General features: G+C 37.9%; 1 pseudogene; it reads left to right on the top strand.

Moving 5' to 3' along the window:
- Positions 1–21693: 21693 nt before the first annotated feature.
- On the top strand, positions 21694–52331 carry LOC122753361 (annotated as a pseudogene).
- The last annotated feature ends 19758 nt before the right edge of the window (positions 52332–72089 follow it).

Here is a 72089-nt window from a genome sequence, read left to right as displayed (position 1 = left end):
TATCCTCATGTACATAGTGCACTACATTTGCCATTAGCTTAATATAATACTTCAGGGACATGATGAGTTAAGTAGGATGTTGTAGGCTGGCCCATGAACCATATGGTCTCTGTGGATAAATGCAACTGACTTAGAAGTGAACCTTTGGAATAGAATCTATTGACAATCAGACATGGCTTGTACTCCTTCTCACTGGATATGTAGTAGTCCTATCCATTATGTACCAACTCTCACATACCATAATATTAGAGGCAGCTTGATATAATGTCAGGAGCATTGATGCCGGTAGCTGAGTCTTTGGTTCAAATTCTCTTTGGACACTTAACTGCCTGTGTGACCTTGGGCAAGTCACCTAAACTCTGGGTTTCCTTACATGTGAAATAAAGGGGTGCACTAAATGACCTCTGAGGACTTTTCCCACTCTAGATTTATAATCCTGAAATCTTCTAGACCACAGCCTACCTACCTGAATTCACTAGGTACTTACTTTTAGTGAGTTTTGAGCAAACTACTTACATATTTCACCTCTCTCAGTTCCTTAGCCTGTCTCAATTCAAAGCTATGCATATTTATAGGAGGCCTGCCATAAAGATGCCACTGTCTCATTGGAGTTATTCAGCTTGGATTTCTCTCTCTCTCTCTCTCTCTCTTTCTTTTTTATGAGGCAGTTGGGGTTAAGTGACTTGCCCAGCGTCACACAGATAGTAGGTGTCAAGTGTTTGAGGCCAGATTTGAACTCAGGTCCTCCTGAATCCAGGGTTGGTGCTCTATCCACTGCACCACCTAGCTGCCCCTTGGATTTCTAATAGTTTAAGGAAGTTTTTTTTGTGTGTGTGTCTTTAAAGGCAAATGAAGACTCTGCCATCCAAATGCCAAAAACCTAATTGGAAAATTCAATACTTTTTAGATCAGAGTTTGTAGCCTTTCTTTTTTCATCAGTTTTTCCTGCCTCTGACGGAACAGGCAATCCATGGGATTCACTGCTGCAATCCCTTTGAGTGTCCACAGATGAGAAGATGTTGGCTCCCTCCCCAAAGGAGGAAAAGCAGCACACCCTCACAGAGGTTTTCAGGACCAGCTGTCAAATCTGAGATGAAAGGCGTGATTTTTCAGGAGTTCACATACTAGAGGAGGAAACACTTTAACGAAGGCCTGTCAAGGTGCCGCTGTCCTTGAGGAGATGGTTCCCTGACAGCTGTGGGTGCCTGCCTGTGAATGCTTAATTTATCTCAAAAAGGCTAGGCTTTAATTAGGTTCCTGGGGGGCAGCGAGCAGTACATGTTTGACCTTATGGAGGGAGAATGAGGGATTTCAACAATCAGGCTTAGATGGTTCTACCTTTCTTGGTGATCAAAGTCATGTGCAATCACACTCTAGGCTGGCTGATGGATTTCATACCTTTCTTTAATGGACAGCCTCAGAGGGATCCCCACCACTGTCAGACATATATAGTTAAGGAGACATCAGGGCTCAGCAATGAGATATTTCTGATTGACAATCCTCTCAAAATATAAACAATCCATTTGTTCTCTCTTTGGAGACACTACTTAACCTTAGCTAGATTCTCCATCCACCTTCTTGGCTTAGTATTTATACATGTTAAACTCTGAATAAAAGGAATTATAGTATACTTTATCAACCTGGTTGAGAAAAGAAATTCCCCCTAAAAAGACAGATGCTATCTTTTAATAATAGATTTTTTTGTCATGTAAAATTAAGCATACAGCATCTGTTTTTTTACAAAGGCAACATCTGCTTCCTTGACATCTCTACCTTCCCTCCTGCTGAATCCAATAGCGGCTCTGAGCATCAAATTTGATATGAAAATTCAATGAAAGTACTTTTCAAAACATTCTCAGAGAGGCAGAATGCTTAGGTTTGAGCTGTTGTGTTCAGAAGACCAAATTTTCTTGGGTGCTCCAGTTTGGAGTACCTAGATTTAATGTAGAACCACCAAGTACAGAGCTTTTCAAGGAAAAGGCTGATATCTTTTCTTTAGAGCACCTCTTTTTCTGGCTTCCTTCTTTCCTTCTTTCCTCCTTCCTTCTTTCCTTTCCTTTCCTCTCCTTTCCTTTCTTCCTCCCTTCCTCCCTTCCTTCCTTCCTTCCTTCCTCCTTCCTTCTTTTTTTTTCAAAATTGTGACATTTATAAAACCTTTTAAAATTTGCAAAATTTTATCTGTATGATTAAACTTGAGCCTGAAAAATCAGTTCTCTGAGGTAAGCACTTTTTTTTAGGGGTGAGGATAATGATTTTATTTCATGTACTCATCTTCCTATTGATGCAGATCAGGAATGCCCTGTAACTATTTTAGTTAACTGGAACCAGATTTGCTCCCCTTGCCCACATAGCTGCTGTATGTTAGAGGCAGGACTTGAATCAAGATCTTCTGGTTTCAGGGCAGGCAATCTATTGACTGACTACACCGTGCTGCTTTTTAATATTTATGGGCAAGGCAAGGAACATTTATTAAGTGCTTACTATGTTCCAGGCTACAGACTAAGTGCTGGGGATAATACAAACAAAAAGAAAGACAGCATCTTCCCTAAAGGAACTTGAATTCTAATGGGGAAAGACAATATAAAAGGGAACCGTGGAAAAGCTGGGGTGAGGGAGGAGGGAATTCTCATTCAGGGGCCTGATGTTGAAGTCCAGACAGTCAGAAGCAGAGACAGGAGGAGAATTGAGGCTGGCTTAGCTGCAGCCCTCCATAAACAGGAGGCCCCAGGAGGAACTCACCAATGGGAGAAGGGGACCAGCATGGTAGATGGATATTTCTGGGTGACATGGTCACTGGAACAAGCCTATCTTCCAGGGTAGGGAGAAAGCACATGTAGAGGGAAGTTCTAGGGTGAGACTATAGCCCTTGAGCCATGGTAACAAAGTCCAGAAAGTCAGAAGCAGAGCCAGAAGGACAAGTGCTATTGTTATCTCTATTTTTATAAACAAAGGGATTGAGGTTAAGTGACTTGTGTAGGGTCACACAGATGATAAATATCAGGAACAGGATTATTTTTCTTAAAATATTTTTTTCAATTAGTAAGTATTGTTTGTCTCTTTCCTCCCCCATACTACTGAGAAAGAAAAGAGAGAGAAAAATGAAACTTTTGTAAAAATTATGTATAGTCAAGAAAAACAAAATCCCTAATTGTTTGTATCCAAAAACATATATGTCTTATTCTGAACCTTGAATCTATCACCTCTCTGTCAGAAAGTGGATGCCTTCTATGAACATTGGTTCTCCACAGCCATAGCTGGTCACCATATTGAACAGATTTCTTAAGTCTTTCAAAGTTATACATTTTGATAATGTTATTATTGTATAAATTGCTTTCCTGGTTCTGCTTGCTTCACTCTGAATCAGTTCCCAGGTTTCTCTGAAGTTGTCTCCTTCATTTCTTACAGCATTATAAGTTTCCATTATATTCATAATCATAGTTCATTCAGATATTCATCAATTGATGAAAAGCTCCTTAGTTTCTAATTCTTTGTCACTACACAAGGAGCTACTATAAGTGTTTTTTTTAAACACATGATTCCTTTTGATTTTCCTTTGAATCTTTTGGGGTCTAAGCCCAAGCATAGCATCATTTGGTCAAAGGGTATACACAGTTTAGTCACTTTTTGGATGCAGAGGCAGATTTTAAAACTAGCTCTTTTTGGCTCAGAGCTCAGTACTCTGTCCATTATGACATGCTACTTCTCAAAAAATTGTTACTTTGGAGCTAATGTAGATATTGTGTTTATGGTGTAACATGATGTCATTTACAGTCTGACTTTCATAACATGATGATCTATAGCTATTCACATAAAAAGAATTTCCTTTGTTATCAATGAGAATTTCATTTTATGAACAGTTTTTAAGCCTGCTTTGTATACAATATACTGAGCTAGACTTGGAGCAAATATGACATGATCCTTACACTACTAGTTTAGTGGGGAAAGAAAAAAAAAAGCAAAATTAAATATATTATATATTTCAGTCAATAGATAACAATTGGTAACACTTGAGAACTTTGAGGTTTGAAAACTGCTTCCTACTTATCTCATTTATCATTTATCTCACTTATTTTCATAAGAATCCTGAGAGTTAGGTGTGCTATTATCACCCCCATTTTACATATGGAAAAGCTGAGATAAACAGAGGTTAAGTGACTTCCTCAGAGTTACACAGCTAGTAAGTGTGTCTGAGTTCATATTTGAACTCCAGGTCCAGAGTTTTATACCACCTAGCTGCCTCCTATTAGGTCAGATGAGGGAGAAATCACTTTGCACTATGTAGTCAGAGAAGGCTTCATTGAAGAGGCAACATTTAATCTTGGCCTCAAAGGATTAACCAGAATGGAATTGGGGTGTGAGTAGTGTGTGTGTGTGTGTGTGTGTGTGTGTGTGTGTGTGTGTGTGTGTGTGTGTGAAACATCATGTCACAGTGGAAAGGGCACTGTACCTGGGGGTCAGAAGACCTCGAAATTCTTTCACTGCCACTTATTAACTTTTTGACCTCGGACAAATTACTTTCTAAGCCTCAATTTCCTCATCTATAAAGTGAAGGGAGTTTGAACTTGCATTTCATTATTCTGTGACTTGAGATTAATCTAAGAATGATATTGGCATTGGGAAAGGGAGGACAGTTATAGGAACTGGCAGCAAGTGGAAGAGGAGGGAGGGAAGAAAGCAGGGAGAAAACTTGTGTTAAATGGAGATGATAACAAATGACCTGTATTTGAAGTCCATGGTGTTGGTCAGAAATGAAGATAAAGGAAAGACCCAGGAACCATGTTGGACTTGGGAAGGGGCAAAGGTCAGAGCTATCTTGGTGTTCAGAAGTAATTCATGAAATTCACAAAGGTCTTGAATAGATAAAGGTAAATTTTTAGCATAAAATTAATGTATTTGCATTCATCACTATTTTGATGTTACCATGGATTTAATGATTAGGAAAACTTAAGCTGAGTAGACAATTGGCTTCTTCCTTTCTCTGTAGGAAACAACCAAGGATTTGGGTGATTGATTGCAGTGTGTCATTCTTTTCACCCAGCTACTGTGCCAAGTGAATTTCTGTGACTCATTTAACAGCAGGAGTCTCTTCTATTGACCAGAACAAAAATGAGAATTATCTTAACTCCTACTAGTAGCAGTATCTGGTGTGCTATACTGTGGTCCCACCATTTCCAACATCCAATAAGATAACTGGCACCTGAAAATGATTATTAAAAATTATACCCCTTGCCTCAACAAATTAACATCATACAATTAAGAGATAATCCACCTATAAATATATCCTGACTTCTTGTCGGCAACCTTCAATGGTTTTTTTCCTTGGTACCACATAGAAAAATGGCTAGTTCTTATAAAACAGAAAATGAGATTGTTTTGGAAGTTTTATCATGCATGCTTAATTATTACAGTCAGTCTGATTTGTCTCCAATACTCCAGGCTTTAATGCAGAAGTGTCAAATGTTGGCAGCAACACTTGACTGTAGCTTGAATGACATTAAAATGTAACTGAGAAATATTTCACAAAAGAAATAAAAATGCAATAGAACACAGATAATGTTAATATATGGTGTTTCTAAATATAACTTAATGGTTCATTTATCTCTGAGTTTTACACCACTGCTGGAATGAATCTGAAATCTCATGAATGTATTCTCTCCAACAATGCAGATCACAACCCATCCTTATTGTGCCACCCTATGAGACCCCTGTACATGATCTCTGATAAATCTACCCTAGAGGGTTCATCTCATTCTCTTGATATTGCATGGATACCAATAGAACTCATGGACTGGTCCCTCATTCTTGCTGTATGCTTAATCTATCTTTCTTCAACTTCACATATTTCTCTGATACTACTCTTATTTATTTATTTATTTATTTATTTATTTATTTATTTATTTATTTATTTATTTATTTTTGCAGGGCAATGAGGGTTAAGTGACTTGCCCAGGGTCAAACAACTAGTGTCAAGATTCTGAGGCTGGATTTGAACTCAGGTCCTCCTGAATCCAAGGCCAGTGCTTTATCCACTGCGCCACCTAGCTGCCCTGATACTACTCTTTATAACATGTCTCCCTTGTAATTCTCCATGTGTAATGTGCCTGCTCACACTCATCATATACCTTTCCACTTTGCTTTGTTGATCTTCAACTTCACAGCTTTAGAGATGATTTAAATTCAATGATTTAAAGCCATTTAGCATAATTAGAAGGATACTGGCATTAAAAAGATGGGCCTTTGACTGTTGGTATAAAATGGATAAAAGTTCCTATTATGGAGCAAAGTGATTTAAAATCTCATTTGATCCTTATAACAGGTAGGAAATCTCCACATTATAGTAGTTAAGAATGTCACATGTCACAGATTACATGACAACATATACTACTAACATAGGGGGTTAAGGAATGGACTGGATTTAGGATTTTCTTGTGTTAAGGGGTAAAATTCTAGCTAGTCTGTCTAAAATATCTAATGAGTGGTCGCCAATAAATTATAAGCTTTAGCAAGAGTTAGACCTTTAAGCGTTTATTAAGGAAAACAAGAATTTGATAAAGAGAGAGAGAAAGGCCTAGATTCCTATCTATTAAAGGGAGAGCACATTTCTAGCTCCGCTCTCCACCAGAGTCCAAAGGAAAGAGACCGAGACTGAGCACCAGTCTCTTCCTTCCTCCTCCCACTAGTCCGCGTCACTTCCTGACTCCTGGTCTTGCCCTCAAAGACCTTCCCTTCATGGGCAGAACTCTTCTACAGTAAGTATCCAGCAGGTGGCGTTATTCCAATCGTTACAGTCCCCCCTGTTGTTCCTCAAGAAACAAAATGTTTCCTTGATGGAACAGTAAAAAGAATATAATAACTATTGCTAACTAATAATATGTGAACAACAATATAGAAAAGGAAGAGAGGAAAGTTTTGTCCAGAGGGGTGATTTTTTGTCCTCATGAACCGACGCTTTGACATTGGTCTTGCAAAGGGAGGGCCTCTGCAGAGAATACATATTACAGATGGTGTATATTATAACAGAAAAAGAAAAGAGAAAAACCAAACCAAAACAAAACAAAACTGTTCATTTAAAGTCTCTGAAACTCTTTTCTCAGATGTCCTCTAGGTGTAGTCGTGGAATGGAAGTCTTTTCAGGGGTTGATGTGTGGATACTGGTAATCAGCCAGGAAATTTCCTACAAAATTGAGCTTAATACAACTTTAAAATAGCTTTGTCAATAATCAAATCCAACAATGAAAGTTCTCAAAAACATGTCTAAGGGAATTCAGAATCTTAGTTGTTACACATGAAACATATAATAAAACAAAAATTGAAACATTCTTTAAAATTATAATATTACTATAGTCCCCCCTTATGGAGGGTAATTGAGAAGACAATTGCTCTGATATTAATTTTTTAAAATAATTTTTTATCTTTGTTTCATCACTTTTTGCATCATCTGCCTAATTATCCTCATGCCATTATGAGAAATTAAAAAATCTAATATAATTGGTAACAGGTGTCAAGGCCAAATTCAACACTGTATTTATCATGACACCTGAGATAATTATGGGGGTTACCATAAAAGAACAGAGAAATGATGGGATATGAGCATTCCCACACTTGAGCAATATGTACTGCCCATACAGTATGCCAGGCTTAAAATAGGTGGATGGAATATATGTCCATGCCACCGAACATATTGGAAGAAACTGAGTCAGACTTAATCAGATGCATGGGACTGAGATGTCCATGGCATCAGGCATATAGGAGGGAGCATGGAAGCCAGGTGTAGAAGTGAGATGGGTGGGATGAATACTTCCAGCCATCTGTACAATATTGTGGGGAAAAATAAAATAAAATATTAAACCAAGAGAATCCAACCTCAACATTTGTCAAAAGCCGTTCCCTCGGCCATACCTTGACTTCATGCATGTCTCCCCTCATGTGACAGTTCAGTGTCTGCTCTTGCATGTATTCCTCTTGTGATTGGATGGCATCTTGGCCAACTGGCATCTGATAACTCAGAATAAAGGCAATTAATGTCTTAAATGATAAGTTCCCATAATCCAAGTCTCATATGGATTTAAAAATTGAGGATAATAAATGATTGCAAAAAATGTGAATACATCTTGACTCAGAACACAATATATAATTATGCAACAATTTCAAATAATACCCCTTTTTTTTTACTTAGTATACAATTACTTTTGTGAAAAATCAGAACATACTTAAATACAAGTTAAAGCACAACAGAATCTCAAAGAACTTTTTTTTTTTTGAAAAAAGAAAACTTTTACAAATGTTCCCCTCTTTTTTTTTTTGGAATATGCTTATTAAAAATAATACTTCTTTACACTTGCCATGGCAACCAATTTGCCAGGGAAATGCTTTAAAGAGTTTGATCAAATAATCAGTTGAGAAAAAATAACAAAAACAAACAACTCAGAACATGGGAGCACAATACTCCTAGAATTAACATTGTATTATGAAATCGAAACCATCTTGCAATGTTTCAAAATTAGATAGACAAATGAATAGAAGAAAATACACATGGAACAATAAAAGACAATGAAATTCAAACTAAGGAAATCTAAATGAATATGAACTTAATATTAACAAGAGTATTATAAAATATAAACCTGATCACATGACTATAAAAAGCTTTTACAAATATTCTCCTTGTTTTAAAAACTAAGTATAAAACACAATCTCAAAAGCAGGAAAATCTCTACGAAAATAAACCCATACCATTAATTTCAAAATGTATATGTAATAGCATAGAAATCCTATGTAACCTCTGAACTGACATTAATACTCTGAATGAATTCAGAACACTTTTGATTCCGGTATCTAAAATCCCCAATACTCATATCAATACCTTGCTGCTTACTTCTACATTTCTGTACAATATATACCCTTCCATGGCAAAAGAAGCGGAGTCTTGAACTATGGTGATGATTGTCATTCTTATTCAGCTTAAGTTTTTCTTCTTTAACCCCTCTATATTGTCTGTCAGTCTTTTCACCATACAAATGCTTTATAAGATTACTAATTAAAGACAAAAGCAGGTTAGCAAAATTATGAACAAAACGAGCATATCTGGAATTTAAAGGGCTTTCTAAGGTTGTCTCAGAAGCACAGCCAGGCTGGGAAAGGGCTGAGCCTGAAGCTGCAAATGTAGTTAGAGAAAGTTGAGCATGCGCATCAGTTCTCTGGACTTCCCAGGCCAGGGAAGCAATGGGCTTGGCCATGGGAGGAGTAGAGGGTGGGGTCTGGAGAGGAGGGGAGGGACCAGAGCAATTTGAATCAGACTTGATTTTGAACTCAGGCCTGGATTCCTCTTCCCCCACTTTGCCTCCAGGTGCTAGGGGATTAAAAGCTTCTAGAGGGTGGGTCATTGCCTCCAGGCATGCAAAATTAGAGCAACAATTAGTGTTAGAACTGGGAAAAGCTGCGGGAATCTCTTCAGGTTTCTCTGAAAAAGCATGGTTGGGAGAGGGAGAGATATTTCCTTGTGTGAGTAAGTTGCTGGCTCTTTTAACAAAAATAAAAAGAAAAATAGAAAATCCACAAAAACAAAGCATTAACATGATCTTATCTCCCATTTGTCTGGTTAAACAGACTAAAATCAAAAATAGGGTAATTAGGGAGTTTAAAAGGTCCATTCGAAAAAATTTAAAGGGAAAACACAGCCAGTGCGCCAGTACTTAGCAGTTTAAAGGGTAGGGGAAATTTCTTACCCAACCAGAAGATCAGAAGACAGGTTTAGCTTTCCTCTTCGTGGTCAGCCATCTGTTAAGGGGTAAAATTCTAGCTAGTCTGTCTAAAATATCTAATGAGTGGTCGCCAATAAATTATAAGCTTTAGCAAGAGTTAGACCTTTAAGCGTTTATTAAGGAAAACAAGAATTTGATAAAGAGAGAGAGAAAGGCCTAGATTCCTATCTATTAAAGGGAGAGCACATTTCTAGCTCCGCTCTCCACCAGAGTCCAAAGGAAAGAGACCGAGACTGAGCACCAGTCTCTTCCTTCCTCCTCCCACTAGTCCGCGTCACTTCCTGACTCCTGGTCTTGCCCTCAAAGACCTTCCCTTCATGGGCAGAACTCTTCTACAGTAAGTATCCAGCAGGTGGCGTTATTCCAATCGTTACACTTGGTACAGAGAATGCCAGATTAAGCAAACTCTCTCTACCAATGCAGATCAGCACCTTCTTTGTAATTTATAGTCTTAGAGGACTGAGTCTAGTATTGATATTTATTGTCTGGAGCAGGGCTTCTTAAACTTTTCCCACTCATGATCTCTTTTTGCTCGAGAAATTTTTACAGAACCCCGAGTATGTAGGTATATAAAATTGCTATATATAATCTTTTACTGTTGTCAATTTTTTTTGCAACCTCCCCATTCAGTTCCCACAATTTAAGAGGCTTTGGTCTAGAGCATGGAAGTATTAAAAGTGAATTTCCCAAATGTGGTAAAAACAAACAAACAAACAGATCAGTCTAATAGATATGAGAATAGAGTGAGGCTATTTTTCAGCAAAAGAGGGGAATTGCTATGATCTACTCATCAGGCTGAACAGCTCAGCATGCAGTCCCGACCCAGCCAGGAACAAACAGAGCTTCCAGTGCCTGTCAGAGTCTTCAGTGCCTGCAGCTTCTGAGGCTCCGATCACTGACTGGTGAGGGGGTTCGGCGATAGGCCGGGGTGAAGTGGAGGCAGTCTCTACTGGAGTTGGGGTGAAGTGCCCTGGTTCTGAACCAGTGGGCTGAATTGAGTGGAGGTGGCCCAGTGGGGGAAGAGCACAGGCACACCAAGCTTTGGACCATAGAGAATCAGAGTTCAATCAGACTTCTGTTTCTGGGTCAAAGAGAAAGTGGCTGTGGTTACTCACAGGCCAGGCAGGCTGAGAAGAAGCCCAATCACCCCCTGGGCCATGCTATAGCTCGAACAGTGTGTCATGGAAGCAGCACTAGACTTTAGGAAGGAGTTAAAAGCTAAGAAATAGCTGGCCAAGATGAGTAAGCAGAGAAAGCAGAAGACCATCAAAAACTTCTTTGGGGGAAAGGTAGACCACAGTACATTCTCAGAAGAAGGTAATAACAGGGTCAAAGCTCCAAAACATTCAAAACTTCCAAGAAAAATATGAATAGATCTGGAAATATGGAAGCTCTCAAAAGGGACTTTGAAGAGAAAGTAGGAGAGATAGAAGGAAGATTTAGAGAGATGGAGGAAAGGATGGAAAGAGAAATGAGAGCAATGAAGGAAAGTCATGAGAAAAAAGTCAACAGTTTGAAAAGCCAAATGGGAAAAGAAATAGAAAAGCTCTCTCAAGAAAATAATTGCCTAAGAATTAGGATTAAACAAATGGAAGCTAGTGAGTTTATGAGAAATCAAGACAGTAAAGCAAATCCAACTGAATAAAAAAAAATAGAGGGCAATATGAAATATCTCCTTGGAAAAGCAGCTGACCTGGAAAACAGATCCAGAAGAGATAATTTGAAAATCATTGGACTACCTGAAAACCATGACCAAAATAAGAGCTTAGACACCATCGTCCAAGAGATTGTTAGGTAAAATTGCCCTGATATTCTAGAAGCAGAAGCTAAAATAGAAATTGAAAGAATCCACTGATCACCTCCTGAAAGAGATCCCAAAAGGAAAACCTCCAGGAATATCATAGCCAAATTCCAGACCTCCCAGGTCAAGGAGAAAATACTGCAAGCAGCTAGAAAAAAGGAATTCAAATATTGTGGAGCTCCAACAAGGTTAAAACAGGATCAAGCAGTATCTACATTAAAGTACTGGAGGGCATGGAGTATGATATTCCAGAGGGCAAAGGAACTGGGACTGCAGCCAAGAATCATGTACCCAGCAAAAATGCGTATACTCTTTCAGAGGAAAAAGTGAGACTTCAATGAAAAAGAGGACTTTCAGGCATTTGTGATGAAAAGACTTGAACTGAATAGAAAATTTGACTTTCAAATACAAGACCCTGGAGAAGCATAAAAAGGTAAACAGGAAAAAGACTCCATGAAGGATATTAGAAGATCAAACTGTTTATATTCCTACATGGGAAGATAATACTTCGAACTCATAAGAACTTTCTCAATAAGGAATTCACAGAAGAGACAGGTCTGAACTGAATATGAAGGAATGATATCTGTAAAGCATTTATTTTTTGTTTTTAGTGAGGCAAACAGGATGGGGTGTCTTGTGTCTGGGACCAGATTTAGGCTTGGGGCCTCCTGGGTCCAGGGCTAGTGCGTTGTCCACTGTGCCACCTAGCTAATCCATGATGACATCTTTAAAATAGGGTTAAGGTGTAGGAGGAATAGACTTGGGGAAGAGGAAGGGGAGAGAGAGTCTGGGGAGAGGTAATTCACATGAAGGAAAGAAGAAAAAAGCTTATAGAGGAGAGGGGAAGAGGAGGAAGGAGAGAGGGTGTGAGTGAACCTTAATATCATCAGAATCGGCTCAAAGAAGGAATAACATACATACTCAAGTAGGTATAGTAATATATTTTTGCCCTGAGGGAAGAGAGGGAGATAGGGCAGGGGTGGGGAGAAGAAGAGGGGAAGGATTAAAGGGCAGATTGGGGGAGAGAGCAGTAAAAAGCAAAACACTTTTGAGTAAGGTGAAGATGGTCTGCATTACTGCATAAGTATGACATATTGAATTGCTTGATTTCATGGGGTGGGTTGAGGAGGGAGGGAGGAAGAAAAATTTAGAACACAGAATTAGCTCAAAGACCTCAATCTCATCAGAGTGGGCTCAAGGAGGGAATAACATTCACACCCAATTGGGAGAAGTAATCTATTTAACCCTACAGGAAAGTAGGAGGGGAAGAGGATAAGGAGGGAAGGGTGAAAAAAGGGAGTGTAGAGTGGGGGAGGGGACAGTCAGAAGTCAAACACTTTTGAGGAGTAATAGGTTAAAAGAAGATAGAAAACAGAGTAAATATCATTGGAAAGGAATAGAATGGAGGGAAATAGTTATGATGATTGATTATAATGGCAAAACATATGGTACCTACTTTGCTGGGCTAATATGAAGAAAATTCTTTGTCAAGTTTAAGGTACTATATACAGGTTATGATGGACAGGATACTATCAGAAAAACCTGAAAAGACTTACGTGAACTGAAGCAGAGTGAAATGTACTGTATACAAAACAACAGCAATAGTGTAAGATGATCTGCTGGGAAGCATGTGGTTATTTTCAGCAAGGCAATGGTCCAATATAACCCTGAAGGACTTATGAAAATTGCTATCCATATACAGAGAAAGAACTGATAGTATCTGAAAACAGATGGAAACAAATTAAAAAATTTTTTTTTTGTTTTTGACAATTCCTTAATCTGAAGTTTTGTTTTTTGACTGTTTTCTCTCACAACATAGCTGATGTGGGAATGTTTTCCATGGCTACTAATGTATAAATTATTTGGAATTGCTTGAGTTTTTGTGGGTGGAGGGTGGGAAGGGAGGGAGGAAGAGAAGTTGAAACACAAAGTTTTAAAAAATTGATGTCAAAATTTGTTTTTACATATATTTTGAAAAATAAAATTCTATTCAGAAGAAAAAAAAATAGAAAAAGTGAATTCCCCATGGTTGCATGGTTAGTATGTGTCAGAGTAGGGACTTAGGTCTTCCAGGTTCTGAGGCCAGCTCTGTATCTACTATATCACAGTAGTGGTAAAAAGCTGACTACCAGTCTTTTGACTTAGTGGCTATAAATAGTCTCAACCAACACCTTTAAAATGGACCAGTATACTATCAGACAGTAGACAAGAGGGACTATGTTCCAATAGAAAGAATTTTCAACCAATGTGGATTCTAGATCCCAGAGCTAAAATGTTATAATGGCTTTAAGGAATTTGTTAAATCACTTTGTCCTTTTATTTCCTCACTTGTGAAATAGATTAAGTTGATATCTACTCTATTTTCTTCCTCTAAAGGTATTTGTGAAGATCATAGATTAGATGATCACTAAGGTCCCTCCTGATCTGATGAGTCTAGGGAATGAGATAATCTATCTGAAAATATGTTATAACAAGGGGGCATATTAGAGTCTGCTTGCACTGGCTCCCCATTGTTAAAATTTCAGGGTGAGCACTTATACCTTCGAGGAAATTTGCAAGTGGTACAAAATTGTGAATTGATTTATGGTTTTGATGATTGTTCAGACTTAAGAAAGTGATGGAGAACATGTTAACAACATAGATCAAACTTAAAAATTTGTCAGGCTTGTTCAGAGAGCCAGTTGTTAAACATTTACGAGCACATTCACTCTTTATACCATTACAAGGGCAGCATATCTGTGAGATATTGTTTGCAACTGAAGGATAACACAGGAATCTTTCCTTATGAAGGGGCTACTAGTGGAGACAGATAACACCTATAATATAAACTTTCCATTCTGTAGTGAGAGAAAATCAGTACACGTGAATATTTAGAAAATGGAGCATGAGATTGGAACTACAGGTAAAATATTTAGTATAGGGAGAGTCTTTCTAATGGGGTTTTAGAGTTTTATACTGCTAGTTATTCTCTGTAATAACCAACATATCCATGATCTCATATCCTTTAAGTATCCAAAGTGAGGACCACTTTCCCCAGTCTATCCCTCCTACCCCATACTTACATAAAGAGCCCTGTGGAGAAGGTGAAAATGATACTTCCTTCAAGTTTAGGAGGGAGGTGGGGATTCCAAGAGGCAGAAATAGATGAAGAGGAAGAGCATTCCATATAATGTGCAAGTTAAGGAAGCTAGGGATGGAATGTTTTAGATAGGGAACTTCTGTGTACATGAGATATTGCAACAAGGTAGCACAAGCTCCTCGAGGTAAGTGATTTTTATCATCTTTTACTTTTGTCTCTTGTGCTGAACATAGTGCCTTGAACACAGTAAGCTCTTAAGTATTTGTTGGATTGAACTCACCTGTAAGACCTGCCAGATAGCAGCAGCTATTTCCACTTGGGCTCCTACCTGTTACCCATTGCTTGATTCCCCTACTTCTAGACCTCACCCCCCTGCCAGGACACTTAACTTTTATTTTGGTGGTCTCCCTTAGCACTGACCATTTATCTCTCATTGCCTGATGCCCCAAATCCCCACAGTCTGCCTCTTGTGGCCCAGTTCATTTCCCTGCTAGGTTCCACTTATCCCTAGTTTGGTCTGTCTTGGATTGCCATTGATCAAGTTCTGATTGGTTAAGAGAATGCCACCCTTACATTAGGAACCAGAAGTGGTTTTGTGAGAACAATGAACAGCTATGTTGTAAATTTCTGGAAAAGTGACAGTCATTCAGTCCTTATTCTCCACCCTAAGTTTTCTTTAAGTTCCTAAGAGTCTGAAATCTTTGATTGTGACAAACACTTCCTTGCTTTGGAAGCAGGGACTTTGGATCCTGATTTCTTTTTCTTTTTCTTCCTTTCTTTTTTTTTTTTTTTTTGCAGGGCAATGAGGGTTAAGTGACTTGCCCAGGGTCACACAGCTAGTAAGTGTCAAGTGTCTGGGGCTGGATTTGAACTCAGGTCCTCCTGAATACAGGGCCGGTGCTTTATCTACTGCACCGCCTAGCTGTGCCCCCTGCATACTGATTTCAATCTACTGATTCTAATTTCTTAATCAAGCTTTCCCCAGAATTTAGCTCCAGTGGGATCATTGTCATTCCTTTAAATATCTGTTTTTTTTTTGTTTTTAAACATCATGAGTCGCTTTGATTCCTGAGCACTTTGGTTTCTTCCAAATCTTATTATAAGTATACTCAGAGACCTAGATATTTAGATGAAACCTCATAAATCAAAATGAAAAAGAAAACAATTTTTCCTGACTGTCAGTAGTTCTGACAGGGAACAATGCACGTGAATGTTTGGGTTGGGGGTGGTGGTTTCAAAGCTAGTTAAAACAAACCAAGCAGAAAAAAAAAATCATGAACATCTGCATTGATCTCAAATTGCTTTTTTTTAGGAGTCTTAAAAAGAGTGGTCTTGATAGAGGACTACAAAATTATTTCACTTCACTCATTCGCAATAATTATGAAATTATTTTGCTTTTCCCAAATGGTGGACATAATAATGGTTCAGTAGTTGTCAAGTGAGAGCTGGGAGAAAAAGAGTGAGTGAGAGAGAGAGAGAGAGAGAGAGAGAGAGAGAGAGAGAGAGAGAGAAAAGAAGGGGAGGAAGGAAGGAAGAAAGAAAGAAAGAAACCATTGGGTATGGAGTTTGAAGACTTGGGTTTGAAATCTGGCTCTCTCACTAGGTTTCTGACCTTGTGACATATAAGGTACTATGGAAACTGTAAAGTCCTATAGGAATGTAATGTATTATTTATAATGTATTGCCTGTATTATAATAATAATAGTTTAAATTTATAGACCACTCTTACAGCTACAAATTACTTTGATGTCCTTTAGCAGTTCAGTGGGGTATTTCAAGGAATAGAGTTGTTCACACTCTCTTTGTTGAACCCTGGGATTCCTTGGTGGCATAACAAGGCTCTGTGGTAAATACACAAAAAGATAGAATATTCTGTTCAGCCCACCGTGTCACCACCTGGGTCTCAATGTGGGTTGTTTCTAAGAGAGGAACATGAGATAGGCCTTGGAAACCAGTCCTAGCTAGAACCGCAGGCTGATCTGAGGTACTCAGGAGGACAAAAGGAGCAAACTCTTTTATAAATGCACCAATCTTTGGGAAGCAGACTGTAACCTATGAATACACCAATTGTGAATAGTCTAGATAAGGAGGAAGACCAGGGCTGTTAAGATTCTTTTGGTGTTAAGGGCTGCTCCTTAAGGAACTTATCAGCCATCCCAGCTGTTTGTATCGGCATGTCACTCTCCTCCCTCTGGCCCATTTGAACCAGGCAACATTGCATACATTTTCTTATTTAATCATCTGAAACACCAGGTGAGGATTTTAAGTATTATCAACCCCATTTTAATGTGAAGTGGGGGAGGGTTATTGGTTGTTAATGCTGCCTTGCATGTGAGGCAATCATGGGTTCATCCCTGTGGGCTGAGAGGAAAGCTCCTGACTTTCTTTGGTTTTCTTTTTTTCCTACTTTATAAAGACATGTCAGAGAACAGAGACCTGTGATCAGACTCTCATGAACCAAGAGACAGCAGGCAAGGCAGTTGCATAGGATTGAGAATTTCTGCAGTGACATGTGGCTTCCTTGTGACAAAAGTAGATATCTGCTGGCCCATATACCCTGAACAATGTGATTTTTGAATATTAGTTTTCTGGGGTAGTTTCTAAGGGTTGCCCTTTGAGTAGCCCAATGATCGAGAGTTTTTGAATCTGTCCTTGTAGCCAAAGAAGGTAGATTTTTCTTGACAGAATGATACTAGCACCTCACTTTCTAGACAGATTGTTTTTGTTTGTTTTTTTTGATAGTATGGTGTAGTATAAGACTGGGAGTTAGAGAATCTGAATACCAACCTTGTGCTGAGACTTATTACTCTGATGACCTTGGGCATATAACTTCTTTGGCCTCAATTCTCTTTCTGTAAAATGGAGGGCTGGGTTATTGATAAATTGGAAACCACCTAGATTAGGGTAACCGTGATGGTGAAAGGGCCTTGAGTCCATGTCATAGGGGGAACAGTTGAATGAACCGGTTGTTTATCCTGAAGATGAGAAGGCTTAGAGGAAACATGAAAGCTGCTTTTAAGGTGGGGAGGGGCAGAAACTGGAATAGTAGATGAGTTACAAAGAGGAAATTTAGGTTTGATTTCAGGGAAAAAAAATCTTTCTAACAATTAGAACTGTACCAAAGTGGATTAGACTGCATCTAGTGGTAGTGAGTAGTGATAGGTTTTTTTGTTTTTTGTTTTTGTTTTTTTGGAGACTGGGTCTTCCTATCTCACCCAGGCTGGAGGTCCAATGGACCCAGTGCCACCAATGATAGGTGAAGGAACTTTAACCTGTTCTCTTTTTCTTATCAGGTCAATTCTGTCCTCCTCAGGCAGGCTGGTAGCCCCCTGTCCCTGGGATTTCATATAATGGTGCCAGACTAATGTGGACGCTCTATCTGCTTAGCCCACTGTTGCTTTGAACTCTTGAGCTCCAGTGATCCACCAGTTTCGGGGATTACAAGTGGGTGGTGCCATCACTGGAGGTAGTCAGAGGTAAGAAGATCATGTGCTGGATATGTTGTAGTGGGGATGCTTTTTCTTCTAACAGCTTAGTCTAGATCAGGGCTTCTTAAATTTTTTCCACTCAGTGACCCCTTTTGCCCAAGGAATTTCCATGCGATCCCAGACATATAGGTATATAAAATAGGTACACAGAACCTTTTACTGTTGCCAATCTTTTTGCAACCCCCACATTCAGTTACATCACCCCATGGGGTTGTGACCCACAGTTTAAGAAGCTTTGGTCCAGATAACCATCAAAGTCTCTTCCAGAATCTATGATTCTGTGATCTGATGACCTTTAAACTCCCTTGTATCTCTAAATCTATGTTTCTGTTATCCTTGGGGATGGCCTCACAATTAACTGGAGGTTTAAGAGTTTGGGAATCTGAATTTCTATCCAGAGAAAAGGAATGAGTATCAAAGTACTGAAGCAGTAACTGGAGGCAGCAGAAGACCTGTACTTCTCTATTGATGGGTTATTCAGGCAGTGTGGGTTCAAATGGAAAAAAGGGGATCACTTAGCCCCCCAAATATGCTTCCCTTTCTTCTAAGGAAGTTAAAGTGCCACAGGGTAGCACTTCAAGTTGGGGGTGGTGAGTGAACTATAAGGGGTATTGTGCAAAGGTAGAACCCTATTGAGAGAGAGAGAATTATGTTTATTGTTTTGTGGGCTTTTGTGAATCCCATTGTGTGTTTCTTTATTCATGAGTTCTTGGGAAGTCCTTTCCTCTCTTGGCTCTGCTTTTGACTCTCCAGACATTTTTGCTCTGCCTTAGTTGCCTTTTCACCCTGGATCTTTTCTTAGTACTCACAGTCTTCTGATCCTGGAAGTTCCCTCAGCACTTGCAGCCTTCTCACTCTTGAACATCTCCCTGACCCCCTGGTCCCCTTTGCTCATTGGAGAATTCTTTCCCGAATCTCCAATTTTGAGGAAGAACCTGAACCAGCCCTTCTACATTCCTCATCTGGCCCTGATTCTGATGCTCTGGACTTGGCCACTGTGTTATTTAAATTATTTGGGGACTAGGCTGGGTGTACTAAGATTATTGTTGCTGCTATATTAATGACTATTTAGATAATAATGGCTGTTGTACCAGTTTTGGCAGTAGGCATTTATTATTATTATTTTTAGTAAGCATTTGTTATTCATTAATATCACATATTATTAAAGTAATGACCAAGTGTCTCCCTGACTTCCCCACTAGCCAAAGGCTTACAGGCCTAAACAATTACATACCCAGCATATTGAGCCAAGAGGGCAAGGGAGGGGAGGGGAGGGGGCAGGCACCTGGAGAGTAAAAGAGAGCAAGCCTCTCATGGTCCAGTCTTTTTATCCTCTTTTGGTAGAGGCAGGTCACCATACATGGATCTAAGCTAATTGGTTAGCATCCTTCAGCTGCATTAATTGACATGAATTGAGGGGTGGTCTTGGAGAGGGTAAGTTCCTGCTCTAGGTGTGTCTTCTCTTAGCTAATCAAAAGAATCAATCTGCATTCCTTTTCTTAAGGTGCCCAGGCAGATTTTTGGCATGAGGGGAGAGAGCAGCAAAAACTAATGTCTAGGTTTCTCCTAGAAATCCATTATTAATAATGATTTTCTCACACCACCATGCTCTTACGTGGGTGTTTTCTCCCTACTCTTCCCACTTTTCAACTCTCTTTTATATAATATCTCCCCTCATTAGACTGTGAGCTCCTTGAGGGCAGGGACTAAGATTTTTTTTTTTGGGGGGGGGGCAGGGCAATGAGGGTTAAGTGACTTGCCCAGGGTCACAGAACTAGTAAGTGTCAAGTGTCTGAGTCTGGATTTGAACTCAGGTCCTCCTGAATTCAGGGCTGGTGCTTTATCCACTGTACCACCTACCTGTCCCCAGGGACTCTCTTTTTTAAAAAAATTATTTATAGTCCTACATCTTAGCACAATGCCTCGCACATAGTGAGTGCTTAATATATACTTGTTGACTTTGTCTCTTCTGTAGTTTCTGTTGGTAAAATAAGGGCTAGTTTGTATCCAATATTTGCAATTATGACATTGAATGCTTGCATGTGACTTGAAGACTCTTTTATCTCCATCTATGTAAACCTAGATGTGACTTGTCTTGGAATTTTCCCAGAATTAAGGTGGGGCATAAGGAACCAAAGGGAGAAAGAACTCTTGGGATGGTCCCCCAAACTGGACCTCATCTGCAATTGCAGAACTTTGGAGACCAGAGTCGCATGTTACATCTGAATTCAAATAATTATAAAAATAAATGGAAGCTAGAGTGGAGGGAATAATAATATCTAGAACTTATGCAGTGTTTTCAATGTGACAGGCACTGTACTTTACAATTATCTCATTTGATCCTCATAATAAGTGTATGAGGTAGGTTCTATTGTTATCCCTTATTTTACAGATGAGAAAACCCAGGCAAACGGAGACTTGGCTTGTGCAGGGTCCACAGGTAGTAAATGTTTGAATTTGAAGTCACATCTTCCTGACTCTAGGCCCAGGAAATGTTGACTTAGAATCAAAGGATGTGTCCCAAAGGGATTGATCAATCTTTCTCTCTCTCTCTCTCTCTCTCTCTCTCTCTCTCTCTCTCTCTCTCTCTCTCTCTCTCACACACACACACTCACACTACATATACAGTGGTACCCCGGTACCCATCTTTAGTTGGTTCCAGAAGGCATGGTGAGTGGCAAAAATGATGAGTACCAAATTTTTTCCATAAGCAGTAATGTAAATTGAAACAGTCTACTTCTGAACCTGAGAAATTTCACATTTTCCTTGGCAATTTATAAATTCATGCAATTGTTTTTTGATACAAAACCTTAAAACTAGAAAGACATAAAAAATAATTAGATAAAATAAAATAAAGTTTTACTTCACTTTGCTGGTCTCATCCCAGTTGAAGCTTCTATATAGTCCCTAAACTTACCGACAATGATTTCAGCAGCTTCTTTGTTGGCACAGGCTGCCTCTCCATGCCTCGCCACACTATGAATGCCAATTCTCTTTTTAAATTTATCAACCATCTATGACTGGCTTTAAACACTTCACTGCTCTCACCACTCATTCCAGGCTTGTCTTTTAAAGATCAGCACGCAATTGTCTTGCTTTCTTGCAAAGTATTGTCTCAGAGATACTAGTACCTGCTAACTATTTTTCATTAATCCAAATGTATAATTTCTCCATTTCTTCCAATGTCTGTGACCTTTGCTCAGTCATAGCTTTTATAACACTAGCAACACTGGCTACTTTAATAGCTTCCTTATTTTTCACTATTGTGAAGATTGTTGTTCTAGGCATTTTGTATCCAGCGGTGAGATCAGAAATGTGGGTATCATGTTCATACTTAACTATTATCTCTTTTTTTCTATTCTATCATGATTCTCACTAATTTTCTTTTCTGTTGAGTGGTATTACTAACCTTCAATCACATGATGACTTAGAACAAATAAAAAATAAACTTGAAATGAAAAAAAAAGTACAAGAAAGTACAGAGTGAAACATGTAGGGTTCTGCACTGAGAGTGTGAGCTACTGTGAAACTAACATGTCAACCTTTTTTTGTCCATAGAGACTAGGGATGCGGAGCACGGTCTTGACTCATACAGGTTTTAGCAAATGCAACAGGTGCCGAGCAAGCTTCAAGGACTGAAGCATTTTTTGCTTGTTGAAGTCTGTCAAATACTGAACTTGATGAGTTTCAAAGTTGAGTGCTGAGGTATAACTGTGTGCATATATATATATGTATATTTGTGTATATACATATATACATACATACACACATTTATATAACACTTATTATGTATAGGTCCTGGGCTAGGCCCTTTATAGTTATTATCTCATTTGATCCTCATAACAACTCTGGGAGGTAGGTGTTATTATTATTCACATATTACACATGAGGAAACTGAGGCAAACAGAGGTTAAATGATTTGTTCAGGGTTACACAGCTAGCAAATGTTTGAAGCTGGGTTCGAACTCGGGTTGTCCTGACTCTAGTAAAAGTATTCTAGCCAAAGAAACTGAATGACTTAAGGATGGTAACAAATAACAGTATTTTTAGCTATGCTTTGGATGAAGAGATGAAAGGAGGTGGGGGTTGGGAAAAATGTGCTGCCATGCAAGCAGTGTGACTGCAGGCCTATTAAATGAGAAGTATAAAAAAATAACTGGAATGGAGGCAATATCAAGCCCATCATTCTTTAACATGAAAAATGAAGAAAATAAATGCAGACAATTAGAAAGTAATGAAGACCTTGCCAAGCCATTAATAACAAAATAGGTGATATGATTTGTGAACAAGTCACTAGACCTTGAAGCCTTGGTCCCAGATAGCCTTATGGTGCTGTCTTACAAAGGATTTTCCATAATCCTTGGCCTGTATAGCATCTATTGAGCTGTAAAATGTGCATTGGTTTCCTTTGACATCTGTCAAGGCAGTACTCTCATTTATAGCCTGATTTCTTCCTATAAATTCTTAACATAGGAAATGAAGAAAGCACAAGCCCCTTCCTGTAGCACATACGAGTTATTGTGTTTTTCAGTGGTGTTTGACTTTTTATGACCCTATTTGGGGTTTTATTGGCAAAGATCTTGAGATTGTTTGCCATTTCCTCCTCCAGCTTGTTTTATAGATGAGGAACTGAGGCATACAAGGTCAAGTGACTTGCCTAGGGTCACATAGCTAGTAAGTGTGTGAAGTCATATTTGAACTCAGGAAGAGGAATCTTCTTGACTCTAAACTTGGTGCTCTATCCCCTGTACCACTTCACTGCTAATAGCACATAAAGGTAGGATGTGTCTATGAAAGGCAAATACATGATAAAATAGAAAGGACAACTAGAGAGTTAGAAAATATGTAGACTGCACATGAAATGGCAAATCTATTATGTACAATTTATACTATATTATGGAAATGCTTCTTTTATTCCATAAATTAAAAATAAAATCAATAAAATAAAAGTATGTATGTGGACTAATCCCAACTATGACATAATTCAATAAATATTTATTAAGTACTCACTCTTTGCCAGGCATGCTAAGTGTTGGGGATACAAATAAGAGAAAGAGAATTCTTTCTTGAGGTCAAGTGCCCTAAGCTCAAAAGAGTAGGGGTATCAGAAGATTCCCAGTGTGGAAGCATGATGAAAATGGTGATGGAGACAAAACCAAGCAGAGAAGCAGGTGACAAATGAAGAGATGGCTGGCATTTTGAGGCTATGGGAGGAGTTTTTTGTTCTGTCTTCCAGCTCTTCAATCAGAGGAGCAAAAGCAACTGAGGGTAATGATGATATGTGAGTAACAAAGCTGAAGCAATCTCCATGATTATGAGTTTCTTGGTGATGAGTATATCTGGTGATGAATTTTTCCTAGGTAGGGCATGACAAAGAGCATCATGGAGTTGAAGCCAAGCAGAACAGCTTGCATTTGTTCAATTGCATCTCTCCATTGCTGTCTGTGTAAATGATAGCTATCATTTACATTGCTTGTGTGACTTTGGGCAAGTCACTTAACTTTTTTCATGCTTTGCTTCCTTATCTGCAAAATGAGGGAATTTTACTAGACGAATACTTGGGTTCCTTCCTTCTCTATATACTATGGTCCTACTAATACACCATCTTTAAGGTCCTATTCAATTCAGTATCCAGGTGATTATAGAATATGATAAATGTAACATTTATCAAATTCTATAATCACCTGGATACTATTGTCAACTGTCAATTTGCTTTTTTTTTTTTTTTTTTTAGTGAGGCAATTGGGGTTAAGTGACTTGCCCAGGGTCACACAGCTAGTAAATGTGTGTTAAGTGTCTGAGGTTGGATTTGAACTCGGGTACTCCTGACTCCAGGGCCGGTGCTCTATCCACTGCACCACCTAGCTGCCCCTGTCAATTTGCTTTTAAAGACATATATTACATTTAACAATGTATAAATAAAATTGCTTTATTTGTGCCCCCTTTTATACTACTTTTCATTTACTTTTATGCATTAATTTTTTTCTATTAATTTTTTTTTCATATTTATATCTACCCATTAACTTACTACCCCCTTCCTTAAATAGAAGCTCTTTCCTGTAACATATATGTGCAGCCGGGGGCAGCTAGATGGCGCAGTGGTTAAGGCACTGGCCCTGAATTCAGGAGTACCTGAGTTCAAATCCAGCCTCAGACACTTGACACTTAATAGCTGTGTGACCCTGGGCAAGTCACTTAACCCCCATTGCCTGCAAAAAAAAACCAAAAACAAAATATATGTGCAGCCAAGCTAAACAAATTAACACATTGGCCATGTATATGGATGCACATCTTGTTCTACACATAAGATTCATTACCTATCTGTCAAGATATGAGAGGCATGTTTCATCATCGGTTTTTGTGAGTTATGATTATTTGGTGTTTTAATCAGAGTTCTGAGATATTTCAAATTTATTTTTCCTTCACACTATTGTAGGTATTGCATCAAACTGTTCTACGGTTCTCATTTCACTTTCATTAGTTCATACAAGCCTTCCCATGTTTGGAGGAAATGTACAGCGTTTTTGCAAAAACTACATTAAGAAATTTGGGACACCCTGCACATTGCTCCATAAGAGATGGTTAATGTTATTGGTTTGGAGAAACATGGGAAGGCTTGTATGAACTAATGAGGATGAAATGACAACAGTAGAACAGTTTTTGTAATAACTATATATCCTATTACACTCATTCTACAATTTGTTCAGCTAGTCTCCAATTGATGGGCACCTGTTTTGTTTCCAATTTTGTTACAGCTAAAATGCTTCTATAAATAGTCTTTTACATATAGCCTCTTTTCCTTTGTCCTTGATTTCTTTGGGTAGATGCAGATAGCAGTATTGCTGGGTCTGAGATCCTTATTGATACTTCTGTAGATTCATGATCTTGCCAATTGGAGTATCCCTGCTGCTGGTTGATAACTCATCTATAACTTCTTAGCCTATAAGATTCTGTCCTTAAGTACTACAAAGAGGATCGAGCCAGTGTAATAGAGGCCTTCAGGTTTGTTTAATATTTCATGGATACCGGAGTGATGCCAGGGGATGTTTATTCCTTATTCCTTACCCCTCACTTCATATGTAAGCATCTTGCTCCCTTATGTGTCTGGTTTAACATAAGATAATAGACTCATAAAACTAGAAACAGAAAAGGGCCTCAAAAGCCATCTAGTTCAACCCTCTCATTTTCCAATTGAGGATACTGAGAAGCAAGGAGGTTGCGTCCTCTTCAGGGACACACAAGCAATAAGCACCAGGGGCACGATCTGAACCCAGATCCTCTCATCTTTCCACAGCGCCACATGTCTTCTATGACCCTCTCTGTTACGTAGCAGCCAGATCATCTCTAAATAAGATAGCCAATTCCTGAAAACATTTCCTTTGAATATTTGAATGTGAGGAAGGAATCTAGACAGTGCAGGGGAGAGAGCACTGGGCTTGGAAAGAAAACCTGAGTTCAGATCTGGATTTAGACACTGGGCAAGTCACTTCACCTCTATCTGCCTCAGTTTCTGCAAATGTAAAATGGAAATAATAACAAATAGTTGCTTCCCAGGTATGAGGATCAAATTTTAAAGCCTATGGGGCATAGTAAGCACTTAAATATTCTTTCCCTTGATTCTACCCACCTTCACTAATGTCTTCCTCTGCTACTTCACTGTTATATGGAGATGCTCCTCCATTCGCTAAGGCTATGTCAGTGGCATATAAGTTCTGGCAGACTCTACTAAGCTGGTAAGGTTTAGAGTACACATATAGTAAGTCTGTGGGTCTGTTGTCTGAGTACCAGCCTAATTCAGTTCAGATTTCAGAGAGGCTCGTCTCTGCATTGGTCACAGGCACATGAGTTTCCTGGGCAAGGTCACTCTTGAAGAACTTTAACTGGGTCAGTGAGGTGTTGTGACCTGCACTAGTGGAAAGAATACCCACACTGATGCAAGTTTAGCTTCTTGAAGCGTCGAAGATAAATTTTATGTCTTGCTGAGACAAAAAAAAATCTATCATCAAGGGGACAAAGTTCTGTTTATTAATTTCTCTGTACATAGCTGAGTTATAGAGTTGCATGTTGCACAAATTTCCATGAAATAACCAAAGAAACAAAGGCTTTCAGTGCTTTGGATAGATGTTCTTTGGAAGATTATGGTAGGGAAAGGACAAGAATTATAGAGGATGAGAAGACATGGGTAGTTTGGAATTATTTGCTGAGCTAACCCTGCCATGCTATGTAAATTAATGTTAAAACACAATTTGGAAAAAGAATAAACCATGGGATCACAGAATATTGTAGCTGAGAGGACCCTCAGTGACAAATGGGGAAACTGGCATCCAGGATGATGCCAGGCATGTTTACCCTTACAGAAGCAGAACTACAGAGGAAGTATGGTAAAATGATGAACATTTGACTTGAATCAGAGATCACGTGTTCAAATCCTGTTTTTGCTATTTACCTCGGTTGCCTTGTATAAGTCACTCAAGCTCTAGTTCCCTCATTTGAGGATCTTGGATTTACTGACATCCATCAGATACACCATCTAGTAAATCCATAACCCATAGAGCCATAGAATCAGAGAGTTGGAAAGGAGCTCTAGGAACATCTGGTTCAGCTAATGACCCAAATGAACCCTTAATACAACATATAAAGTAATAGTTCTACAGCCTTTGCCTGAGGACCTCCAATCAGGAGAATGTAGGCCACTACTTCTTGAGGCTGACCATTCTGCTTTTGGATAGCACTAAATATTAGAAATTTTTATTTCTTTTCTTCTATCAAATCTAAAATTTCTTTTTTTTTGAAACTTCTGCCCATTGCTCCTAGTTCTTCCTGGAGTCAAACAGAACACATTTACTCCTTCCTCCACAGGATAGTCCTTCAAATATTTGAAGACAGAGAGCCACCGCATCTCTCCTTATTCTTCTCTTCTCCACACTGGATATTCTTTTGATTGCTCTTTGTATGTCAGTGTTGAGGTTCTCCTCTGGATGCTCTCCACATGTGGTTTGACTAGGGCAGGGTACAGAGGCACTATCATCTCCTTATTCCTGGAAGACATGCAGCTCTTGATTGTATTGACATTTTTGTCTGCCACATCATACTGCTGTTTCATACTTAGCTTGCAGTCCACTAAAACTCCTATGTCTTTTTCAGATAAACTATTCTCTAACTGTGCTTCCTCCACCTTTTATTTGAGAAGTTCCAACCTAATTGTAAGACTTTACATTTTTCCTTATTTCCTTTGTCATAATAGATTCAGCTCTATGAACTATTAGCCTGAGCTCCCTAGATCCCACTATGTTTATGGATGAATTTCAGGGGTCAGTGAGATCATTTAAAAATATATGCAAAACCATATTTTTAAAAGATTGGTTTCTTTTGTAATCCTATGGATTTTATACATTTAAGAATATTTGGAACCATGCCCAAAGGGCATACCTTTTGATCCAGCAATACCTTTGCCAGGTCTATATCCTAAAGATATAAAAAAGGAAAAAGAACTAATTGTACAAAAATATTTATAGCAGCTCTTTTTGTTCTGGCTAAGAATTGGAAACTGAGAGGATGCCCATTCATTGAGGAATGACTAAATCATATGTAGGATATGATGGTGATAGAATATTATTACACTATGAAAAATAAGATAATTTTGGAAAAACATGGAAAAACTTACATGGACTGATAGAAAGTGAAGTGAGTAGAACCAGGAGAATGGTGTACATAGTAACAGCAATATTGTATGATAAAAGAATTGTAAATGACAGCTATTCTCAGCAATACATTGATCCAAGACAATCTCAAAGGACTCATGATAAAGCATGCTATCTGCCTCCAGAGAAAGAACTGATACTGTCTAAATATAGACTGAAGCATGCTATTTTTCACTTGATTTATTTCATTCTTTTATTTTAATTTGAGTTTTCTTGTATAAACTGACTAATGTGGAAATGTTTTACATAATTGCACATGTATAAATGATATTGGATTGCTTACTGTTTCAGGGAGGGGGAGTGGAGAGAGAGAGGGATTGGATTTGGAACTCAAAACTTAAAAAAAGTTAAAAATTGTTTCAACACATAATTAGGGAAAGATAAAACATTATATTAATTAAAAATATTATTCTGAGTATGAATGGCATTGGTTTCACCAGACTACCAAAGGAGTCCATGACACAAAAGAGATTAAGAGCTCCTTTTGGATCCAGGCTCTGTCATGTAGTGTGTAAGTTATCCTTCCCAGTTTTGTGTCATTTGAAGATTTAATCTACATGCTGTCTATCTATGCCTTTATCTAAGTATTGGTGAATTTTAAATTATTATTATTTTGTGGGGCAATGAGGGTTAAGTGACTTGCCCAAGGTCACACAGCTAGTAAGTGTCAAGTGTCTGAGGCTGGATTTGGACTTAGGTCCTCCTGAATCCAGGGCCAGTTGCTTTATCCACTGCACCACCCTAGCTGCCCCCGGTAAAATCTTTTAAAAAGAAAACACAGAGCCAAGTATAGATCCTTGAGATGCTCCACTAGACACCTCCTGTGAACACAACACTATTTTGAATGCATATAATTATCATTTATTCTACCTCTCTCCATCTTCTTCGTAAGAACAGCTAGCATGAGATAATTTTTCAAAAATGCTGCAAGTTAGCACTTTAGAGGTCACTAGGAAAACTACACTAAAGAATTTCCCTTGTCTATCAGTTTAGTAACATCAGCAAGGAAATAAATTTAGTTTTTCATGAATTATTTTTGATGAAGCCATGCTGAGGTCTTTGTTATCAAAGCTTCCCTTTATAGACGTTCATTAACCATCTTATTATTGGTTCATTCTAGAATTTTCCCAGGTATCAAATTCAAGGTCACTGTCCTATAGTTTGTAGCCTCTGTTTTCTTCTTTTCTGACTCTTCTGAAAATCAGGATATTTACCTACCTCCAATCTTGAGATATAGCTCCCATTTTCAAATACTAATAACAACAATCTCAACGACGAGCTCAACACCCACATCTACCACATCTTTCAGTACTTGAGGATGTAGTTTCCATTTGAGGAAATGAAGTGGTTATGTAAGTACCAAATAGAGATGGCTAAATGGTTGCTGAGAAGGTTTGTGTCAGCCTGAGAAACCTGAATGTGAACTTTTAAATGAAGCCACTACACATGTGGTAATGAGAACATATATATGAAGATTTCAGCAAAGCTCTTAATGTAATGTTTCACTAACTCTTAGTTGCACTTTGAATCTTAATTTGGATAGGCAGGATCATTTTTACCATGCAATGAAAAGCTGTTGAATGACTTTAAACTTAGGATAACATTAGTGATAACAATAGCATCATCTTTCCAGGGTGCTTTTTTGTGTGAACAGTCCAGTGCCCTACAGGCATTTGGCAATTAATCCTAAGAATATTGCAGAGAGATTAAATGACTGCATAAATTCATAGAATGCTCTTGCTAGAAGGGACATTATGGGTTATCTGCCCAAGCTCATTATTGTACAGAGGAACAGAGGAAGGTGTAACATGCTCACCTACAATCAGAAAAACTGAGGTGCAAGGAAGTGAAACAATTTTCTCATTGAAGCAAAGACAGTAAAAAGCAACCTCATCCCTCGTTTCCTTATCCCACCTTATCCTGCCCTTCCCTGCCTTGTTTATGAGTTTTACAAGTGAACTCTTCTTAGGTAGGTTGGTAAAAATTCTCATTGAGTAGAAAAGGAATGTGAACCTGAACTTTATATTTTTCAGGTTATTTTAATTCTGCGCATGAACCCAGAGGCTACTGCAGTGGGCACATTATTATAAGTTCAATAAATAGAAAATGTCAAAGGAGTTAGAGGTGAAAGGGAAAAAATGAATATTTTGTTGGTTTCTCTTGGGTAACCAAAACACCAAGTTGATTTACTGCATCACAAAAGATCTGACAAGAAGACTGGCAAGGGAGTGGCAAGGAACCTGCTGTTTCATTGCATTGGAGATATTTCTCCATGTGGGACACCTCTGATTCATAAATCTAGAACTCAACTTTGATGACTTGCTGACCCAGCTTCTGAGCCTCAGTTCTACCTGGATCACTACCTTTGGGGCTCTAGCCTAGAATATAAAGGAGTATAGACTTAGAGCTAGAATGAATCTCAGAGTTCATTTATTTTGACTCCTTTATCTGACAGATGAGGAAACTGAGATCCAGAGTGCCACTTACACATGGTTACATAGGTATCATATGACAGAACCAGAATTCAGAATAAGGTCCACTGGTATTGCCTTCTTTGCATAGTTCTGTGCTTTATGTTTATTCTCTAACCTAAACTCCTTTCACGCCTGCCTCTTCACCCATACACGGGAGACCCCTTATCAAAGGGAGAAAATGACAATTTGCGGGAATATGAAGGGTTAGTTATGAAGGCAGATGATTAGCCAGGAAAGTGTAGATTGAATGCTGGGTTTTGGGTTAGAAGGAAAGCCAGTTCAAATCCTGCATCTAATAGTAGCTGTGTAAGTATGAGCAAGACAGGACCTCTCTGAACCTCAGTTTTCTAATTTACAAAATAAGTGTAATAATACCCATAGTGCTTACCTTCCAGAGTGATTATGAGGGTCAGATGCAATAACATCTGTAACTACTTTTGTTTACACTTGAGAGTTTGTTATTATAGGAAACTCCCCAGTAAGGCAACTCTCTCTTTCAAAGTGATCAAAACTTCTCTCTTTCTTCTTCCTTCCAGGAGGCAATATGTAAACTGGGACTTCCTGTGAGGAATGTGAAAAGGGTCCATGCTATCCAAATGGCAGCCATGAAAACATGACGGGTAATTTCATGTCTTGCTTTGATGATCCTGAGACTGGATCCCAGAGTCCTAATTTCATTTTCTGTTTTGTTTTTCCTTTCTGAGTATAGTATAGGTAAGTGAACATTGATCTCAAGAAGGATGCATATGCTTGTCCCTTGAGCAAGCACACACATATACTTACATATATTCACATGTATAATAGGGCAGCACATATATGTTGTGTATAACATATATACCCTTTATATACGCACATACACATACATATATATCCACACACATATGTACATACATTCACATGTATGTACACTTGAAAGATCTGGAAGTCCTAGTTTCTTGGTGTGTAATTTAAGATTCTAAATGTGGATTCTAATGTGTTCCCCCAGTTTGGGGGAAACTGACTAAAAATCACTGATAAAATGAGTTTAGGTTTTTAAGGGTTTATTGGAAAATAGAAAGAAAAAGATTGAGAACAGAATTCTAACAGCCTGGCATTGCTATCTTTCCTCAAATTTCCTGTGAAGTCCTCTGCCGCCACCACCATCAAGTCCGGAAGCCAAAAAGGGCCAGCGCTCTCTGTGCAGGCTCCCTTTCCTCCTTGAAGGCTGGCTCGGCTAGCCTGAAAATAAGGGCTTTGAGGGGATCATGCAGAGCTCAGGTGAAATGCGACAATGCCTAGTCAGCAGTTTTACAAACTACTTAATGTCTTGATGATGTGTCTAAGGATCCATCAGGACTGAATTTACTCTGATCCTGTGCATGGGTCCAGAGTTGAAAGGCACTCTAGTGGAGTGGGAATGATTGTAGAATCTCCCCTCTTCACCCAGTAGTGGTTATTATTGTTAGTTAATGCTAAACAAGTATATATATATATATATATACACACACACACACACACACACACATATACACACATATATATATACACACACTTATATATATATATATAAAATGTGTGTGTGTGTGTGTGTAGTACCTACCCTCAAGGAGCTTATGTTCTCCTGTGGCAGAAATTCTACTTTTAGTCAGATCAGTACAATATAAAGAAGGCTATGATGACAGTAAAGGAAATCTATTCAAAACGCTCTAGGAAAATTGGAGGATATAGAGAATTCTTTCTGCCATGTAGGTCAGGGACAGCTTTAGGGAAGAGACTTTAATGGAAGTCTTCTTTTTTTGTAAGAAAAATGTCAGGGCAGCTAGGTGGTGCAGTGGACAGAGCACTGGTCCTGTAGTAAGGAGTACCTGAATTCAAATCCGGCCTCAGACACTTAACACTTACTAGCTGTGTGACTCTAGGCAAGTCATTTAACCCCAATTGCCACACAAAAAAAAAAAAGAAAGAAAAGAAAAATGTCAGGAGAAGTACCAAAATTCAGAATGAATTGACATCAGTAGGCAAAACTAAAAACAACTATAAGAATAGTTATATTGGAGAAGTAAGGAGACTTTATGAAGACACTAGGACTTCTGTCTGGGGTGGATGGGGCAAAGAATAATACCTGGAGATGGAGGGAAGGCAGAGATGCTCAGCTTTTATTCTGCTTCCATTTTCTCAGCCATGGAGGATGATCTCAAAGAATATCATAGAGTAACTAGAAAGGGTATTTGCTAACCTAGCTAAAGATGTAGCCTGAGAGGCAGCATAGTGTGGCAGATAGGGCACTAGCCTTGTAACTCAAAAAGACCTGGGTTCAAATCATGGCACAAACACTTACTAGCTTGTGACCCTGAGCAAGTCACAACCTTTCAAGCTCTCAGTTTCCTCATCTAAAAATTGAATGTCCCTTCTAGCTCTAAATTCGTGATCATATGACCAAGATAGTTGCTTTTTTTTTTTTTTGTGGGGCAATGAGGATTAAGTGACTTGCCCAGGGTCACATAGCTAGTAAGTGTCAAGTGTCTGAGGCAGGATTTGAACTTAGGTTCTCCCGAATCCAGGGCTGATGTCTTATTCACTGCACCATCCAGCTGCCCCTCCCCAAGATAATCTTAATAAATCCAAGTAGATGTCCCACATTTTGGAAAAGTAAAAGAAGTGCAAATATGATTGTAAATCACTGTCAATGACCTCTGAAAGATTCTGGATTCCGATTTATGACTTCTTTAACATCATTTTTGGCACTGTGGGAATAACCTCTACCAGAGCAGGTCATCAACTTTTCTGCGACTTATATTTTTACAAGAATTGCTCAGTGCTCAGGGCACTGAGAAGTTAAGTGAATCACATAGGGTCACATAGCCAGTATGTGTCAGAGGCTGGTCTTGAAACCAAAGCTGATGCTTTATCTACTATGAGAGTTTCAAATACTTTATAAACTTTACAACACAATATAAAATATCAGCTATTATTATTAAGAGAGTAGTTCGGAAGTTTCCTGCTATTGAAGAATTTTCAGATAGCCTCCATTCTCATCTCTCCAGGATGGGTTAGGGACAATCCAGCCTAAAGACAGCAGGATAGTATTGTGACCTTTAAAGAGCCCAAAATAACTCTGTCTCTATGACTCCATGAAAATTTCTTTTATCTCTCACACTAGGTCACTATATATAGCTTTGAAATTCCAAAGACTTTTGGCTTCTGTAATCATATCTTCACAGGCTAATTTTGCCTTAAAGGAATATTAGCAACTATGCTCTTATGCTAAAATCTATTCATCTGAATAGATATTAACTTTTGGGAGCATAGTCATAGAATAGTCTTAAGCTAGAAGGAACCTTTGAGGTTATGATATAATGAGAAGTCCCAAGGAGGAAGACAGGAAGAGAAAATCCTGAATTTAGTAACATACAAATAATAGCCTAGCACAAAAAGCATTAGTAGGCTTCTCTAAATCCCTACATTTAGAATATCATTGTTGAAGTTGTGGAAAGGTGAGAACATTTATGCATTGCTCGTAGAGTCATAAACTGGTATTACCACTTTAGAAAACAATATGAAATTATGCAAAGGAAGTGATAAAAATGTGCATTCCCTTTGACCCAGAGGTTACATGGTTAGGCATATCCTCCAAAGAGGTCAATGACAAAAAGAAAGGCCCCATACACACCAAAATCCCTAAACCAGCACTTTTTGTGATGACAAAGACATGGAAAGCAAGTGGATGTCCATCAGTTGAGCAACGGCTAAACAAATTGTGACACATGAATTAATGGAATATTAATGTGCTACAAGAGATTATGAATATGAAAGAAAGAAGGATGAAAACATATATATGAACTGTTGCAGAGGGAAGTAAGAAGAACCAGATAAACATATACAACAAAATAAAAAAAAACTTAATCAAAATTGAATGTTTTGGAATTATAATGATGCAACTTGACCACAAAGTAGAGATGGGGAAAACCGCTTCCTCCTGCTTCTTTGAAACTAATATTTTTGTGGTAGGGTCATAATAAGTGCTTAATAAATGTTTATTGATTGAATAATCTCATTAAGGAGGCTGATTAAGGAAAGCATCTTGGTATCAAATACATTGATACACATACACACACACACACACACACACACACACACACAGAAAATAAATCACCACATTCTCATTGAATTGAAATTCTAGTCTAATCTCAAATCAATTCCTTGAAGTTTTTTTATGGGTTAGATAGACTACTCAGAATTCTGAAAACTATTTTTATGGTTTTGATGGTTATATATGATGATGCTGATGGGGGTGAAAAATGTTTAAGGTAGCATGTGGGGCACTGGACTTTGGCATTTACTAATCATGTTACACTGGGCAAGTGACAACCTTTTTCAGTTTCAATAATCTCATTGTGCAATGAAGATAATAACACGAGCATGGCCTACTTCATTGGATCATAGACCTAGAGCTGGAAGTGACCTTTGAACTCATTTAGATTATCTGTCTCACTTTATAGAAGAGGAAACTGAGTCCCAGAGTGACTAAGTAAGTGTCTGAGCTGGGAGTCAAATGCGGGTTGGGTCATTCTAAGTTTAGGGCTCTTTACATGTGTCATGTTGGGTTATTCTGATAATCTGATAACATAAGAAAATGTTTTGTAACTATGAAATATTTCAGGCATGTAAACTATTATTATTTCTTTTCTCTTTTTACCAGGCTGATTGCACTCAGGCATATCCTACATTGAGTGGGAAGAATGTTGAGAATGATTTATGTTGCTGTCAGTGGTTATCCCATAGCAGACAACTTTATGGGGTTCTATGTAGTATTTTTTTGAAAAGAAAAATTTTAGGGACAGATAATTGATATCTTTTTCTTTTAGCTTCTGGTAAAAATAACTCTCCCTCTGCACTTGTTCATTGACTTTTGCTTTTTCATTTTCCCCTTCTTTTTGAAGACTAATTCTCCATTATGACCTCTAGGATCTCTCCTGAGGGATTTTCAATTATGGGAGACAGTAGGATGCTTTTGTATAGCATGCTGACCCTGGAATGAGGAAGACCTGGCTTCAATTCCTGCCTCAGATATTTCCTAGTTGTGAAACCATGTTCAAGTCCCTTATTCATTCACAGCCTTACTTTTGTCATCTGTAAAATAGTAAAAATCTATAAAATGATAGTACCTCACAAGGTTGATGTGAGAATCAAAGGAGATGAAGCACTTTACAAACCTTAAAATTCTATGTAAATGTAAGCTAGTATCATCATCACCTTCATTATTATAATTATTATTATATAATTTGGGAGTGTGTAGTTGACAATACTGTAAATAATTAATTGTTATTTGAGGTTTTTATTCCTCGGCTCTCACTGGCCTGGGGCTCCGCAAACGGCACTGTGCTCCACCCACTGGTTGTAGCCATTGCCAGGGCTCTGGCACCTCACGTCATCACCACTCGCCGATATCTACATGGGCCTGGCAAAATTATAATGATTGGAAGCCTAGTGAGGGCAGTCATGTGACTGTCAGAGCGGCCATCCCATTGGCTGGGACTGTGTGGGGTGTTTCTAGGTTTGGAGGGAGGAGAATTGGGCATTCTAGGTGGAAGCTGGAAAGCAACAGGCGTTCTGCTGCGTATTTTCAGCTGATTCCTGGGCGGTGGTATTTTTTCTGGTATTATAATTTCCCTTTCCCCATTTTACTTCCTTTCCCTTGATCCTACTGATCCTGTTTGTGTTTTGTTTTTAAGTTCGTTCTTGTTAAAATAAATCTTGTTCTGTTTTGAGGGAGGCTGCCGGTCTCCTTCCTTGTCTCAATATTGCGGCGAGCCGCTTAGCTAGCACTCCCCAATTAAAAATTGGTCCCCACAATACCAATACAGGATCATTGGGCCTGAAAAGTCTAGGAAACTGTTGGATCATCCATGGTCTAAGAACTGTCCTTTGGATATGTCCATTTGTAGCTTGATTTTGGAGCAGTTACTGGTGAAGGTAAAGAGGAAAGAACTAAGTCACAGTCAGTGAACAGGAGTGCTAAGAATAGATAAAGATTGTTCTTATGTACTGCTTTTCTCTAAGTGCCTAAAATGTATCAGAGATGTATGAAGTAGACCATGCATGAGAGGCAAAGGGAAGATATTACTACTCATTTATTAAACTAGCCATGAATATTAGCATAGCTTAGACTTTCAATACTGGTGGAAATTTGACTTAGGCCTAAAGGAAAACAGACTAAAAATTAGGATTTTTTAAACACAGCAAGTTAGGTCTTCTGAATCAATGTTTTAAGGTAATGAAACTCACTGACATTAGTCATTTCTTTCCCTTGAAACTATATGGGAAATATGGAAAGGAATGATGTAACAATACAACCAACTAATATTTATATAATGTCTTAAGGTTTAAAAGACACCTTACAAATATCTCATTTTATTCTCACAACAACCCTGTGAGGTGAGTGCCATATTACTATCCCAATTTTATAGATGAGGAAACGGAGACAGACAGAAGTTAAGTGACTTGCCCAGGGTCACATAATAAGTATCTGAGGCAAGATTTGAACTCGTTTTCCTGTCTCCAGCTTCAATTTTCTATCAATTGTACCACCTTAAGCTGATTGGTCCTCATGCTTGTGGCATGATAGATTGTAGAGGCAGTGTCACTTAGCGGAAAGGTCCCTGGATTTGGAATTGGAGATTCTGGGTGTGAATCCTCACTCTTACTACCTCATACTATGTTTACTACCTCATATTATTTTCTTTTTCATACTCTTTTACACTTGAACTATGCTGTTTGCCTTTTCTTTAACTCAACATTCGATTTGCTTCCTCTGTTAGACAAATTACACCTCTTACCTTCCTCACTGTAGTTACCTGATGCTCTGTAACTACTCTGGGCCTAGAAAGCACATTTTTCTCATAGCTCATAGCTGTCTCTTAGTTTCAATTGCTTTCTTCAAAGTTCAGCTCAGGTAGCAAGCCTTTCTTATCCCTTCCAGTTATTAATGCTCTCTCTTTTCTCAAATGATCTCATATTTACTTATCTTTTTACATCTTCTTTCATCAAGCACTTATTTATTTATTTATACATAAATATTCTATCATCAGGTACAGAATTTAAAGTCTTCTGGGGCAGTAACCACTTTCCATTTTTTGTCTTTGTATCTCCAGTGACTAAAGATTCCACGAAATTATAGTAGGCCCTTGATATGTATCTATTGAATTGAAATTAAGTTATTTTCTGTTTCTGGGCTATAATATTTTATTTTTTGTGATTTCCTTATTGATTAGAGAGCTTTTTCTGAAAAAAAAATGAGAGGGTTGGGCTAGATCAGGGATTCTTCTATACACACACACACACACACACACACACACACACACACACACAGGCAGGGCAATGAAGGTTAAGTGACTTGCCCAGGGTCACAAGCTAATGTCAAGTGTCTGAGGTCATATTTGAACTCAGTTCCTCCTGAATTCAGGACTGGTGCTTTATCCACTGCACCACCTAGCTGCCCCTAGATCAGGGATTCTTAACCTGTGGACCATACAACGAGTCTATGGCTAAATTTCAGGGAGTTCATGAAGTTGGATGGGAAAGATATACATCTTTATTTTTACTAACCTCTAATTGAAATGTAGCATTTCCTTCAATTTCAAATATAGGCAAAACCTCACCCACTTACCAAAAGGGGCCATGACCAAAAATAAAGTTAAGAAGTACTGGATTACATGGTCTCTAAGATCCTTTCCAGCTCTAAATTCCATGAATTTATTTGCAAAATTGTGAAAATTGGATGCATGGATAAAAAATTTGGGTTTCTTTTTTGACAAACTATATGTCTGTTTTCCCCAGATTTTCAGATCTTTCCCATCACCTTATATGATGGGGTCCTGATGGTGGCATAATGCATACACAGAGACAGTTGTACAAATATGTAAATCAATGGTGCATTGATGCAAAGACTATCATTTATTCCTAGTTACAATGGCCACTTACAGAGACTACTATCTGTCTGAAACTCTTAGATGCAGCATTTAGAGTCTCTCCTACATCGTTGCTCAAACATAACTATTGAGCTTCCAATTTAACATGCTAGACTGGTCAATCTGTCCAGACATTAACCATCAGGGGCTCTGAAGCTATCAGAATTCAACCAGTGTTCTAGTTTTAAACAGTTAAGAGCCATTTGGGGAATTGTAAATGTATTCGTAGACAACATGGAAATTATTCACCCTTTAAGATCTCTTCATGTTCATAAATATTTAACCCCTATATCAGACTCTCCTTGACATGACGAGACTGGATATGCTTTGGGGATATCTCAATTATCTATTCTTGCATTTTCTACCCATGCAGGGGATTAGAATTTAGCACTCCCTTTCCAACTTACTTTATTATTATTTTTTTTTAGCATTCCCCAAATGGCTATAAATTCTCCCTATAAGCTCATAGGCTCAGAAACCTTCAAAACAGATACATTTTGTTTACTTAGTAAAAGATTCAGATATGTTTTGTGTTTAAGTCCATGGGGGTAAATAAAATGAACCCTCCTCTTATAATAGGCCATTATTTCCCCTGGGAACCTGTATAACTTCTGGCCTCCATCTTCGATGAAGCCTTAGAAAAGGGGAAGGCTTCCATTAGAGCCTGGAGCAAGTCAAGGGACACAACTCCCTCTTCTAGGAGACAATTATCTCTTAGAAAGAGAAAAAATGAAAATAAAAGCAAAATTCAAGGTGTATTCCTTTACATTAGTGCTCTGCTGTCTCACTGTTTACTTTATTGGCAACTCTTCAACCCAGATTCAGCCCACGACTCCCTGGAGTATTTCTCCATCTTTCTTTATCAGCCTTCTCAGCTGGCAAAGTCTTTGCTGTTATTGATTTCTCCTTTGATTGGTGAATTCTTCCTTGGAACTTCCATTTGAAGATGTTCCCCTATCAGTCATGCTCACTTCTAACCTGGCTCAACCCCTGGCTTTCTGGACTCTTTTTTCCTCTTTTTCCTTTTTTTTTTTTTTTTAAAGTGAGGCAATTGGGGTTAAGTGACTTGCCCAGGGTCATACAGCTAGTAAGTGTCAAGTGTCTGAGGCTGGATTTGAACTCAGTTCCTCCTGAATCCAGGGCCGATGCTTAATCCACTGTACCACCTAGCTGTCCCTGGACTCTTGTTTTTTTTTTTTTTAAACTCTCCTTTTCTACTGTTCAGGGAAACAACCTCCTTCCCAGATTTTAGCCCCTCTTTGTGTTGTATTTTCTCATTACAATGTAAAGCCCTTGAGGGTGGGGATTTTCTTTTTTCTTATATTTGTATCCCCAGTACTTAGCACATTGTCTGATACTTAGTAAGCTATTAATAAATGCTCTGTCTGTCTGTCCATCTTCTCTCTATATATTTATGTATCTGGTATCCGTCTTTCTGTTTTTCAGTCACTTTTGGTCATGTCCATATCTGCAGGACCCCATTTGAGGTTTTTTTTTTTTGGCAAAGATACAGGGGTGGTTTGCCATTTCCTTCTCTAGCTCATTTTAGAGATGAAGAAACTGAGGCAAACAGGGTTAAGTGGATTTCCCAGGGTCACATAGCTAGTAAATAACTGAGGCTAGACTTAAACTCAGGAAGATGAGTCTTTTTCACTGTAGGTCCTGTATTCTATACACTGTGTCAACTAGCTGCCCATTTGTCTGTCTATTATCTATCTATCTATCTATCTATCTATCTATCTATCTATCTATCTATCTATCTAATCTAATCTAATCTAATCTATCACCTATCTCCCTTCCTGCTGGTGTTCTTGTTATCCTCCATTCTTTTTTAAAAACTTTTTAAATTTTTAAAAAATTAAAAAAAATTGTTATCCTCCATTTTTGGTAGGGACTATGGGTCCCTGGATACCAATCACGTGCCATGGATCCTTTTCAGTTATATACTCTGCTTTGCTTTGGTGCTACCTGTTATTGCACTCTCCTCAGAGACATGGTGCTGTTTCTTGAATAACTAGTTGAACCACAAAGAAATTACACTGGTGCCTTGACTGACAGTGTTACAGTTCTTTCTCCCACCTTTTCTCAAGTGTCAATTGCTTATTTCCCATTCTAGGTGTCATAGCCTTATCCTTTGAACAAAGATTGTCCTCAAGTGGTGGGTTCACTCAGATAGGTCTTTGCCTCCTATTTGTTGGCTCTTGCTTAGTCTATAGCTATGGACTTCTCTCCTTAAGAAACTGGACAGTATGCATGTTTCTTGCTTCAACATTCCATAGCTTACTCTTGGGGTTCAGAAGAATGTTCTTTCTCACTTTCTCCACCTGCTTTTTTATCTCCTATTCTCTCCCTGGGAAGTTGCATAAGCCATGTAAACTACCCTAGATTGCTTCTTGTAGGCTCTCTGATAGGGAGGAGAGAAGGCCAGAGCCATTCTTTTCATAGAAGGAAACTTCTCTGAGGGAGAAGATTTCATTAGTCTTCACTATAAAGATAGATAGATGGATGGGTAGATGGATGGTTTAATGGATAGATAGAGCATTTACTTAGTGCTTACTATGTGAAAGGCACTGTGCTGAGTTCTGAGGATATACATTCAAAAAAGTATGACAGCTATCATCAAGAAGCTTACATTCTAATTGGGGAAAACAATACATAAGGGGAGTAGAAAGTGGCAGTAGGATGGGGAAAGGATAAAATTTCTCAAGGTACAATGCAGCCATCAAAGAGAATGGAAGATTCCAGAAAGAGAGTCCAGGCATGAGTAAGGTGAAACATAGCTTCCTAAAATGGTGGTCCTAGGAAAAGAGTCACCAATCAGGAGAGGAAGGTCTCAGGGAGGAGATTCCATGACCATAAAGAGTCACAGAATTTTAGACTCAAGAAAAACAAACCTGTATATTTTACAGATCATGGAACTGGGGCTCAGAGAGGCTAAATGGCTTGCTCATGGCCACACACAAAAATGGCAGTGCTAGGATTTGAACTCAGACCTTCTGACTCCAAAAATCAGCTCCTTTTCATTATGCTGTAAAGCAGGTTGTATCAAAATAGAATGTTTTCCTCTCTGCGAGATAAAAAGAAAAGGGGTGAGGGGAAGAAGTAGAATCTAACTTCTCTTTTTTTAAAAATCACTAGCTGTTAATATTTATGCCACTGCAATATTCTGCTTACACTTGCTTCCATTGCCTTAGAGTTTAAAATGAACTCTGGTATGCTGCCAAAGTACTAATCATTGAGCTAGATTTTCCGTGTCTAATTCCTTTGTTCCATGTAATAGCCATTGCATAGCTGGAGCTCAATAAGATGCTAACTTTTTCATTTCAAAAAATTGTCTAGAACTTTCCTTGGTGGACCCTAGAGAGACAACCAAGCTCATGTCATGCTCCATAGACTACAGACTTTGTATTCAAAGGCTTCATTATTATACCTGAAGGTAGTTGGAATTTAGAGGGAAACAGTATTGTTGTTGAATGAGATATTTTGACTTGATCATATGTCAAGTTGCCAAGTTCATGTGTCCCTTGGGAAATGTGGCCAGGGGCTGGGGGGCAATATAGTCATTATCAGTGAAAACTCTGGGAATGAAATTATTATTATTATTATTAGTTGTAGTAGTAGTAGTTGTTGTTGTTGTAGTCATAGTAGTCATAGCAGTAGTAGTAAGTATTAAAAGAAAAAGGAAAGCTTTGGTTTGTATTGTTTGGTTCCCACTGGTAAAACATCAATTTTAGAGGAGAAAATAGCAATAATTTCAATATTGAAGGTATAGTCACTATTGCTTATAGTCTCAGTAGTTGGGGCAGTTCTTTCTTCATTGGAAGACTAGCTTCCTGGCAAAAGTTGGATACACTGCAGGGATAGTTCTAAATGAGAGGAAGTACATTATAATGGGTGAATGCTGTAAGGAGGAAGGGAGACCTGGGTTCTAATCCTATTTCAGGTATTTACTAGTTGCATGACTCTACTAAAGTCAGTGAGTTTTTCTGGACCTCATTTTCCTCTTTTGTAAAATAAGAGGCAGTTCAGTATAATGGATAAAGTGCTAACCTTGAAGTCAGGAAGACTTTATCTCTGATACATATAGGTTATGTGACCATGACAAGTCAGCTAATTTTTCAGAATTCTAAAAATAAGAGCTAACGTTTATATGGGACTTTAAGGTTTGCAAAGCACTTTATAAGTATTATCTCATTTTATCCTCAATAAAATAACGTGGAATGTAGGTGCTATTATTATCCTCATTTGACAAAATGAGGATACTGAAATAGGCAGAAGTTAAGTGATTTGCTCAAAGTCATAGCTAGTAACTGTCTGAGGATGGATTTTAATTTAGGACTTACTATTTCTAGACCTAGTGCTTGATGTCCTATGCCTCTAAGATGTTCTAGACATCGAGCTGCCTCTAAGTTGTTCTAGGTAACCCACATTTTTAATTGCAGAAAAGTTCCAACTTGTACCTAAAGAGAGAGTTGATGAGAGAATCCCTCATCTGAGACTTCCCAATACATCTGAAATCACAGGTCCAGTCCCTGTCTATGTCCTCTCACAGAGCTACTATGAGGATCAAAGAAAGATGATGCATGTATAGCAACACTGTTCATATATTAAACTAAGATTGACCTCACTCTTCAGGTTATTTTTCAGATGAGCTACAGTATGGTATAGTGGAAACATCATTGTGTCAAGAGACATGCAGGTCTATATCTTTCTAGTTTTGAGGCCTGGTTCCTATATTTCATCTTTACTCACATTTCTTGAAGGAAACTCTGTATTGCATTAACTTTATTTCCCCTTTCATCAATCAAAGGCTATGGAATCAGGTAGCTTTAGCACCAGGAAAGTAGGTGGCTTAGTCAAGTATCTAGAACAAGAAATAACAGGCTGAGGGTTGCATCTGTATCCTCATAGTTGTAAAAGACATTGGGGAAGGCTCCTAGCACAAAAGGTAGAACCCCATAGGATGATTTTAAGATGAGAAGAAGCATAGGGGTTCTGATTTGTATTACTGGAAACAGAATTATTAACAGGATAGAGTGAATGGGGATTTGCTTCTGAGTGGCACAGTTGAGGGGGTCATACTTCCTCCCTGGGTAATTGTGCTTCCTCTCTATGGTGACTGATATCTCTGTGCTTCACTTACTGGTTTTCCAGAGGCATAGGGCCTAGCTAAGAAATGGGCCATTCCATTCTGGTATAATAAACACCTAGTTGTAGCTGGTAACTGCCTAAGGCTAGATTTGAACTTATGTCTTCCTGACTCCAAGCCTTGCACTCTATCACACTGCCACCTAGTTGCATAAGTTCTTTACCCTCCCCCCGCAACCCCAACATGGTTTATCTTTCTCTTACTCTGTCCCTCCTGAAAAGTCTGTTTAGTCTCTGACCACTGACTGACTCCCTTGATTTTTCCTCCCTTCTATTAGGCCCTACTCCCTTCTTTTATCCCCTTCCTTTTCTACTTCATTGTACAGTAAGATAACCCAACTGACTGTGTATGTTATTCCTTCTTTGAGCCAATTCCAATGAGAGTAAGGTTCAAGTATTGTCTGCCATACCCTCATTCCATTTCCCCCTCCACTGCAAAATCTCTTCCTTTTTACACTTCTTTTATGTGAGGTAATTTCCCTATTCTCCCTCTCCCTTCCCCCTTCTCCCAATACATCGCTATTTTTCACCTCTTTATTTTTTTTTAAATTATCCCATGACAATCAACTCATACTCATGCTTTCTTTCTACACTCCTAAGGACAAAGTTCTTAGGAGTTACAAGTATCATCTTCCTTTGCAAGAAAATAAAGAGTATGATTATGATTTCTCTTTCTTTTTTATCTTTTTGTCCTTCTCTTGAATCTTATATTTGAGAGTCAAATTAGGAATGTTTGAAAGTCCTCTATCTCATTAGATATCTGTTTTCCCCAAGGTTATAATCTTTGCTCCTTTACTTTCTGAATATCATATTTAAGCCCTCCAATCTTTTAATGTGGAAGCTGCTAAATCTTGTGTGATCCTGACTGTGGTTCTACAATATTTGCATTGTTTCCTTCTGGTTGCTTGCAATATTTTCTCCTTGACCTGGGAGCTCTGGCATTTGGCTGTCATATTCCTGGGAGTTTTCATTTTGGGATCTTCTTCAGGAGATGATTGGTAGATTCTTTCAATTTCTACTCTACTCTCTCATGGCAGTTTTCCTTGATAATTTCTTGAAATATGATATGTGGGCTCTTTTTTTGATCATGGCTTTCAAATAGTCCAGTAATTCTTAAATTACCTCTTCTTTACTATTTTCCAGGTCATTTATTTTGGGTTTTTTTGGATGAGGTATTTAATATTTTATTTTATTATTGTTTCTTTATGTCCCATGGATTTTTCCACTTGCCCATTTGGCCAATTCTGCTTTTTAAAGGAGCTCTTTCTTCAGTGGATTTTTGTGTCTCTTTTACCATTTCATCTATTATGTTTTTGAAAGTGTAATTTTCTTTATTATTTTTTGTGCCTTTTTTACGTAGTTGTTGACTCTCTTTCATATTTTTTTTTTGCCTCTCATTTATTTTCCTAATTTTTCCTCTACTTCTCTTATTTGATTTTAAAAATCATTTTCAAGCTCTTGCAGGAATTCTTGTCGAGTTTGTGTCCAATTCACATTTTTCCATTAAGACTTCGCTTGTAGCTATTTTGACATTGCTTTGTTCTGAGTTTGTGTCCTTATCTTCCTTGTTACCAGAGTAAACTTTTATAGTCAGATTCTCTTTTCTTTCTTTTTTGGTTTGCTCATTTTTTCCTAGTCTATTTCTTGTCTTTGAACTTTATGTTACAGTTGGACTCTGCTCCTGAGGTGGCAGAGCACTATCCTAAGCTTTAGGTTTTTCATGCTGCTGTTTTTAAAGCTTGTTCTGGGGTCTGTAAGTTTTTGGCGCTTCCAAGGTGGTATGATCTAAGGAGAGGTATGGTCACTGCTCTCCTGGCCTGTGCTCTCATCTTTAACCATGAATGGACTTTGTTTTTCTGTTTGTTTTCCTGTGGGCTACTCTTGGTCTTGGAACTCTGCTTTTCTTTGGCTGCAAACCCTAATGCTCCTTTCTGCCTTGGAACTGAGACCAGAGTCCCTATTTCCTTGTGAGTAACCACAAGCACTCTTTCTTCACCATGGAACTGTGAGTGGGCACTGTGTACTTCTATATCCTCAAGCACTAGTGCTCCCCTTTGCCCTGGAACTGTGAGCTAGAACTACTTATGGGCAATGCAATAGGATCTCAAACCCAATGCCAGTAAAGGGTAACCTATTATTTCTTTCTGACCAGTTGTCCCACCTCCTTAGTGTGTGTAATTTGAGAGCTCTTAAAGGTGCTGTTGCCACTATTACGGCTTCTGATGCTGCATTGGCAGGGTGTGACCTGTGCTGCTCTGTGCTTTGGGCCTACCACCACTCTGATGTGAAAAATCTACTGACCTCCTAAGTTGTTTTACCACAAACTTTTGTCAACTCTGCTACTCCAGAATTTGATTTGAGGCCTTATTTTAAAGTTTCTTGGAAGGAAATGTTGGGAGACTTCATCTGAGTTCCTGACTCTACTCTACTGTCTTGGTTTCATTCTCAAAAATATTAAATTTTTTTTTGGCATGAACTGATGATTTCAATGTAGTATAGGAAATTCATAGCATAGAAGCCTTCTCCACTGAAGATTGGTAGCTCATCTAATTTAGAGCAGATCCATAACTAGCAATTCTTGCTCCTAAGGCAAGAGTAAAAGAAAAAAACAACAACAGCAAATTCAGTGATAAGTGGAAGAGTCATTAGATCCCAGAGCAGCATAATGCCCCTTTTAGGAGAGATTCTGGAATATATGAAGTCCATTCCTTGGGAAATCATGGTTAGGGGTGGCACTCACCTTGAATGTTGCCACTTAGAGTAGATGGGGGAAGTTGGCATTCAGTAGCTTCCAATTTTAACTAGTTATTCTTCCTATCAACATATTGTTGTTGTTGTTATTGTTCAGTTATTTCGGTCATATCTGATCCTTTGTGACCCTATCTTGGGTTTTCTTGGCAGAGATACTGGAGTGATTTGCTATTTCCTTCTCCAGATCATTTTACAGATGAGGAACTGAGGCAAACGGGGAGAAGTGACTTAGCTCAGGGTCACATAACTAATAAGTGTCTGAGGTCAGATTTGAACTCAGAAAGGTGAGTCTTCCTGAGATCAGGCCCAGCCTTTAGATCTAGACACTGAGCCACTTAACGGTCCTTTATCTAGATATTAAAGCCATCTCTTTCTATCTGTTGAACAAGTTTAAGTTTTTTTAATGCTTTCTGAATGTTTGCACCTAAGGGCAATACCCTGATCATCTTATACTAGTTTTGGGTTTTACTTAGTGTTTTAGAGAGTTTTAGGGGGTTCACAGAAAGGTTAAGTGACTTTTTTAGGATCATGTACCTAGTATGTGCTATTTAGGACATGAACCTGGTTCATGAGTTAAGACCTTCAGACCTATACTGAGATTTCTCAACCAAAGTCATATAGAAAAGAGAAGCAAATATGGAAATGTAGTTCAAGATAAATGGTGAATTTTAAATGCTCCAAAAAGGATTTTCCCTTTCTGGACTTTTTGTCTATGGAGGAAAATATTAAGCTTTTATCCACATAAAATATGTCCCCATAAATATTACCTATATATTTGTAATATAAAGTAATTTAAACTGATACAACATCCTGAATTTTTATATTTTTAGAAATTCTAATTGTTGGTGCCCCTAAAGTGAGACAGGAAAATTCTTTTCCCACTTATTACCTTCCCTGTTACTTCCTAAATCTGTTTTTTTCTTTTGAGTATTTTTCATATATATATATATATATGCATATAATATTTAATATATATTGAGTAAATTTCATATAGAGAGACATGTCTCAATATATGTTTATCTCTATCTGTCTCTATATCTATCTCACTGGATATGAAGATCAGAATGGGATATATCCCTTTGACAGATTCTGAAGTAAGAAAGGCCATTTATACTTTTGTGAGCTACTAATCTGCAGGTATTGAATATTACAGATTGCTTGAGCCTGCTGAAAAGGTCTGATAGCCTGCAAAGACCAAAGATGCTCAGGGCCAAGCTTTAGGGCATACTCATCCTGTGTCAGAGGAACTTTAGAATGGAGTTGTTCAATGTAGACTTTAACTCACAGTGTAGTGCTCTGGTCTTGCAGAAAGTCATTCATCATTATTCATTTCATTGATAAAACTCTACTCAGAGCTCAGCTGGAGCTGTGGGAAGCTCATGTTTCTGTGAAAAAAACTTGAATTCCATAGCTGTTTATTTTAGGCAATATTGTATAATGTTCAGGAAAGTGCGTGTAGAGGTTTTTACAAGAATCAAGTTTGAAAAAACATCTGTGAAAGCTAGACTTATTGACAGGCTTTGGTTGCTCAGAGATGGGGATGGTTGAACAGTGAATTATGGGGCTAGTAAAAGAGGAGGGAAATCAATGACTTATGTATGTTTTGTCAGACCCAAGATGGCAGAGGTGAAGAAACTGGAGGTTCAGGGCCAGAGGGGGTGCTTGCTAAAAAGCGTTTCCAAATGGACTAAAAAGTCAGCTGAGGAAAGAGGAAACACTATACCTTCAAGGTTGCTTTTTAAGTGTTAAAGGAATGACTGAAGTAAGTTATCTTACTTTTCAGATTAAATGAAAATAGCTTGGGGCAGCTAGATGGCACAGTGGATAAAGCACCAGCCCTGGATTCAGGAGTACCTGAGTTCAAATCCAGCTTCAGACACTTGACACTTACTAGCTGTGTGACCATGGGCAAGTCATTTAACCCTCATTGCCCCTCCCAAAAAAACCAAACCAAACCAAAACAAGAAAATAGCTTAAATGAATACATGGTCATGAAAGAGGAATAGAAAAAATAACTAACAAGGGAATAGTAGTACAAATAGCTGAAATTTATATAGCACTTTATATCCATGATCTCACTTGACAGTCTTAATTATTCTGCACCAGCAATAATAATAATAATAGTTCACATAAATGTAAGCTTTCCTCATAACCACCCCATCAGGTAGATGGTAAAATGATAAATTTGCACATTTTGTAGATGAGGAAAGTGAGGCACATAGGGGTTAAATGACTTGCCCAAGGTCACACAAGTAGTACCTAGACAGAAAATGAATTTTTCTGGCTCTTGTTCAAATATACTTTCCATCATTCCATACTATCTTGTTCATCAAGACAGAGAAGAAGCAGGCATTCAACTGCAGTGATCCTTGTGAATTTCTCCTGGCCGTATTGATATTTTAAGTGCCCATCCTATTCTGTGAGAACACTAAGATGTTTTTCTGAGGAGTGATAAATAATTAGGACGTGCTCATTTTCATAGGGAATGTGCTGTCATGAAAAGAACACTAGCCTTATGTTGAATAAACTTGAGTTCTAGTCTTGGGTATAAATCTCATTAGCTGTGTGACTGTGGAAAAGTCCTTCAACTTCCCTGGAGATCTTTTTCCTTATTTGAAATACAGAAAGTTTGTAGCAAATGACTGCTAATGTCCCTTCCAGATCAAAACCTATGAAAAGATAAATAGGATAAGAAAAATGGTTTTAAATTTAGATTTCATGTTTGCTCATTATATTTGAAAATGCATTTTTATTAATATCTTTTGTTATTACATCCTCTCCTAGAAAGCCATCTCTTATAACAAAAAAAGTTCTGATATTATATCTGTGAGAGATGATTTAATCCAATTAAATTATTTTACTGCTGAAGGTATTATGGCTCCAACAAGAAAAGTGACTTGCCCAAGGTTACACAAGTAATAAGTGGCAGAGCCAGGAATGTCATCTTAAGTCTTTTAATTAAGTTCTTTCGAGGGCACCAAGCATGCTTGTCATTTTTTCTAGTTCTAACATTCTATGATTCCATAATTACATTTTTCTGAATTACTTTATTCACCATTACTTATACATAATAATGAGTTGATTTATATCTTTGAACTTTCCTAGAAATGTCCACTTTCAGAAAAAGTGCAAGCGTGACTCAAGGGACAGTGCAGATCAGTACACTAGTCCATCTAGTGGTCAAACAGACAGCTTATTTTTAAACTGAGAGTGGGACAGTTGCTTCATGGAGTGTCTGTGTCAGAATGATGAAGAAATGTTAAGCCTCCCCAAACTACCTCTGCCTGCTTACCATATGATTTCCAGCTAGATGACAGAAAGCATTCTAGAATAAACATCATCATTGTGCATTAAATCTTAAAATGAAGTGGATAGTCAGTACAGAGAACAGCCTCATAGAAAAGAACATGGAATCTGGAGTCAGAGAATCTGGATTAGAATTTCAACCCTGCAATTTACAAGCTATGCGATTTTAAGTAGGATCCCTTACCTCTCTCTGGTTCTTAACGTCCTCATCTATAAAATGAGAAGTTTGTGCTAGATGACCTATAAGTCCCTTTTATCTACACATCTATTTGGATCTCAATTCTGTGATACAATGAACTTGCTATTCCTTCAAATCTGATGAACATGCCTTATGTGTTTTTATCTAAATATTGATAAAATAATGTTACAGAGCACTGGGTTAAGGATCCACCTCTGAGGCATTCTACTACAGGCATCTTTCCAAGATAACATTTAACCATTAAAGATTCTCTTTGCATCTGGCCATTTGACTAATTCCAAATCCACCTAAGTATCCTATTGATTCGCCTCTTCTCTCTTTGTGATCTTTTACACATGGACAGCTTGAGATCATTTATCAAAAGCTTTGGTAAATTCTCAGTATAGGTTCATAGTTCTAGAGCAGGAGGGAACCTCAGATCATTTAGTTCAAATCAGAAATTGGAACCTGGGTCCCCTAAATCCAGAGCCATCTCTTTTTCTGCTGTACCACAATACTCCCTAGTTATAGCTATAGCATCCCCTTGACTTTCAATTTATTTACCTTGTAAGGGAAAAATTGGAAATGCGATTACTTTCACCAACCAGTTCTTGAAGTCATGCTGAACCTTTTGTTGTGGCAGAGTAGTGAAGTAGAGAGAAGATTGGACTTGGAATTAGAGGACACAAGTTCAAATCCCAGATCTGCTCCTCTTTATCTGACTTGTGCAAATCATTCAGTTACTGTTCCTTAGTTTTTTTTATTGTAAAATGAGGGGATTAGACTATATGACATTTAACATCTCTTTTAGTTCCAAAAATATTCTGTGACTGGTCATATATTACCACTGCTTTCTTTGACAGATCCTTACCAACCATCTCTTAAATAATTGATTCTGGATTCTCCCCCAACCCATCCAGAAACCAAGGTTAAGGTCACTGACTTATAGTGTCTATATCCACTCCCACTTCCTTCCCTTTTTGGAAAATTGTGGCAACACTTCTGCCTACCCAGTCCTTTGGTCTTTCTCCAGTTTTTTCAATGATTTTTCAGAGCTAAGCAATTACATTAGCCCATTTAAAAATACTCTGCTATGTAGTTCATATGGGCCTGTTGCCTTGAACTTATCAAGGGAAACTCATTACTATCTTACAACTTTTTTTTTATCTATATTGAGTTTCAACTTCTTATTAGTCATTTATACTCTGAACTTTCCAATCAAAAGATAATTTTCTTTTCAGGGAAAGAAAAATTAAAGAATTAGTAAATAGTAAAGTAAGATTAAAGAGTGTCCTTTCCCTTCATACTGTTTCCATTTATTTTCCCATTGACCCCAAGTTGTGATCTTACTCTTTGATACTCATTTTACCTTAAGTATAGCTAAATTTTTCTCTCTCCCTCTCCTCCTCCCTATTTTCCCTCCACAAAATTCCTTTTTGTTGTTTTCAACTACCCTAACTGGTTTAAGCTAATTTTAAAATTTAGTACTCCTCTCACTCTGCTTTCAGAACCCTACTTTTTCTTTTTATCTTAAATTACCTACTCTTCTTTCATCTTTCCTGCATGCCTTAAAAACAAAAGAAAACTAAGTTGGTATGTTAGTTTCCTGGGCTCTTGCATTGGTACCTTTAGTCAAATCCCTCCTTTTCTTCTCATTGGAATTGCTTCTTTTTGTTTATTTAGAATCTTAGTTTTGAGAAGTCTCCATTCTTCATATTCTGACCTTTCCCTAGACTTTCTTTAAACTTTTGATACTTGTTCCTCTCAAACCTCAGTTTTATGGCAGTATATGCTTGGATTTGCTTTGTTTCGCTATCACAAATTCTATAATGGAATGAAAGTCATCGTTTCTCCTTTAGCAAACAATTGCTCCTTGATGAAAATAAGATCCAGAAATGCCATTCCCCTTGTCAGTCTTTTGAAGGATGAAATTATTGTTAAGCAAGCCAAGAAATGATTTGCTTCTCTGATTTTGGGAGAGAGAAAAATTGAGAGGAATATGGGAAGAGGGTGAAGAATTAAAAAGGGATGGAGAGACAGAAATAAAGGGAGATAGAGAAAAGAGGAGGAGGGAAGGAGAGAGAGGCAGAGAGAGAAAGGAATAAAGTGTGGAAGGAGGGGAAGGGAAGAAAGAAGAAGAGGAAAGAAGGAAGAAAGAAGAGGATGAGTAGGAAGAGGAAGAAGAAAGAAGGAGGAGGAGGAGGAGGGCAGGAGCTATCTTTTGCCTCTTTTTGTATCCCCAGTGCTTAGAAGAGTGCCTAGTACATAGTAAGTACTTTATAAATGTTTATTTAGGAGAACCAAGAGAACCTGGAGCAGCAGCGACACCCTGATCCCTGACCCTGAACTTCCCACCCTACCACACCCCTGCCCGACCCAGGACCCTGGGAAAGTGCTGCAGATCCGCTAGCAGAACCCCAGTAAGGTCCTGGTCACCACTGAGCAAAACAAAGGGGGAAGACGGCTGCCTGTCCTGGACAAGACCAAGTTCCTTGTCCTTGATCATGTCAACATGAGTGAATTAGTGAAGATAGTCTGTCAAAGACTCCAACTTAACTCCTCTCAGGCCTTCTTCCTGCTGGTGAACCAGTACAGCATGGTCAGCGTCTCCACACCCATCTCAGAGATCTATGAGCAAGAAAAGAATGAAGATGGCTTCCTCTACGTGGTTTATGCCTCCCAGGAGACCTTCGGCAACTGAGCAAAAGGGGGCAGGGAGTATCCTGCCCCTGGGAAGATAGCAGCTGGGGAGGGGGGCAGCCCAGTCCCCTACTCCAGAACTATAAAGCTGCCTCTAACTACCCCCTCTCTAGACCCCTTCCCCACAACCCAAAGCAAGGGTGGTTGGCTTAGATCAATGCCAAACTAAGGACTTTGCCCACCCAGGGCTGGAGCAGAACTGTGTCAACAAGGAATCTTCATTTATCCCAACTCTATACATGTATCAACCCAGTGCTACCCCCAAATGCTAGCGCCTTGGGGACTGCTCTGTCTGTGTGTCTGTAGGTGGGGGATGAGAATATAGATATATAGCTGTATATGGCTGCCCCCTCCCAGTTCTGAAGGTGGCCCCTATTTAAAGTGTGTGTGTGGGGCACTGATGGCCTGGGTCCTGCCTTGGCTCTGGTCTGTGTTTTTGTTGTTGTTGTTGTCTTTTTAGGCACCCATCCCTCCTGTCTTAATAAAGACAGTTTAGACCCATCCTGTGCTGGCAGCCACTCCAAGCACTGAGCTTTCCCTTTGAGAGCACAACCCTGCCTGCTGTTCCTTCCACATTATGTACCAGTGTCCTGGAGGACCAGCCTATTTGAGCTACCAGTACTCTGTATAAATAAAGAGAAATTCAAGTCCCCCCCCCAATGTTTATTTCTTGATTGAGGAAAAGAAAGAGGGGGGAAAAGGGAATAAAGAGAGAGAAAGCAGGAAGGAGAGAGAGAAAGCTAAAGTTCCTCACCAGTAGTTTATCAGGTCTCTATGCCAGGTTTGTGATCCATTTCCCAAGTTCTTTACTAATGTCATACTTCTCTTTAGGTAATCTATACTTTAGTTTGATGATATGTCACTTCTTTTTATTCCTTCATTGATCTTCACCCAAATCCCAATCCTAACCCCCATTTTTGGACCGCATTTCAGAATTGGAAGTGCCTGAGAGGGGCAGCAAGGTGGCACAGTGGATAGAGCACTGGCCCTGGAATCAGGAAGACCTGAGTTCAAATCCGGCCTCAGGCACTTGACACTTACTAGCTGTGAGACCCTGGGCAAGTCACTTAACCCCGATTACCTCACAAAAAAAAAAGAAAGAAAGAAAAAAAAGGAAGTGCCTGAGAGACCCATCTAGTTATTTCCCTTCCTGAAAAATAATCTTCATAGCTGATCTGACAAATGTTTATCCAGCATTTACTTGAAGATCTCCATTAAAAGGTAATTTGCTACCTCTTGAGGCAGACCACACCACTTTTGGATAACTCTAAGTATAAATAAGTTTTTGCTTATATCAGTATATGTTCTTAATATACAATGCTTCTCCACTGCCTGTTTTTATATCTTTTGCTCCTTTTGAAAAAAAAGCTCCATATTCCAGTCATGGGTACTAACCCAGCAAGTCTCAGTTATAAATAAGACATCAGATTTGAATCTTTGTGTTATGATTTTTTAAAAGCTCTTTTGTTTCTTATACTCTGCAGTTTTCTGCATATATATCTGGGGGCTGTGGCTCTATACTATTATCTCTCTCAATCATCAAAATAATAGTTGACATCAAAACAGTGATCATCTAGCCCAGTGTATTTCCTCTGAGAGGAACAGTGTAAGAAATTCTGGAGGAGATAATGACCTCAAAATATTAGGTTTGGGGCAGCTAGGTGGCGCAGTGGATAAAGCACTGGCCCTGGATTCAGGAGGACCCGAGTTCAAATCTGGCCTCAAACACTTGACACTTACTAGCTGTGTGACCCTGGGCAAGTCACTTAACCCTCATTGCCCTGCAACAAACAAACCAACCAAAATATTAGGTATGTGTCCCAAATCATGCCTATTTCCCTTAATAACTCATTGTGGCTAGAGTGGCCAAGTAAGGCATCATATCTCAGGTACCATTTCTCCTTTCTACAGAATGACTGTCAGCTGTCAAATATGGAAAAAAAACATAGCATGAATTAGAAGACCTAAGTTTACAATTTTCAGTATACTACTTATTAACCAAGTGGTCTTGGACAAGTTGTTTCATCTCTTTGCCTCTGTAAAATGGAGATAAGACTTCTTTTACTGTCTACTCCGTACAGAACAAATATGGTAAAGAGAATTCTAAGCAAGGAAATTCCATTTATTAGAGTGATACCTGCTTAATAACTTAAAGTATTAGATAGTTACTTGGAGGCACTGAAAGTTTAAATAATTTGGATAGGTTCTTACATCCTAAATTTTAATTCAATGATGAATAGCAGAGCCAGTTTTAAAGTCAGTAGTAGATTTGAATTCCACCTCTGCCCTATGTCTTGCTGACTCCAAAACTGACTCTATTGCTACAAAATTTTACACAGGACTTCTGTGTTCACTAAATCTGATAGTTTTGTCCTTCATTTTTGAAGAGGACCAATAACATCATGACATGATGTCCTGACTCCTGCCTGAATTGGATTTAAATGAGGTAGAGTTGCACAAAGTCATCAGCCTTACTCTTTATTCCAGAGTCATGAAAGTCCAGTGACAGGACAAAAGTCAAGACTGATGACTATGGCCTGGGATGCAGTGGATGACCTTGGTGGCTTTGATGTCTGACCAAGCTCTAAGGATGCCACAGCACCTGCTTCAGCTGCTTTCATGGCCATTGGAACACATTGTTCTCATCCATCCATTCTGCAGGGGGAAGTCTTCACATGCTTGGGGTAGACAGCCCACTAACTCACCAATGGATTTAAGGTTGGTAAGTTACCCCCAGCATAGTTTAGTCTGGCTGCTGGGATAACTTGGCAGGCTGTGGCTACTGCATATGCTACAGTTTCTTGTAGTCACAGGTGAGAGTTAAGATCCAGGTAGACATGAAAGGTACACAAGAAGCCCTGAAAAGGGTTTGGCAAGCCTTCACACTGGAGGTGCTATTCCTCCTTGAACATCCCATGCATGTTCAAACACATATCATGTGTGTGAAAGCCTTTTGAAAGCTATAGTGGTATATGTAAGTGAGATGTTACTGTCATTATTTCTTTTTTCATCTCTTTCTTTTTTTGTTTGATGGTATTCATATAGAATAACTTGTCCTCAGACAAGTTTTTATCTTATTACATAGGAGGACAAAATGATTGTTCTTTATATTTGAATAAACATTTTAGGATATAAGATAATTCTCTGAAGCGTCACTAATGCATCCTTAGTACAATTTCAATAGCAGACAGGATGGGGAAAATATGCACCATGTTTTGTTCCCACATGATTTTTCTTTCTTCTCCTGAGTCTTAATATTTAAATATCTTTTCGTTTTGTGTTACTTCAAGATTATAAATAAATGTTTGTTGTGATTACATTTATCAAAAACACTGATCTTAAGTTTTTATGGATCAGTATTTTATTTTGACAATTGTGATCAATGATTTAGTCTTTGATAATGTCCTGATTCCAGGGCAGCTTATTTGTTAATTTCTCAAAGATATTTTGAAGCTTGAATTTATAGTTTGGAAATGTATTTTGTCTAGCCATCTATAAGAAATTATGAGTTTCTGATGTATAATTCTATTCATCAGGTCATGTCTTGTTAAATATTTGGTAGAAACTTAATTTTTTTGCAACATTCAGTGATATCTTGCACAATTTCTACTGTTTCCTTAAATAATCTGAATTGATCACTAATTCTGGGCTCCTTAAAGAGAACTTTTTGTAATTTCTGGTGATGATGGTTTGGTCATGACATGGCATCATGAATTTCTACGTTTTTATAAACAAGACTTGAATTACTCAGGCATTTGCTGGACACTTCTTTGTTGGCTAAAATCATGTATATATCACACATGGAGGCTCTTTTGATTTTACTCTTGGATTTCAGCAATTCCATAGGCTTCATCTAAAGTTACATTTTCTGTCCTATTCAAAAAATTCAATGGCAAGTCTCTTATTGACCTTTATTACCACTTGGTGAAATCAAGTCTTCTTGTTCCAAAAGTATTACTTTATGTTTTTTAACTAATTATTATTTGCTTGGATAATGTTTTTCTATTCTCTCCATCCTTTTTGATTAGGGAATATTAACACTTCTACAGCTGCCTTAATGTTTTATTAATCTCATATAGGTTTTTATCAGGATACTTTCCAATTCTGTTATGGTTTCTTTGATAGTTCTGAAGGTATACATTGTGTGGTATTGCATCAGTGTCAATTGCTTTAAATACATTCTTCACACTGAGTTTTGATATTAGTTCCCACTAAGTTTCATAAAGGATTTAGCCACAACATTCTTCTTGATAGCTTTATGGTCATTATTATACATAGTATTGATATAGGGGGTGGTAGCAGTGGTGGCTGGTGGCAGGATATCAATAGGGGTAAAGGTATAAGGAGAACATTTCCTTTTAACCCTTGTACAAACTTGGTTGGAGACAAAATTCTCAGTGGTCAATATAAACCCTTTGTTCACTTTATTCATTAGGCATATTTTCTTCTTCCAGAGAATGACTTATCCTTTCTTCAGATTTGATAAACTGTGGTCTCTTTCCCTACTGAATACAAAAGGTATGTGATCCAAATACAAGTCTGTAAATAACCCAGATTTTTGTGCAGAGGTTTTGGGGTCTCCCATGTAAATATCTTGAGATGTCCAGATGGTACCGTGATAGCCACTTAGCAGGTTTCTTTAACTGTGACAATTAACAGCTAATGACACTCAATGCTCTGAAAAGAGTCCAGTGGCATCCATCTGATTAGCAATCCATTCCAGGTTAGGATCCAAGAGAGTCAAGAGTTCCAACTGAGCCATCTGCCTTCTTATTTTCTCCCCTCTTACCTCTAGAGAGGGCTCAGCAATGTCTGTAGGTCTATTATCTGTACCACATAGACTGTTCAACCCTAGCTGTTCACATGTAGAGGGCAAATGTAAGTCATAGACTGCTTGCTTTTCACAAGGGCTTTCATCTTGAAAATGGCATGGGTGAAATAGAGACATTAAGCACCTATAATTCCAATGAAGCCAAAACATTCTGGAAGCAAGGAAATAAGTCCATCTGGAGATAGGCATTGATCAGGATCAGTCTTGCTCCAATGGTGAGAAGCAATGGACCATTCAAAATTGACTGAACTGCCAACACACTTTGAAAGAAGACTCTTAGTGATGCAAATGTGGTTACCTGAGCTTGTGATTAGCACAGTAAACTCATTAGGAAGCATTTCTACCACCTTCAGGCTTGGAGAATTAGGATTTTGATGAGGCAGAAAGGCAGAGAAAGGAAATTAGTTCCCAGTTGAGTAAAGATCAGTTTATCTTATTTATCTGAACCTAGAGCCAACAATGGCTGTGAATAGACTTAAGTATTTGGGTAAGACACTTTTCTCTCTAGATAGGTCAGTTTATATACATAGTAATGTATAGATTTAAATAAATATCTGTTTTAAAGCCTATTTTGTTTAATTGCATAAACTTCAGAGTAAATCCTGGAGGCAGGGAAGAGAAAAAAATAGCAAAATTCTGTATTTAGAGTCTGAGAACCTAGGTTTGAAACCTGACTTTGTCATTACCCCATGTATGACCTTGAGAAGGACATGGAAACCCTCTGGGACTCAAGTTTCTCATTTGTTAAAATTAGGGAATTGAACAAGATCATTCCTAAAAGTCATTTCCAGCTTTTAATCTTGATTCCATGGAAATTAAGGTATAAGAAAAGTGTTTGAATAGAGAGATTTACAGGATATAAAATGGATAATTTTTATTATATTAAATTTAAAAGTTTTTCCATGAACAAAATCAATGTAGTCAAGATTAGAAGGAAAGTTGAAAACTCGTACAATTTTTAGTTGCAAAAACTTTCTCTGATAAAGACCTCATTTCTCAAAAATATAGAGAACTGAATCAACTTCATAAGAATATGTGTCATTAGCCAATTGATAAATGGTCAAAGGCTCTAAATAGGTAGTTTTCAGATGAAGAAATCAAAGTTATCAATAGTCATATCCCAATGAGATTTTTTAAAAAGGGAAAAAAGAAAAAGGACCTATATGTATAAATATTATTAGCAGCTCTTTTTATGGTGGCAAATAATTAGAGGGAGTGTCCATCAATTGGGGAAAAGTTGAATAAGTTGTATTATATGTTTGCCATGAAATACTATTGTGCTATAAGAAATGATGAACAGGATGCTTTCAGAAAAACTTGGCTTTTCAAAGATTCACATGAACTGATGCAAAGTGAAGTGAACAAAACTAGGAGAACATAGTCCACAGTGACAGCACTATTGTACAATTATCATTTGTGAATAACTTAGTTGTTCTTAGCAATACAGTGGTCTAGAGCAATTCTGAAGAACTCATAATGAAAAATGCTATCCATTTCCAGAGAAAGAATGGAGTCTGATTACAAATCAAAGCGTACTTTCTTTTTACCTTATTTTTTTTGTTTTCTTTCACAACATGACTAATGTGGAAATGTTTTGCATGATCGCATACGTACCACCTATATAAATTGTTTTCTGTCTCAAAGAAAGAGAAAGAGAGGGAGGGAAGGAAATAATTTGGAAATCAAAAATTTAAAAAAGCAAATGCTACAGATTTTTTATATGTAATTGGAAAATGTTTGAAAGGCAAAAAAGTTTTTGAAATTCTAAAATGATTTTTTCTTTTTGCCTGATACTCCATGGTATCTCTGTGATGTCAATAGAAATAAAGAAAGGTCTCCAGTATATTGTATGCCTCTCATTCCCTTCCTTTTTAGTGAACTTATGGAGAACATGGATAAAGCAAGTAGGCATGGAGAGGGCTTCAGTCTGAATCACTGGAGGAAACATATCAATGACATCATATATTTCATTGAATATTTGAATATACTATAGGTCAACTTTTCTCTCTCCTTAGTTTTCCTCCTCTCCCCTCCCCTCCATTCACTTATCCTTCTTTTTGTCTCTCTTTCTATCTTTCCTCTCTCTTTCTGTCTCTCTCTTCTTTTTCTGTTTCTGTCATCTCTCATTTTGTTTTCCACTGATGATTTAGAAAAAATATATTAATCTTGTTTTGCCCTACAGATGTGAAGAGTTTTGAACACCAACAAAAGTACAATGTATTTAAGTATTAATGTATTTAAGTATATATTGTTCAATATAATAGTAGTGAGAGGCAGGGACCTGAAATCGAATTAATGATGAGACAGAAGTTGAATTAGTGGTGAAATTAGGTATGCACTATAGTTAAAAAACAGTGCTTAAGATCACGCAGAGCATGAGAAAAACTACTAGTAAATCTCTGTAAGAAGTTTGACTTTTTCACTCCATGGAACCTTTTAGTTAGCCCCTGCCAAAGAGGATGTCAGTCTCAAGATTTCCTCTCCCCCTACCCCAAAGAAAATTCAGGCTGTGTGCTGTCTTCTTTTCTTCCTTTGCTCAGGAGACCTCTGAGTTAGAGCTGGGAGAAGGACTCAGATCCCTGCCTCCCCTTCCCCCCATCAACACACAAGATGCTTTGGGCTGCCATTGTACATTCAGTTCATATCCTTGTGTGTCAGAGTGCTTTAACAGGGCATTGTTGCTTTGGGATCTTGACATACACTTTGCCTCATATTCACTGATTCATTAATTTCATTCTTTAAGTGAACACTAAGCTAATTTCTGTGGGCAGCTAGGTGGCACTGTGGATAGAGCACCAGGCTAGGAGTCAGGATGAACAGAATTTAAATCAGGCCTCAGGCACTTACTAGCTGTGTCACCCTGGGTAAGTCGCTTAACCCTGTTTACCTCATCTTTAAAATGAACTGGAGAAGGAAATGGCAAACTACTATAGAATCTTTTCCAAGTGAACCCCAATTGGGGTCATGAAGAGTAAGATTTGACTGAAAAACTACTGAACAACAACATAAGCTGATTTCCTTGAATAGCTTTATTTTCTTCTTGCCGCAGTAGAAAACTGGCCTTACTCTTATGAAAGCCAATCAGGTATTAGGTTGTCAGAGACTATTGATTTGAAAAATTCTTCCATGGCTTTTATGTTGTAAACAATACATGACCCTGTTTCTGTTGAGCATACCCATAAGCTTCTAGTCCCTCACATTTGAAATCTAGGACTGTTTGTCAACTGTTCTCTTTCCTTCAAACCTTGTATCAAATCATTTTTCAGATCTTATTGATTCTATCTGACTACTAATAAAAATAATTACAACTAACTTTTATATAGTACATTAAAGTTTTCAGAGCATCTTGCAAGTGTTATCTCATTTTAACTTCACAACAACTTTGGGAAATAGGTACTATTATTATCTCCACTTTATAATTGAGAAAACTGAAACAGACAGTGGTTCAGTGACTTCCCCAGGGTTACACTGCTAGTAATTTTGTGAGGTTGGATTTGAATTTATGACTTCCTGATTCTGGATCTAATGCTCTGTTCAATGTACTATCTTAGCTGCTATCCTCTTGTATCCTTACTTTCTTTTTCTTTTTTTTTTTAACTACTCACAAACCCAGCACCCTAGTTCATGCCCTTATCACTGCTCACCTGTATTATTGCAGTAACCTCCTAATAGATCATCTTGCCTCCATGTTCTCTACACACAACTACTAAATTCCTATCATGGCTGACAATGTGTCTTTGCTGTTAAAAATCTTCTATTGGCTCCCTTTTACCTCTAGGATAAAAAATTGACACTTTTTGTTTGGCTTTTAAAACCTTTCCCAAACTGTCTCTAGACTACCTTTACATGTTTATTGCCTATTAATTTTCTTCAAACACTCTATGGTCCAACCAGACTGGTTTATTTGCTATTCCTCCTATACAGCATACCATCTTCCTCGTTGCCTTTACATAGACCATCCCCAGTGCATAGAATATATTCTATCCTTACCTCTGCTTCCTAGGTTCTTAGCTTCCTTCAAAGTTCAGATTGTGGCAGCCTCTATATAGGGCCCCCTGGTAGATAGTGTCCTTTTCTCCTAAAGGATTATTTCTCTCTTGTAGTAATAACTAATTATTGAATTAGGACGAAGGCTTTCCCTCTTTTCTACTTCCTTATTCAGAAACCAGCCTCTTTAGCTTATTCAGACAGCCTTTGAAGTGCGGGGCTGATACTGAGAAATAAAATTCAGATATGTTCAAAAGGTAAAGAAATTTTAGTTTAGGTGAATTGATGGATTCTGGACCATTGTGTTTTATTCAAACAGGTCTGAGAAAATGTGGATTCTCCCTTTTGTCAGATATGAGTATAGCTAAGTCTCTCTGACTAAAGCTGAGTGATCAGAGTCATGTCCCCAAGTCCCTCATTAGAATAAACCTGCCTTTCATTATAATATTCATTCTTGTCATTATTTGTTAACAAATCAAAATTGATTTCTAGCCTCAGGTGCACCCCTTTTTCCAAAGGCTTTATAAGTATTTAAGGTTTCACAGGTTAGGTCTTTTTGGTCATTGAGAGGATGAATGAGCCCTTTGCTACTTGCTAGCAGTGGTTGATAAAACTGATTATCATTTACCCAGAAACTCTGTCTTAAAAATTTTTGCCCATGACACTCCCATATCACTTTTTATTTATTTTGAATATATGTTGTACTTGTTTATCTGTATACTTCTTTCCCCACAAAGGACTCCAGTTCCTTCAGGGTGGAAACTATTTCCTGTTCATCTCACAAGCCTTGCCTGATTCCCTGTACCCCTGACCCAATATCTGCTTTGAATTTAAAAAGCTGACTACTGGACCACCCAGATTCCCAGACTTTGTCCTGTTCAATGATTTTTGTCCCTTTTATTCTTTTTATTTGTTTATTTTAGTTTTCAACATTTGTTTAGATAAGATTTCCAATTTAAAATTTTTCTCCCTGCCTCTCCCCTCCCCTAGACAGCAGGTAATCTGATATGGGTTATATATATATATATATATATAATAACATTAAACATATTTCTGCATTAGTCATGTTATAAGAGAAGAATCAGAGCAAAAAGGAAAAACCTCAAAAAAAGAACACCAAAAACAAAAGAAATAGTATGGTCCAATCAGCATCCATATTCCACAGTTCCTTTTTTCCCCTGGATTTGGAGAGCCTTTTTCATCAAGAGTCCTTTGGAACTTTCTTGTACCATTGGATTGGTGAGAAGTATCTAGTCTATCACAGTTGATCAACACATAATGTGGATGATATTGTGTATAATGTTCTTCTGGTTCTACTCATCTCACTCATCATCAGTTCATGCAGGTCCTTCCAGGTTTCTCTGAACTCCTCCTGCTCATTGTTTCTTACAGCACAATAGAATTCCATTACATTCATATATCACAACTTGTTCAGCCATTCCCCAATTGATGGGCAACCCCTCAATTTCCAGTTCCTTGCCACCACAAAAAGAGCAGCTATAAATATTTTTGTATGTGTGGGTCCTTTTCCCTTTTTTATGATCTCCTTGGGAAAAAGACCCAAAAGTGATATTGCTGGGTCAAAGGGTATGCACAGCTTTATAGCGCTTTGGGCATAATTCCAAATTGTTCTCCAGAATGGTTGGATCAGTTCACAGCTCCACCAACAATGCATTAGTGTTCCAATTTTCCCACAGCTTCTCCAACATTTATTATTTTCCTTTTTTTGTCATATTAGCCAATCTGATAGGTGTCAGGTGGTACCTCAGAGTTGTTTTAATTTGCATCTCTCTAATCAATAGTGATTTAGAGCATTTTTTCATATGGGACTAGATAGCTTTGATTTCTTCATCAGAAAACTACCTGTTCATATCCTTTGACCATTTCTCAATTAGGGAATGACTTGGATTCTTATAAATTTGATTTAGTTCCTGATATATTTTAGAAATGAGGCCTTTATCAGAAGTACTGGCCATAAAATTGTTTCCCAGCTTTCTGCATTGTCCCTTTTATTCTTAACCTGGTTCTTCTGAGATTGTCCTAATGTTTTTCTTGGGAATTATTTGAACATCTCTCAGGAGTGTCTCAGTAATGTCAATTCTTCAACTTCCTGAGGGATATTATCTAAATCAGCAGGAAACAAATGGGTGGGGAGTAATATGGAATATTCAGGGGATCTAACACCTAATGATTCTCATCCATAAACCACTCCAAATGCCTTTATTTGAGAATAAATGCAGAGAGAGTGGTAATGAAAAAGTGTCCATTTTACTAGGGGGTTTTCAAAGGCAATGGAGGAACAGGAGAGCAGGATGGATGAGAGCATGGAGATGAAGAGTTTTATGGGTCATGTTTGAGTGAGCTGAAATGGGGGCACAGGAAATGCTCAGTTCCCTCCTATGCTGTTGTTACAAACTTAAAACAACTTATATCTACTTCCTTTAGACATAAATTCATTTCTGACTCATATAGTGCAACTTTAAGAGCCATTAAAATCCAAAGCCTAATATATCAATGTAATCCTGGCAACCCAAACCTTGCTAACAAGGATGGTCTATCATTTATTTGATGTTGCAGCATGTTGAATACATTCAGCATTGGAGAAATTTTAATACTATTAAAGAGCATAAGGTGGATATGCCTATGGGAGAAACATACCTCCTGAGTTTAAGGAATGGGTGGTTTTGCAGAGTCAGGGCGATCTGATATCATATAACGTACTTTTTGTAAGATGGCCTTATGTAGAAAATGTGCAAAATGACTTTCTTGCCAATATGGACTTTGAACTCAAGGGCCAAGGGCACACTTTCCATTTCTTAAACTTGTCCTAAAAGTTAATTGAATGAAAATTGCTTAAGTTGTTGAAGAGTCGGGTGATAATGCTTTGGAATGACAGATATAAGACTGTCCTCTGGCAGGTAGTTAAAGTCAGGAGCTGCATTAAAATGACTGAAATCAGAGCCTCCAGAGAAGTGGCCCTCCTTGATTTGGACCTTATATAACAATAAAGTCTTGTAGCCCCCAGTTCATTCCTCTCTGTCTACCCAGTGCTCTAGTCAAACTGGACTCCCTGGACATGGTCCATACTATCCTGCCTCTGGACTTTTACTCATGTTACTTCATTCTTTTGCCACGAACGGCCTCCCTCTTTTAACCCAGTCTCTCAACATATCTATCTTTCAAGATCCTGTTCAAATGTTATCTCTTCCATGATCCCTAACCACAAATGGTCTCTACTTTTTTTCCAAATTCCTTTGACACATTGTAATTTTCCCATTTAAATTTATATTATATATTGTATTAGAGATGAAGAAACTGAGGTTTATGGATTTCCCCTGGCACCTCAAATTCAACATGTTCTAAATTGGGCTTATTTTCTTTTCTCCTAAACTTACTCTTTCTTATTGTATTCCCATATTCATAACCCAGGGATCAGTTTTGACTCTTCTTTTAACTTAACATTTCACATCTATTTATTAATCCTTTTGTTTCTACCTCTGCAACATTCATCAAATCTATTCCTCTTTCTTTATTTCCCCCTCCTTCAACACACCATTAGTACATATGTCATTATCACCCTTTTAGCGAAAGGCTTAACAAGGCAATCCATCTTCAATCCATTCATTTTAACCCATCCTTTTACCACCAGTAGAATATTTTTCTTATTCACAGAACTATCCATTTCACTCCAAAGTCTTTCAGGGGCTCAATACTGACTGGTGAATGAAGTTCACAGTCTGCTGCCTGGCATTCAAGGCCTTCCTAAGCAGGAAATCCTAAAAGCCTAAAGCAGTCCATCTTTTCAGCCGTCTCTCATTTTACTCCACTCCCTGTAGACAAATTAGAATGCTCTAGGTGCCCTGTACATATTTAGTTTTTTCTTCTTGGTTCTAATAATAATGGTAACAATAATACCTTGTACTTAAATAGCCTTTCAAGAATTGCAAAGAACTCTACAAATTTTACCCTTTTTTATCTTCACAAGAACACTGAGAAATAGTTAACACTTTAATTTTACAGCTGAGGAAACTGGAGCAAAGGGAGGTTAAGTGATTTGCCTAGACAAGCTTGTGTGTGTCTGAGGCTGAATTTGAACTCAAGGCTTTGTGATTTGAGGCCCAGTGCTTTACCCACTGTGTTACCTCACTCCCTTTGCTTGTGCTGTTTTTTACATGCCCAGAATACTCCCCTAATCCCTCTTTACCTATTACATTTGTACTATACCTTAACATGCTATACTAAGCTCACCTTTTCCCTGAAGCCTTACCTGATCCTCTCAAATGGTAATGATCCCCTTCTCATTACCCCCTTTTACCATAACACATGTGGCACTTTCTTTTTCTCAAAGGTACCTAAACAGTGCTATGTATTTGAGTTACCTGCCTTTGTATAATATTCCCTAATTAGATGGCAAATTTAAGAGGACAGGCCCACAGATCAAGGATCTACTTATTATTGAGTAGATGAGGTAAAATGATTTATCCATTAATCACATGGTTAACAAGTGGTACATCTAGGGCCAGAACTCAAATCTTCTAATTCCTGTTTCAGTACATTTTCTAAATAATATAACTGCTATTCTATGGAATCCTTCCATAGAACTCACTGAACTATGATCTAGAATGGGTTTTCCAAGACCCTGTTGGATCAGGGGGAAGGGAAACAGTGCAGATGATATGAATTATTGAGAATCAAATTTTTTTTTTTGGGGGGGAGGAAGGAACAGGGACACTGCTGCCATAACCAACAGTTACTAGCTATATTTCAAATGGGTAAGTCGTTTCACCTGAATCTGTTTCTTTATCTGTAGAATCAGAAAAAATAATACCTGTTAGTATCTAATTCAAAAGGCAGCATGGCATAGAGGATAAAATTCCAGCCTCTAAGTCAGGAAGACTTGAGTTTGAGTCCCACTGCTAACATATGCTGACTGTGTGTACCTGGATAAGTCACTTAGACTCTCAGTGCTGAAGGCAACTCTGAGTATATGTTGTACAGAAGGTACCAATCTTTATTGGTATTGGAATTTTCCTCTGATTTCCCCATATAAATGGATTCACAGCTTTAATGAAAAAAAGTAGCTTATTCATGAGGTTGTTTTGATAATCAAATGAAATAATGTATATAAGTACTATAAAGATGTCAGCTCTCATGTTCTTTCTAGAAAGAAAAGCAGTACTTTCTCTTTTCTCTACTTTTAGTAGATTTCCTTTCTTTTAAAAAAGCTACTGTCTATAATTTTTGTTTAGGGGATGGGCAGAATTGGCATTGTTATGCATGGCTTGGGGCTAGATAATGGGATGGAAGATAGGGATGGGACAGAAAGGTATTTGGAAGTGAGAAAAGCAGAGGCAACATATCCTAACTTACAGTAATTGACTTCCGATAGGTTAAAATTGCTAGTCAAACACCTGTAATATTTTGCTATTATTAGAGGAAAAGTTTTGGACTTAGATAAAGGCACATGTTATGCTGATGAAATTTTCATTTACAAAGATAGGAAGAATTGGATAGCAGTCAGGATTTGAAAACATCTTGGCAGGCTCTTACAGTGGACTGAATAAAAGAAATGAAATAATGACATCTGGGAAATTTCATAGGACTATGGCTCAGAACAAAGAACAGTTGTGACCCACAGGGAATTATATTAGGAACAGTTTTTTATTATATTTATAAGGGAGAAGCAGAAAATTGAGTCTATGATTAAAAAGCATAGTCTTTCAAAAAATATGAAAATGGTCACCATGAACAATGGAATTCCTCTGGTTCAAAATCACTATGCACCAGGAATTGCCAACTAGATAATAATACAATCTTCATGTAATAGATGCTTGTTAAGCAACTGGCAAGTATAAAAGCTTCCTGAAATGTTTATGTTCTACCCTGGGCACCTTGCTTAGTTGAAGCAGTACAGACCAAGGCAGACAACTTTTAACTCTATCAGTAGTGGTAAAGGTAAAGTTATATGTTGGTTTCAAAAAAAAATCAACTATGCAAGTTAACAGAGAGCCTAATATCCAAGTAAATAGAAACAAACACCTGTGGAGATCAGTAGCAAGGTAAAATGAGGTGTCTATATCTCTTTAGATAACTGGATTTCATTCTATGTCTCATGTCTTTTGTGCTTTCGTCCGCTAAATAATTTCATCATACCTTGTCCTCCTCCTTCCAACTGTAGTGGAGACAAAGAATCTAGAGTTTGGGAATTAAGGAGATAACACTGGAAATCAGTGGCAGGGTAAAAAGAAGTATTTGAATATTTTTAGGTAATTAGATATTTGGATTTTATAGAAAATCATCAGTCTTTTGTTCTTGTCTTTTATGTTACCATTTACTAAGTATATTCCCTCCACCATCTCACCCTTACCCTCAAGAACAGATTGTCTAGTACCCTGAGAAATAGATAGAGATGTCTGAAGAGCAGGAGCAAAGTGAAATGAAGTACACAGATATCTTTAGATTCATATCTCCTATCTTACAAGTAATCTCTTTGCTTTAGAACTTAGCTACAAGGGTTAACTAAGAATGCTACTAACAAGAAGACAAAGGTATATAGTTCTTACTTCAAGAAAGTAGGGAAAGTAAAGGAAATTTTGTTGTGACCTGAAGAAAGTGTGCTATGTTTGTTTTTGTCAGTACAAAAAGACTCCTATGCATGTATGAAGGGAAAATTGGTCCTTATCCAAGAAAAATATATGGAAAGTACTTGGAGTGCTCTTTTTTTGACTACAGGTTATAAAGGAATAGGAAGGAGAAAACCAAGAAGGAAAAATATGAAAGGAGGCAGAGAAGGATTTCCTCCTGTATCAGGAAGTTGGAAGTAGAAAAATGTGATACAGAGCAAAAAGGGAAGGTGGACCATTAGATATTTGGAATTTTGTAAGAGGAATAAAGGTATTCCTATAGATAGGAGGTCAATTATCTTTGGAGAAATTCAACAAGTCATCAAACATCTATTATATTCCAAAGAAAGTGCTTGCTCCCCTCACAAATACACAGTTTTGTGCTTCAAGGAATGATGATGCTGATCCACAAAGCAGATAATAGTTTGTTCCATAATCCTCAGAAGAAAAAGAGGCAAACAAGGGAGACTGATAATTTACTAATGAGGAGTAGTAAGACTGCTATTTATTGCCCTGACATAAACAAAAAAGAAATCTACTCTCTTCCTGTAACATATATCCAAGATATGACAGTCTCCTGAGACTTGTTATAACTGATGAATGCTTTTCTTTTTTGGTGATCATGCAAGGATAAATGAGACCAGAAGAAGGGAGCTATCATTATAAAGGATAATGAAGTCCTGTTAAAAAAAATCTCTGAAAATTATAGGGATACAGGTGATGTTTTCACTACTGCAGCTTATTGAAGGCAAAGGATTCAGAGGAGAAAGGCATATTTGTGAAATGAAGGGCTGATTAAGAAGAATGAGGACAGGATTTGGATCATGGTTTAAAATATCTCTTGGCTAGGGATGGAATAAAGTAACAATGTCCATTAAAACATTTTTTTTTCATCTGAAGTCTTGCAAATCTAATCAATTTGGAAATACTGGTATCATATAAAATAGCAAACAAAATATAGAAAGAATAAAAGCAGAAGACAGGATCAGTAATTCAGAGACAATATCTAAGAAAAGAACCAGCAAGAAAGCCCAGGGCTTCAGATGTCTATATGCATCTGGAAAATGCATGGGATATAACTAGGATGAACTAGTGATACTAACAGATTTGGCAATTTGACCTTAGAATTGTTATTGAGAAATAAGGTAATGGGGCTTGTGACTAGAATACAACACTGGCAAGTTATACCTTTTTCAAAAGAAGCAGAAGAGACAGTTTCAGAAAAATGTGGAATGACACGGATTTATACAGAAAGAACTGAATGGAATAAGGTGACCAATTTATATTATAACAACACTATAAAGTCAAAGAATTTTAAAAGACTTAAGTACTCTGATCAACACAAAGATTAATCATTATCCTAGATGACCAATAATGAACAAAATTGCCTACCTCATCACAGTGAGGTGATAGACCAAGATGCAGAATGAACCACCTTTTTGAATAGAGCTAGTGTGGGAATTGGTTTTGCTTGACTATGAATATTTGTTACAAGGATTTTTCCCAGTGGGGTGGGGAAGGTGAAAGGGAGACAATTAATTAAAAAAACCCAGAAGAGGTCAAAGCAGAGGGAGTAGTGCTTTTTTCCCCTCACATGTATGTGTCTCTATCTACTTTAATATATTTATCTGTAGGTATCTCTATTTTTCTATCTTCATCATATATGTATCTATTTGAAGAAATCCATGAATAGAAGAGGAAAAATTATGAGGAGCATTTGGATAAAAATCAATGGAGAGGGGAGAAACACTATTATTTTGGTGGTATATTATAGACCACTGAAGGAATTAGATGAGGATTTTGGAAAACATCATAAACCTGGCATAGAAACATGACATTGTAGTGATGGGGGACGTCAGCTATCTGGACATCTGCCGGAGCTCTCTCTGCCAAAAACATAGCAGCTGATAGTTTCTTGGCTAGTTGTAATCATAATTTCATCCTTCAGAATATGGAGGAAGTGGCACTATACACTGCTTCTCTGGCCCTGATTCTAAACAACGAGAAGCTGTCTATGGAAGTAGACATGTCAAGAACTTTGGGATCAAGAGGCCATTCTATTACAGGGCTTATGAGAAAAAAGCTAGGCAGAGTCTGATCTCCATCTTAAATTCAGGGAGATCAAATTCTAAAGGGTTCAGAGAAAAGATCCAAGGTTCCATATTTCAATATTTGAGAAGAGAGGTTAGCTCCCACAGGATGGGAAGCTCTCAAGAAATTCTGAAGTTATACATGATAACAATTTCAAAATATTATACTCACACAGATTTTTAAAGGTTTTGTGTAGAAGGTGGAAGCAAGGAGCAGTACCTGAGGATTCACCTAAAAAAGTATGACCTTCCTGTAAGAATTATGTCAGGAGTGTAAAACCCCAAATGAGCTGACTGGTGATGAATATTAATGATAAAGACAGGTGCTTTTTTCAAACAAAGATATGTTTAAGATTTTCTTCAAATAAGGCATCTTATATCCCCTGATATGTTAAGAGGACACAAGATTATTTACTAATAGACACAACAAAAGCCATTGTCAATTAATATTTAAAGGAGAGACAAAACAGAGATATGTTTGCAGCTGGCTTGGAGGGTGTTCAGGGAAGAGACCAAATGAAAAAAAAGTTAATTCCCTTTAGATAATAGGGTTCTCCAGATACTTTTATTTGAAGTTGACAATGTGATGAACTTTACCAAGCCCCAGATCATTGCAGAGCCTCTTAGGTGAGATTCACAGTCAGTCAAAAGAGTTTGGCTTAACAAGCCAAACAGCAATGCAAAGGAATTGAAGAATGCCTACTGTCAATGTTTATTGCCTGCACTGTCATTTGCCACTTGATAAATGGTTCATTGAACTTGTCTATCAGAGCATAATTAATATCAACAATAAGCTTAGCCTAGAATTTGAAAGAAAGAAGAACGTGAGATGTGTTGAACTTGGAAAATTGCTTAGCTCTTTCAGTGGTCTCAAGACTCTCCTTGAAATGAAAACTCAGATTTTTAACATTAATACATTTTTTGATGATGTTATATGGCTCTGAGTCACTGGATGTCATAAGGTCTGAAGAATTAAAATTCCCAGTTATGCAATGCAAGGGAGAGCCATATTAAGTGTAAGTAAGCTGCAGCCCACTAACTGCATGTATATGACAAGACTTTCTCTTTGGTCTTCTTTTCTCTCTGTACGGTCTCACTTGGTTACCTCATCAACTTCCCTGGATTCAGTCATCATGTAAAGGCCAGACTCTCAGCTAATTTATATATCAATCACTATATCTATATCTATATCTATATCTATATCTATATCTATATCTATATCTATATCTATATCTATATCTATATCTATATCTATATCTATATCTATATCTATATCTATATCTATATCTATATCTATATCTATATCTATATCTATATCTATATCTATATCTATATCTATATCTATATCTATCTATATGGGGGGGGCAGGGCAATGAGGGTTAAGTGACTTGCCAAGGGTCACACAGCTAGTAAGTGTCAAGTGTCTGAGGCTGGATTTGAACTCAGGTACTCCTGAATCCAGGCCCGGTGCTTTATCCACTGCGCCATCTAGCTGCCCCTCAAACACTATATTCTTTATACAACTCTAGTTTCCTATCAAAAACTTCCTATTAGGCATTTAAGAATGGATTACTGCAATTATTTCAAACTCAACATAAGATCCCATTATCTTTCCCCAAGATATACTCTTCTTCCAAAATTTATTCTTGTTAAGAACACTACCATCCTTCCCATCACTCAGGTTTATAACTTTAGTGTCATCTTTAACTCCTGATTCTTCTTCATCTGACATATCTAAGTATTTACAAAATGAGCAGCAATCTCAATTGCTTTCATGAAGCCATAGTGTGCAGAATAAGTCAGGAGATATTCCTACTGTACTGTGTCCTGGTCAAACCATATTTTTGCATGTTTAGTTTTAGATGGCATACTTTCAAAAGAGCAGTGATAAACGAGTATGTCCAGAACAGGGATTCTAGAATGATAAGCCTACAGATTGTGTCATGTGAGGATTGCTTAAGGAAACTGGAAATTTTAAGCTTGGAGTAGGGGAAATTTAGAAGGGACATAATGGCTGTCTTATAAAATTCATGGAACATTATGATGTAGAAGCCAAATTTGACTTGTTCTCACTGACCCCCAAAAGCAGAATAAGAACAATATATTGCAGTCACAGAGAAGTAGATTTCATCCTAATATAAGGAGGACATATTTATAATAAGAGCTTTCCAAATTTGGAATAGGATACCTCAAGGAGTAGTGAGCTCACCATCTTCAAACAGAGGATG

The sequence above is a fragment of the Dromiciops gliroides genome, chromosome 1 (genome assembly GCF_019393635.1).
Source record: "Dromiciops gliroides isolate mDroGli1 chromosome 1, mDroGli1.pri, whole genome shotgun sequence".
NCBI classification, from domain to species: domain Eukaryota; kingdom Metazoa; phylum Chordata; class Mammalia; order Microbiotheria; family Microbiotheriidae; genus Dromiciops; species Dromiciops gliroides.
Note: the sequence above shows the minus strand (reverse complement) of the source record. Positions and strands in the feature narration are given on the sequence as shown.